The sequence below is a fragment of the Manihot esculenta genome, chromosome 3 (genome assembly GCF_001659605.2).
Source record: "Manihot esculenta cultivar AM560-2 chromosome 3, M.esculenta_v8, whole genome shotgun sequence".
Classification (NCBI taxonomy): domain Eukaryota; kingdom Viridiplantae; phylum Streptophyta; class Magnoliopsida; order Malpighiales; family Euphorbiaceae; genus Manihot; species Manihot esculenta.
The window spans coordinates 15,707,190-15,779,278 of record NC_035163.2 but is presented as its reverse complement, the minus strand read 5'-3'; the positions used below and the strand labels follow the sequence as shown (position 1 = coordinate 15,779,278).

At 35.3% G+C, this 72,089-nt stretch overlaps 2 protein-coding genes across 6 annotated transcripts; both read right to left on the bottom strand.

Moving 5' to 3' along the window:
- Nucleotides 1-17,586: 17,586 nt before the first annotated feature.
- LOC110611924 (tricalbin-3) lies at nucleotides 17,587-37,986 on the bottom strand. The gene is made up of 10 exons (XM_021752494.2): nucleotides 37,083-37,986; nucleotides 36,348-36,589; nucleotides 35,569-35,587; nucleotides 34,660-34,865; nucleotides 30,608-30,717; nucleotides 30,365-30,463; nucleotides 27,038-27,476; nucleotides 26,825-26,962; nucleotides 26,541-26,680; nucleotides 17,587-17,747 (listed from the first exon to the last, which is right to left on the bottom strand). Exons 1-8 carry the CDS (start codon nucleotides 37,886-37,888, stop codon nucleotides 26,874-26,876), a joined length of 2,010 nt encoding a protein of 669 aa, XP_021608186.1. The 5' UTR covers nucleotides 37,889-37,986; the 3' UTR covers nucleotides 17,587-17,747; nucleotides 26,541-26,680; nucleotides 26,825-26,873.
- Nucleotides 37,987-43,630: 5,644 nt separating this feature from the next.
- Nucleotides 43,631-69,264, bottom strand: LOC110610398 (pre-mRNA-processing protein 40C). 5 transcript variants are annotated; one of them, XR_002487213.2, is made up of 17 exons: nucleotides 69,065-69,264; nucleotides 68,630-68,777; nucleotides 67,435-68,074; nucleotides 67,154-67,317; nucleotides 66,500-66,537; nucleotides 65,853-65,931; nucleotides 54,482-54,949; nucleotides 52,818-52,901; nucleotides 52,422-52,478; nucleotides 49,084-49,224; nucleotides 48,849-48,955; nucleotides 46,908-47,031; nucleotides 46,206-46,349; nucleotides 45,939-46,085; nucleotides 45,634-45,720; nucleotides 44,299-44,421; nucleotides 44,075-44,143 (listed from the first exon to the last, which is right to left on the bottom strand). XR_002487213.2 is itself a non-coding variant. In XM_021750307.2 (16 exons), exons 2-16 carry the CDS (start codon nucleotides 68,630-68,632, stop codon nucleotides 43,826-43,828), a joined length of 2,637 nt encoding a protein of 878 aa, XP_021605999.1. In that variant the 5' UTR covers nucleotides 68,633-68,777; nucleotides 69,065-69,263; the 3' UTR covers nucleotides 43,631-43,825. The 5 variants fall into 5 exon arrangements, 4 of the variants coding, with proteins under 4 accessions (XP_021605999.1, XP_021606000.1, XP_021606001.1 ...); XM_021750307.2 differs by lacking the exon at nucleotides 45,634-45,720 and having other exon boundaries at nucleotides 43,631-44,143; nucleotides 69,065-69,263; XM_021750308.2 differs by lacking the exon at nucleotides 45,634-45,720 and having other exon boundaries at nucleotides 43,631-44,143; nucleotides 45,939-46,079; nucleotides 69,065-69,263.
- Nucleotides 69,265-72,089: the final 2,825 nt, after the last annotated feature.

Below are 72,089 nucleotides of genomic sequence, written 5' to 3'. Positions count from 1 at the left end.
AGAGGAGATGGGTAGAATTGCTCAGTGATTATGATTGTAAGATCCAGTATCATCCGGGTAAGGCGAATGTCGTGGCAGACGCCCTCAGCCGGAAGTCACTAGGCAGTTTATCCCATATAGTAGCAGAGCGGAGACCAATTGTGATGGAGCTGTACAAGCTCTTAGAAGAGGGGTTACAGTTAGAGTTGTCTGGTACAGGTGCGTTGATAGCACAGATGAGAGTGACACCTATGTTTCTGGAGCAGATCGCTCAGAGACAACATGAGGACCCTGAGTTGATGAAAATTGCCAGGACTGTTCAGTCAGGCAACAGTGCAGAGTTCAGATTTGACAGTAAAGGGATCCTTCGTTATGGGAGTCGACTTTGTGTACCAGATAGAGGCAGTGTGAACCTGCCGCCGAAAGTGTTCTGTCCAGCTTTCTTTTGCATGCTTTGCATGGTTAGTTGAGTGAGTTGAAAGGGTTTCTGGGGGAGTGTCATAGAGGTATTCAGAAGCTAGTTTGGTCCCTCATTTGCATTTATCTGTATTTGTACAGACCAGAGGAACCAGAGAGAGCAGCAGTGAGTACTGCTCTAGAGTGTACATAACCTGCAAAGTCAGTCCAGAGCCAGAGGTGAGTGGAACTAAACTAAACTGATTACTTGATTTAATTCAGACAATAACTGCTTTTAGCATATGTCATACATCATATTTATACCATAGGGTGATTGCATTAGAAGGCACAAAGATGTTGCATTGCATAGCTTCATTGTTGGTGTGGGTAAATGCTGAATGATCCAGTAGTTCCAGACAGGAAGACCAGGACCCCATTCTACGGCCTGGCAGGTAAAGGAAGACCAGGACCCCATTCTACGGCCTGGCGGGTATAGGCAATTGGTCTATACTGGCAAAGGGTAAGTACAGGTGTTATATACACATATACATATATGGTACAGGAAGTCCATGACCCCAGTCTACGGCCTGGCACGGATTACTGGGATTATGTGGTGACAGGTTTACTCTTGATGTGGTTTGTTTGTGTTATGACGCATTTCATGAGATCATGTTTTACTGAGATATTTTACTGTTCTACTCACTGGGCTATAGAGCTCATCCCACTCCCTTAACCCCAGTTTTGTAGGTTCAGTGTTCAGTGTACAGTGTACAGGGACAGTCCAGCAGAGTACAGAAAGAGAAAGAGTAAAAGAGCTTGTAATCGTATAGAGTGGACATGTAACTTGTAAAGAGATGTTATAGTTGTGTATAACGTTAGAGTTGTGCTTGACTTAGTGATGTATGTGTTGTACATGATCTGGATATGTATCTATGTCTATGTTTTTCTGTATGTTTTATAACCAGGCTTAACAGGTATGAGTGAACCCATCTAGAGCAAGCTCTAGTCAGGGGTACAGAGTACAGAGTACAGAGTACAGAGTACAGAGTACAGAGTACAGAGATAGTGCATGCACAGGTTAAGCCTTGGTTCAGCGAAGAGTTTTATTTTCACAGAAAATGTATGATCATGTATGAGTTTTACAGGTACACAGAGAGTATAGTAGGCTTGCTACGGGTTCTGGCGGCCTTAAGCCGACCTGAATCCTAGCGCCGGTGACGGTCTATTTTGGGGTCGTTACAGATTGATATCAGAGCCCTAGGTTCACATGATCGGACCTATAGAGAGAGTGTCGGGCTCATAGAAAATACAGTTGGTCAAGCACAATAGGGAATCATGTCCACCAGGATAGGATGTGGAGTCCTGTCTATTATTTCATATGCATGTGTAGTATGATTGAGCTATATGTTGATGTGTTGTGCTGATATGGTATAGTATGTGTTGTTTTTTCAGAGTTAAGATGCGAGGAACTCGTCGATCAGCTCGATTGACTGGAGTCCCATCAGATAGTGAGGGATTAGCTGCTCGTCCTCCTGCATTGCCGAGGGCAAGGTCTCAGAGATCTAGCAGGGAAGGCATGTCAATAGACCCTAGAAGGTCTGTAGACGAGAGCAGAAGAGGGATAGTTAGAGGAGGTAGATCTGAGGAAGAGAGGGAGGCCATGGAGACTGATCTGTCTATGGATGAAGGTATGGGAGAATCTCTGGGAGGTGTTCAGGTCTCAGGTTTTGATTATCCAGCTGTTTCCCAGGTTCCAGAGTATCCAATGGAAGGTATGTCGGAGTACTCTCGATTTGACCCATATCCTACATCTCTGCCATATATGCCATATCCTTACTATTACCCATCATATCCACCATATCCTATGTATCCATCCTCCCCTATCCATCCAAGTGCAGCATACCCAGAAATAAATGAACCAGTACCTCCACCACCACAAACAGAACCAGCAGTCCCTGTTGCACAAATACCTCCACCTAGTTCATCTGGGAGTAAGGTACAGATGACTGAGTACCTTAAATTGGATGCTCCTAAGTTTTATACAGGAGATGATCCATTTGAGTATCTGAGATGTGTCAAAATGATTACTGATGAGTTGGGTGCGGATGGTAGTAGAGCCATTGAGATGGCAGGGTTTACACTAAAGTGTAAGAAGGCTCAAGAATGGTTTAGGAACTATATAGAGCCTAGACTGAACAGTATGTCGTGGGGAGAATTTGCTAATGAGTTTGCAGGATGGGCTTTTCCTGATAGCTCCAGGGAGATGAAGCTAATAGAGTTTGAACAGTTAAGACAAACAGATGAGATGACGGTTGATGAGTTCACAGATAAGTTCCTAGATTTGCTTCAGTATGTGGGTCAGGCCTATGATACTGATCAGAAGAAAGCTAGAAGATATACCTTAAGACTTCATCCCAGGTATTCTTCTTTGATCCTTCCAGCAGAAAAGGAGAGTTTCCACTCTATTGTGGATGCAGCTAGGAAGATGGAAGCTAGTGCCAAGATTCAAAAACAGTCTCAGGCACAGGCTTCGGGTTCTAAGGCCCCCAGTTCAGGTACCTCAGGTAGCAAACGATGGGATAAGACAAAAGGAACAAAGAGTAGATTCTGGAGTAAAGTCAAGTCTGGTCTGGGAATGGGTAGTGGCTCAAGCTCTGGCACAGCTATTCCAGCATGTAGGAGATGTGGAAGACCACACAGAGGAGCTTGTCAGTTGGGATCTTCAGCCTGTTTTAGATGTGGACAGGTGGGGCATTTTGCTCGAGAGTGTCCTCAGGTGACTTTTGTGGCACCTTCCCAGCAGATGAGTTCAGGCAGTGTAGCACAGCCAGTAGGGCAGCCAGTGGCTCCAGCCATGCCTCAGGGTAGTGGCAGAGGTAGAGGGAGAGGGGTAGCCTCTACTTCAGCAGCAGGTTCCCGAGGTGGAAATCCTGTAGCCCCAGCACGGATTTTCACTATGACTCAGGAGGAGGCTAATACATCGAACACAGTGGTGTCAGGTAATCTCATCATTGGGTGTTCAGATGTGTATGCTTTGATGGACCCCGGTGCTTCTCATTCCTTTATTGCTTCGAGAGCCATAGAGAGATTGGGTTTGATCAGGTCTGAGTTAGAGTATCCTCTCTGGGTCAGTGGACCCAAATGTGACCCATCAGTGGCAGTGTCAGTCTGTCGTTTCAGTCCAGTGTTTATAGAGGGTAGATACCTTCCAGCTGACCTTGTGGTTCTAGATTTGACGGATTTTGATGTCATTCTAGGGATGGATTGGTTATCTACATATAGTGCTACTTTGGACTGTAGAGAGAAGATAGTGAGTCTCAGAGACCAGGATGGGTCAGAGTGTGTCTTCAGAGGAGACAGGAGAGGTACACCCAGAGGTATGATTTCAGCCCTTCAGGCTCGTCGTTTGCTTAGGAGGGGTTGTCAGGGGTTTCTAGCTCATGTGAGAGAGCTAGACAGTCAGGTGAGGGAACCAGCCGCAGTACCAGTCGTCCGAGAGTTTCTCGATGTGTTCCCAGACGACTTACCAGGACTTCCACCTGATAGGGAGATAGGGTTTGAAATTGAGTTGCTGCCAGGTACGAGACCTATCTCTATTCCTCCCTACAGGATGGCACCAGCAGAGTTAAAAGAGTTGAAAGAACAGTTGCAGGACTTGGTAGATAAGGGTTTCATCCGCCCTAGTACCTCACCTTGGGGTGCTCCAGTGCTTTTTGTCAGAAAGAAGGATGGATCCCTTAGACTTTGTATCGACTACAGACAGTTGAACAAGGTCACTATCAAGAATAGGTATCCGCTACCTAGGATTGATGATCTATTCGACCAGCTAGCGGGAGCAGGTTGTTTTTCTAAAATAGATCTAAGATCCGGGTATCATCAGTTGAGAGTGAGAGAGGCAGATGTGCCTACGACAGCTTTCAGGACTAGATATGGGCATTATGAGTTCTTAGTGATGCCGTTCGGGTTGACGAACGCCCCTGCAGCATTCATGGATCTCATGAACAGAGTTTTCAGTGAGTTTCTGGATCACTTTGTCATTGTCTTTATTGATGACATTTTAGTGTATTCCAGAGATGCAGAGGAGCATGCCCAGCATCTGAGGATAGTTCTGCAGACACTGAGAGAGCATGGTTTGTATGCCAAGTTCTCGAAGTGTGAGTTTTGGTTGAGGAGCATTGCCTTCTTGGGACATGTAGTATCAGCTGAGGGTATTGAGGTAGACCCCAAGAAGATAGAGGCTGTAGCTAACTGGCCCAGACCCACGACAGTGACTGAGATTAAAAGCTTTCTGGGACTGGCAGGTTACTACAGGAGGTTCGTTCAGAACTTCTCAAAGATAGCAGCTCCTATGACCAAACTAACTCAGAAGAACCAGAAGTTTGTCTGGTCAGACCAGTGTGAAGAGAGCTTTGAGGAGCTCAAGAGGAGATTGACAACAGCACCAGTGTTAGCTCTGCCTGTGAGTAATGAGGACTTCACAGTGTTCTGTGATGCATCTCGAGTGGGATTGGGTTGTGTATTGATGCAGAGTGATAGGGTGATAGCTTATGCTTCGAGACAGTTGAAGAAGCACGAGTTGAATTACCCTACCCATGACCTAGAGATGGCAGCAGTTATCTTTGCACTTAAGATGTGGAGGCATTACCTCTACGGGGTTAAATGCGAGATCTTCACTGATCACAAGAGTTTACAGTACATCTTGAGTCAGAGAGAGCTGAATATGAGGCAGAGGAGATGGGTAGAATTGCTCAGTGATTATGATTGTAAGATCCAGTATCATCCGGGTAAGGCGAATGTCGTGGCAGACGCCCTCAGCCGGAAGTCACTAGGCAGTTTATCCCATATAGTAGCAGAGCGGAGACCAATTGTGATGGAGCTGTACAAGCTCTTAGAAGAGGGGTTACAGTTAGAGTTGTCTGGTACAGGTGCGTTGATAGCACAGATGAGAGTGACACCTATGTTTCTGGAGCAGATCGCTCAGAGACAACATGAGGACCCTGAGTTGATGAAAATTGCCAGGACTGTTCAGTCAGGCAACAGTGCAGAGTTCAGATTTGACAGTAAAGGGATCCTTCGTTATGGGAGTCGACTTTGTGTACCAGATAGAGGCAGTGTGAAGACAGACATTATGAGAGAAGCTCATAATGCGAGATATAGTGTTCACCCAGGAGCCACTAAGATGTATCAGGCTCTGAAAAGGATCTATTGGTGGCCAGCCATGAAGAAAGAAGTGGCGCAGTTTGTGACAGCTTGTGACGTTTGTCAGAGGGTGAAACTAGAGCATCAGAAACCAGCAGGAATGCTTAACCCATTGCCGATTCCAGAGTGGAAATGGGAGAACATAGCCATGGATTTTGTAGTGGGTTTACCAGCAGCGTCCAACAGGATAGACTCTATATGGGTGATTGTGGACAGACTCACGAAATCTGCTCATTTTCTTCCAGTACGGAGTAACTATTCTGTGGATAAGTTGGCACAGGTCTATCTGGATGAAATAGTGAGATTACATGGAGTTCCAGTGTCTATAGTTTCAGACAGAGGACCTCAGTTTACTTCCCGCTTTTGGCGGAGTCTGCAGAGTGCGATGGGCACGCGATTGGAGTTTAGTACTGCTTTCCACCCACAGACTGATGGACAGTCAGAGAGGACCATCCAGACCATTGAGGATATGCTCAGAATGTGTGTGTTAGACTTTGGCGGTTCTTGGAGGCAGCATCTACCTTTGGTGGAGTTTGCCTACAATAACAGTCATCATGCTAGCATTGGGATGGCTCCATATGAGGCGTTATATGGGAGGAAATGCAAATCTCCTGTTTGCTGGGAAGAGGTAGGAGAGAAAGCACTTGCAGGACCAGAATTGGTCGAGATTACCAGTAGAACAGTGCCCGTGATCAGAGAGAGGATTAGAACAGCGCAGAGTAGACAGAAAAGTTATGCAGACATTCGCAGGAAACAGTTAGAGTTTCAGGAGGGGAATATGGTATTACTGAAAGTGTCTCCAATGAAAGGAGTGGTTCGTTTTGGAAAGAAGGGTAAGTTAGCTCCACGGTACATTGGACCCTTTGAGATTTTGCAGAGGATCGGAAATGTGTCGTATAAGCTAGATTTGCCTGCTTCTATGGAGAGGATTCACCCGGTATTTCATGTTTCTATGCTACGGCAGTTTGTGTCAGATCCGAATCAGGTTCTGAGTGAACCTGAGGTGGAGATTCATACAGATCTCACCTATATAGAGCAGCCAGTACGGATTCTGGACACACAGATCAGACAGCTAAGGAACAAGGAGATTCCGATGGTGAAAGTTCTATGGAACCACCATAATCTAGAAGAGTGCACCTGGGAGACGCGGGAGTCTATGCTCCAGCAGTATCCATACTTGTTTTGAGGTTAGTTTCCTCCAGTTTATGTGTTATTTGTTTTCGAATCATTCGAGGACGAATGTTTTTAAGGGGGAGAGAATGTAATACCCGGCTAGAATCCGGCATCGGAATTCCTGTCGTCCGGTGGAATCCGGGGTGTCGGACTTCTAGAGGAGGGTAGGATTTATGTTTTACTCTGTGTGATATGTGTTTTACTGATTTAACTAAGTTTTGAGCTGAAATGACCTAAGGCTGATGAGCCAAGTTCGGCCGCCGAAGGTAAGTTCGGCCGCCGAAAGTGCTCAATGTTCGGCTTCCGAATTCAGGTTCGGCCCCCGAACGTTGCATGGTTTTGCATGCGCTTCGACAGCCGAAGCTGAGTTGCTGAGCCAGCAGTGTGGTATCCCTTAGTCAGCATTGTGGACAGGTGTTATCACCAGATCATGTCCAGAAGGTGGTCACGTCTTCCATGCTTTATTTGCTGAGTTTGAGTAGCTCATGCAGAGTGTTGATCGTTCACAAGGGTTTGAGTGTTTTGAAGCAAAAAGCTAAGTTTGTGAGAGTTTGAGAGTTTGAGGAGAGTTGGTCCGTTTTCCCTTGTTCAGAGTGTTCATCTTCCTGGTTACAGAGGTAAGGGAAGAGCTAGAACCTATTTATATGTTTTCTGAAGGTTTTATGGGGTTAAAGGAAAGAGATGCATGCTTAGGTTAGTAAAGGGAGTTTTGATAATTTATGCATGTATACATGTTTCTGTGTTATGTTTGATTTGTTTGTTGGGGTTATTAGATAGTTTTGGACCCCTGTGATCATATACGTGAGTATATGTGTGTTGAGGAGTTTGAGTATATATGTTTTGAGTGGTTGAAGGGAAGGAGAAGATGGTTTGCCGTTGAAGCTGAGTTCTGGATGAACTCAGGTTCGGCAGCCGAAGGTTCATTCGGCCGCCGAACCTCTTGCATGGTGGCTTAGGCTGCCACAGCTTGCCCCGAGAGTTTTACATGTTCGGCTCTGTTTAGGGGGTTCGGCCGCCGAAGGTGCCGCCGAAGGTTAGAGACTTTCGTCTCTGGAGTATGTTTTGGCCCCCGAAACTTGCCCCCGAAAGGGTTCGGCCGCCGAAGCATTAGATTCAGCCGCCGAAGGTGCTTGAGTTTCGTCTCTGGAGAGGACATTCGGCCGCCGAACCTGCCGCCGAAAGTGTTCTGTCCAGCTTTCTTTTGCATGCTTTGCATGGTTAGTTGAGTGAGTTGAAAGGGTTTCTGGGGGAGTGTCATAGAGGTATTCAGAAGCTAGTTTGGTCCCTCATTTGCATTTATCTGTATTTGTACAGACCAGAGGAACCAGAGAGAGCAGCAGTGAGTACTGCTCTAGAGTGTACAGAACCTGCAAAGTCAGTCCAGAGCCAGAGGTGAGTGGAACTAAACTAAACTGATTACTTGATTTAATTCAGACAATAACTGCTTTTAGCATATGTCATACATCATATTTATACTATAGGGTGATTGCATTAGAAGGCACAAAGATGTTGCATTGCATAGCTTCATTGTTGGTGTGGGTAAATGCTGAATGATCCAGTAGTTCCAGACAGGAAGACCAGGACCCCATTCTACGGCCTGGCAGGTAAAGGAAGACCAGGACCCCATTCTACGGCCTGGCAGGTAAAGGAAGACCAGGACCCCATTCTACGGCCTGGCGGGTATAGGCAATTGGTCTATACTGGCAAAGGGTAAGTACAGGTGTTATATACACATATACATATATGGTACAGGAAGTCCAGGACCCCAGTCTACGGCCTGGCACGGATTACTGGGATTATGTGGTGACAGGTTTACTCTTGATGTGGTTTGTTTGTGTTATGACGCATTTCATGAGATCATGTTTTACTGAGATATTTTACTGTTCTACTCACTGGGCTATAGAGCTCATCCCACTCCCTTAACCCCAGTTTTGCAGGTTCAGTGTTCAGTGTACAGTGTACAGGGACAGTCCAGCAGAGTACAGAAAGAGAAAGAGTAAAAGAGCTTGTAATCGTATAGAGTGGACATGTAACTTGTAAAGAGATGTTATAGTTGTGTATAACGTTAGAGTTGTGCTTGACTTAGTGATGTATGTGTTGTACATGATCTGGATATGTATCTATGTCTATGTTTTTCTGTATGTTTTATAACCAGGCTTAACAGGTATGAGTGAACCCATCTAGAGCAAGCTCTAGTCAGGGGTACAGAGTACAGAGTACAGAGTACAGAGTACAGAGATAGTGCATGCACAGGTTAAGCCTTGGTTCAGCGAAGAGTTTTATTTTCACAGAAAATGTATGATCATGTATGAGTTTTACAGGTACACAGAGAGTATAGTAGGCTTGCTACGGGTTCTGGCGGCCTTAAGCCGACCTGAATCCTAGCGCCGGTGACGGTCCATTTTGGGGTCGTTACATCACTGGTCTTCCGTACCGTATCATCATCATATCGTAACATATGAGGACTAAAGGATCATTCAACATTCATCCGCATCATCAACATATTATGCAATGCAACATATTCATGAGTTCTAATGCAAGTACCCTATTATATCTCATGGTATTCATGATGCGTGAATCATGCTAAAACTGATTTATTTATTTTAAAGCATAGAAAGTTATTCCACTCACCTCTGGCTGAAGCTCTACTGACTCAGAAGCAGCTGAACTCACTGCTGGGGTCCTCGGTTCCTCGGGTCCGAACCTACACAGGTGGACTCAAATGAGGGACCAAACAACTAGAACATAACTCTAAAAACATCCCCCAAAAACCCCCTAGAACATCTCAAAACATCCATGCAAAACATGCAAAGGAAGGCTGGACAGGGCACTTTCGGCGGTAGGTTCGGCGGCAGGTTCGGCGGCCGAAAGTCCTCCCAGAGCCGAAAGTCAGGCAGGTTCGGCGGCACCTTCGGCGGCCGAAACTCCCAGACAGAGGCGAAACTCATGCATGTTCGGCGGCACTTTCGGCGACCGAAACTCCCAGACAGAGACGAAAGTCTCCTTTCGGGGGCAAGCTTCGGCAGCCGAAGGCTGCTTCCACAAGCATGTTCAGCGGCCAAAAGTTCCTTCGGCTGCCGAACCTGGTTTCTCCCAGAATGGCAGAAACTCAGCTCTTCAATGCATATACGCCTCCCATTCATCCAAACATGCATAAACCTATTCTACAACACACATACACAAGCATACCAGCTCCTAGGGGCTTCAAACTACTTAAACCCCATCTACAACACATCAAACATGCATTGGCAAGCCACATTGTTCAAAAACACACTATAAACTCAAAAACCTAACTATAAGCTAAACATGCATTCTACCCCATAGATCTTCATAAAACTTACTTAAAATATGCAATGAACTTAAGATCGGTTCTTACCTCTTGAAGATCGAGAGAGAGACGACCTAATCTTGGAGATGGGAGATTTTCAACTTTCTTGGGTCTCCAAGCTCAAAACTTGCTCAAAACTTGAAAATCTTCAAAACAAGATGAAAACTTGTGAAAATCGTGAAAGATTTGAAGGAAGAACTCAAAGATTGGTGAGGAACGGCGGAGAGCTCACCTTGGCCGACAATAGGGAGAAAAGCTCGCCCATTTTCGGCTAAGGGACCCTTTTATAGTGGCTGGCCAGGCCACGTTTGGGGGCCGAACGTGCCTCCGCATGCAAGCCATGTTCGGCGGCCGAACCTGGACTTCCCTCACTTATGCCTTCGGGGGCCTAAGGCACACCCGAAGCGCATGCATGTTCGGCGGCCGAACTTGAGGTTCGGCGGCCGAATCTGGGTTTTCCTCCAAGGTTATTTTCATGCAAAAACTCATTTCCTTTCATGTTTAAAACATAAAACACATTAAAACATTTTATGAAAACATGGTTTTACCCTTGTAGAGATCTCCAACATCCGAGATTCCACCGGACGGTAGGAATTCCGATACCGGAGTCTAGCCGGGTATTACAGTGCCCATTTATAGAGATGATTATCAAAGTCAATAAACAGGACGGGCACCAGGGCCTTCTTCTATGACTTTTTAGTCATTTACTCCAACTCTTTATAATTACGATCAGACTGGAGGGGAAATGTAACATCTCTACCCGGTTATTTAATTAACCGAGCCGGAGACATTACATTATATAACAATTCTCTTATTTTTTTCATAATTTATATCATGTAATTCATGACCCTTTTTTTTTCGAAAATCTGGCAGTTTCTCTTGAAATATGGGCTTAATTCCACTTGTGAATAGTAATATTACACTTCTATAAACTTCAACCTTAACCCCCAAACTTCTTTTAACATCAACACAATTTCGACTCAGATCAAATACTTCATAAACCATCTCATTAATCTCAACACCAAAAACTTATAGTAGTAACCCATATTTACACCAAAAATTAAAATATTCAAACATATCAAATACTTCATAAACCATCTCATTAATCTCAACACCAAAAACTTATGGTAGTAACCCATATTTACACCAAAAATTAAAATATTCAAACATATCTAATTCAAACCATATACAATTTTATCTCTAAAACTTTATGTACATGTCATATTTCCAAAATTAACTTTATATAAAATTTATAAAATATACCCCAAGATAGTTGATGATGTAACTCTGATCGGGTTGATGCAGATCTTGATCTACTGCTTCTTGGCTCTACAACCTGCGCGAGGAAAAATACATTCCTACGCGCTAAGAAAATTGCTTAGTGGTGCTCAACTTCTACTTAGATTTAAAAATAAATCAGTTAAATCAAAATTCATTTATCAACAATAAATCAAATAAATAACAATAAACTATATAATAAATAATTTGAAATAATTCTAAATCATATTATTATTTCACATATATACAAATTTTAATTTCATAGTCTTTTTCTTTTTCTTCATGTAAAAAGTTTTGTTTTCTCTTAATACTTTTATTTATTTATTATTTTTCTTTTGGCCCCTATAAATTTAAATAGGACTGTTAAGTTAGATAAGGAAACTGTATCTGTAGAGCACAAAATGTCAAATAACTGTATGGCTCAAAAGTCGAGTCTATAACTATATGGTACCTTATTGTATCCCAAAAATTACACTTTAGTGCAGTACTGCAAGATCTGTATATGGCATGCCACACCCTTAAACTAACTCACAATTCCCACCAAACTTACTAGGGTCAGACTTTAAATAATTTATACATTTAAACACGGGGACAAAAATGTAACGACCCCAAAAAAAGACCGTCACCGGCGCTAGGATTCAGGTCGGCTTAAGGCCGCCAGAACCCGTAGCAAGCCTGCTATGCTCTCTGTGTACCTGTAAACCTCATACATGATCATACATTTTCAGTGAAAATAAAACTCTGTTCTGAACCAAGGCTTAACCTGTGCATGCACTATCTCTGTACTCTGTACTCAAGTACTCTGTACTCTGTATCCCTAACTAGAGCTTGCTCTAGATGGGTTAACTCATACCTGTTAAGCCTGGTTTTCACATACAGGAAAACAGACATACATATACAGATCATGTACAATACATACATCACTAGGTCTAGGTCAAGCAACAACTATTACATCTCTTTAATTTTACATGTCCACTCTAAGCTATTACAGATCTCTTCTCTCTTCCTGTACTCTGCTGGACTGTCCCTGTACACTGTACACTGAACCTGCAAAACTGGGGTTAAGGGAGTGGGATGAGCTCTATAGCCCAGTGAGTAGAACAGTAAAACATCTCAGTAAAATATGATCTCATGAAATGCGCCATAACACAAACAAGCCACATCAAGAGTAAACCTGTCACCACATAGTCCCAGTAACTCTGTGCCAGGGCGTAGAATCGAGCACCTGGTCTTCCTGTCATATATGTATATGTGTATATAACACCTGTGAACTTACCATTGCCAGGGCGTAGTCAAAGGCTCCTGGACTTTACTATATACCTGCCAGGGCGTAGTCAAAGGCTCCTGGTCTTTGCTATACGTGCCAGGGCGTAGTCAAAGGCTCCTGGTCTTCCTGTCTGTGACTATTGGATCATTCAGCATTTACTCACATCATCAAATAAACAATGCAATGCAACATATTCGTGAATACTAATGCAATCAACCTATGGCATAAACATGATGCATGAGATATGTTAAAAGCAGTTTGTGGTTCCATTAAAAGTCATAAGTTTAGTTCCACTCACCTCTGGCTCTGGACTGACTGACTCTGCAGGTTCTGAATCTCTGGAGCAGTACTCACTGCTGCTCTCTCTGGTTCCTCTGGTCTGTAACACATAAGATCAAATGAGGGACCAGACTAACTTATCAATACCTCTCGTATACGTTATGACACTCCCCAAGAATCCCCTGAAACTCACTTACCTAGCCATGCAAAATCATGCAAAAGAAAAGCTGGACAGAACACTTTCGGCGGCAGGTTCGGCGGCCGAATGTCCTCTCCAGAGACGAAACTCAAGCACCTTCGGCGGCCGAATATCAAGCTTCGGCGGCCGAACCCTTTCGGGGGCAAGTTTCGGGGGCCAAAACATACTCCAGAGACGAAAGTCTCTAACTTTCGGCGGCACCTTCGGCGGCCGAAGTCCCCAAACAGAGCCGAACATGCACAACTCGCGGGGGCAAGCTATGGCAGCCTAAGCCACCATGCAAGAGGTTCGGCGGCCGAATGACCTTTCGGCTGCCGAACCTGAGTTCATCCAGAACTCAGCTTCGACGGCAAACCATCTTCTCCTTCCCCTCAAGCTCTCAAAACATGCAGCTCTCATCTACTCAACATACATATACTCATGTATATGATCACAGGGGTCCAAAACTAGCTAATAACCCCAAACCAAATCTAACATAAAACACAGAAACATGTATACATGCATAAAACATCAAAAACACCATTAAAAACCTAAGCATGCATCTCCTTCCTCAAATCCCCCTAAAACCTTCAGAAAACATATTCAAGAACATCACTTACCTCCTGTAGTAAGAAACTACACACTCTGAACAAGGGAAAACGGATCACCTCCTCTCACACCCTCAAACTCTCTCAAACTCACTTTTTGCTTCACAACCGTTCTAAACTTGGTGAATGAGCAAACTCCTGCATGAGCTGCTCTAAACACTTGCAGAAGAGTCAGCAAAAACGTGGCTAATTCATGGCAAGAATCTGAGGCCAACATCTGTCAAAAGCCATGACTCAGCTCACTGGCCAACTCATCGTCGGTTGCCCAATCACAGGCAAGACCATGCAACCTTCGGAGGCCGAACTTCCCTTCGGAAGCCAAACACTTTCGGCGGCCGAACTTACTTTCGGCGGCCGAACTTGGCTCCACTGCCTTAGATCAGTTCAACTCAAAACTCATTTCGCTTAAGCGTAAAACACATCATAACACTTAGCAAACAAAACTCCTACCCTTTTTCTCGACTCCCAGCACCCTGGATTCCATCAAACAATAGGAATTCCGGTGCCGGACTCGAGCCGGATATTACAAAAAACTTTTGATATAGTGTAACTTTCAATTATTCAAACTACAATACTTTATCATATTACAACTGTGTTTTTAAACATTATCATGTAAATCTATTAATTTAATTCAATTACATAAATTACAAATTCATAATTTAATCCTTAATTAATTAACTATTATTATTTTTATTATTATTATTATTTTATCTAACATTTTTTTTCTATTTATTATCACGCTATACCATATCTCATTTTTCTTTTTCTTTTAATTTTTATTTCTATCCAACAATTTTCTTTCAACCCTAACTTAACTAATTTACAACATTTCACATGATATTCCTTATTTAGACTAATAATTAATTTTATTATTATTATTATTATTATTATTATTATTATTATTATTATTATTATTATTATTATTATTATTATTATTATTATTATTATTATTATTATTATTATTATTATTATTATATCTTAGCCAAATTACATCCCTAAAGGCATTCCACTTGGTTCATAACTTGAATTTTTTGCTCAAATTACATATTAATTTCAAAATTTTTTATTTATCAAATTTATCATTTCTTCAAACTTTAATTATACTATATAACTAAAATATTATTCACTTGATCTTGTTCTACCAAGGTAGTAAAATTTTCAAATAAAACCTAATTAACAAATTATTGAATTTATTCAAATAAAGTTGAGCACAAACCTTGAACCTTCCAAAATCTTCCACAAGCTTAAAGTTTTCTAATCTTCCTTTCCTTTTCCCTTTAGAGTTTTCACTCTTCCCTTCCACTTCTTCTTCATGAAAAATAAACAAATAAATCATATTAATACAATATTTCTCATAAATATTCACATAAAAATGATAAGAAATAATGCTACATCAAAACCCCTAACATACTTTTAAATTTCTAAACCCTTGGTTATTATTAACTCTCTCCCTCAACCTTGAATTTTCTCCTTGATTATTCCTCTTACCTTGAATTTTTAACTAGGGAAGGGACTTGGATGAGATGGGCTAGCAAGTTGGATGGAAAATTGGAAGAAAATGGAGTAGAATTGAAAAGAAAATTTTAGGGAAAAGATGGGATGGATGAACGGGATTTTTTTTTTTTTTTTGGAATAAAATAGTCTCTTCTACTCTTTTCTTTTCTTTTCTTTTCTTTTTTTTTTTACAAAATTAATTTAATTAAGTGGCTAGTATTAAGCCACTTGTCTCTAAATTAAAATTTAATTTATTTTTTTTCTTTTCTTTTTCTTCTCTTTTTTATTCTTATTTTTTTTATTATTTATTTATTTATTTATTTATTTTTAGGATGTTACTGGAAAGCATGCGTAGCATATCGTTCGACTTCTTCTCTCCTATGCAAACACATACTCCATCAGAGCTTGTTTTTCTTGTATTCCCCCGACAATTACTGCATGATCCTTCAAGCCGACTTAACTTTTTTTCTTTAGATTTTCTTGGGTTATTTTCTTCTAACCCCTTATTCAGGGGATTTTAGCTTTGCAACTCAGAATCTAGTTGTTGGGGAGAGTTCAAGGCCTCGATCTCAACCTCCTGATTTAGATCTATTTATGGCAGACAATGATGTTAGAGATTCTAAGAAGACTCAATAGGAGCCATCATTTGACGGGCATGGATACAATACAAGGCACCCTCAAGAGAGAAAACCACGACATTGTGGTACGGGCGGTCATCTACATGCTCATTGTTAGACGTCATCCAGAATATTATTATTATAAATTTTATATAATTAAATTTAATTTTTATTGATATTATTTTTATTTGTTAAATTAAATTTATTCATATCATTATTTTTACTATTATTTTTTTATTATAAATTATTAACTTCACTTAAAGATTAATAGAAAGTTATAAAATATTTAATAAATTTTAATTGTAATATATATAAATAACTTATAATATGAATCTATGACTAGTAATATATTAAGATTTATGAAATTTTAATAAATTTTAAGTTTAATAATAATTAAATATATTAAAATAATAATTATATATTTTGATATTTTATTTTTATTTTTAAAATTAATTATAAAATGAAAGCCAATCATTGGAGCTTGTCGCTCATTTAACAAGCGCTAAGCTTTTTAACACTGAAAAAAAAAAATATTTTTTGATTGCGGATTGATAGAGCCAAGCACCTGGCACTTGTTTGAGAAGCGCCAAGGTTTGGCGCTTGTCAAACAAGCTAGACACAATTTTTCGCTGCCATACAATATTCAAATCCTAAAATCTCAAATAAAATTTTTTTTTAATCCTAAATTCACAAATAAAAATTAGTATAACCTTTATTAGACAAAAAGCCCGATAATTTTCCGCTGTCATGCGATGTTCAAACAATAAAATCTCAAATAAATTTTTTTTTTAATCCTAAATTCATAAATAAAAATTAGTATAACCCTTATTAGACAAAAAGCCCGTTGGCTCGTCTATACTTATTGGAAATAAGTTCAAATCTGTTTCCATACTTTCATTGAAACCAAATAAGCCGATTTTAATTTTTTAGGCCAATTAGTCTACAACTTTAATTTTAAGGCTAAATAAATTTTGACATATTAATTCAAATTTAAAATAGTAAAATTCGAGTTTACTGATAAATTAACCTTGACCATTTCACCCCTATACAAAATCTAGATAAATTACACTACTGATACCCTGGTTCAAAAGTATGTAATAACATGCTACTTAAATTTTAATGGTATAGAAGTTAAATTTATCTATAAATTATATAATAAAGATTAAAAATATAAAATTTTATTTTCCAATTCAATTTTACTCTTGAATTATAAAGGCAAGTAAGTCCAATTAAGACCAAGATAGTTTAAAGACAAAATATAAAACTCAAAGGTAAAATCAGTTACGAGTCCTATAAATAGTTTATAGGCTTTTTACATTGATAAAAATTATGCATTCTCTCTTCCAACTCCAGAAATTCTTTAATTAATGAGTATAGAATTATATAATTCATCTTTCTTTCCACTTTTTAATGTAAATATTTAAGTTTTATATTGTTACATAGTTATACTCAATATATAAATTTTGTCATCAACATTGATAAATAATATTAAGAGGAAAAATTACTTACTTTTAACAGCTGAGGATTATTTTTTACTATAATTATTAACTATACTATATTAACATTTAATATTGATACAAACCCATTATCAAATTGAAATCTGATCATCAATTCACCATAACATTACATTATATTGTTATTTTTCTATGAAATCTTGCAAAATAACACATACCACTACAAGGATATATATATATGATAGAATAAATTTTAGAGATCCAACCAATTCTTCTATAAATTACAGTTAAAAATGATCAGCTAAGAGTCAAAATACCCTCCCTTTCACATTTACAATAAATGGCCAAAAAAAAAAAACCTATTTCACTTTGTGAAACCCTAATAATAATAATAATGATAAATTCCTGCCGCCAAAAGTATATTCCTCTACTAAAAACCAAGAATTTAATCCTTTATAATATGTGGGTGGGTTTGCTGTTTGCTTCACAACCTCAACCTGTAATGAAACAGAGTTTCCAATAAAATCAACATCATGCAAAAAAATAAATAAATAAACAGAGGTTAAATTTATTTTTAAAAAAAAGGATAAATCTTCAACTCTTTTCAAGGAAATCATATAATCATAAAACTACATTTAAAGTATGAAATGAGTTTTCACTCAATTTCACAATGACGATGAAAATGAAAAGCGTATAATACATAATGTGTCACCCTTTTATATATAATGATCAAATCTTACTAAAAATTTCACCAAAGAAAACGAATTAACCTAATTGTTAGGACGAAATCTTGCTTATGAAGAAAATTTTGACATTGCCATGCAACAATTTACTGCCAAAACAAAACTATCAACTTATGTTCCTACTCATGTATGTATCTGGTAGAATACATGTATTATAGTATGTCAATTACGTAATAATCATTAGCATAATTATAGGGATAATCATTAGCATAACTATAGGGATACTTTCCTAAGTTAGAATACATGATTATAGGATTTCTTGTATATAAATATTGTATCATTTTCAAAAGAATAGACACAGAAATTACAGCATTTACATGGTATCAAAGCTGGGTTTCAGATTTGTAGCGGGTCTGTTGGTTTAAACTTTTGCGGCAACTTCTTGGGTCTCAAATCTGCCATCTCTAGATCGCCTGTTTAGGCTGAGTTGTTTGTGTAACCACCCTTACCAATCAGAATCGCAAACAAGATCGGCCTCCTGGTCCAAGTAACCACCCTTACCAATCAGAATCGCAAACAAGATCGGCCTCCTGGTCCAAGTCCAGCGATCGGATGACGTGCGTGTGGCCCACACATGCCTTATGTCTCTTTGCTTCGATGCCACGTGCCGGCGTGCGTATCCTTTTCCGGCGAGATTCAGCGGCTCTGTCTCCTCTTCTGGCGTCGACTCAGCCTGGTATTGCAGCTTTGGTGCTGCTTTGAGGTTTGGTACTTCGTTTAAGGTAATTACCTTAGTTTAGCTACTGCTTGGATATTTTACTACTTGGAAATTCTGTCTCTTGATCTAGTGATTACATTGGTGATTTTTCATTGGTCTTTTAAATTTTGTTCTGGAGATTTTGTGCTATTATTCAGATTGTTGTCAAATGGCATCATCATTTGAGAAGAATATTTTAGCATCTGCAGACGAGTTTGCTCGGTTTTCTCAATATAAAGAATTATTAAGGCACACCAATCCTTCTATCACTACCATTACTAAATCAGGTAAACCCATATCTTGTCTTGTCTCTTCTACATGGTTCATTGATTCAGGTGCTACAAATCATATGACGGGTAATCCTAGTCTTTTTATCTCTTTTCAATCTCATACTTACTTTAGCCGATAGATCTACATCCTCTATCGTGGGTTCTGCATTGCAAATCTTATAATGTCCATCTCTTTGTCATTTGTTTTATGTTTGACTCAACTCTCTTTTAATTTACTTTTTGTCGATAAATTTACTCAAAGTTTGAATTGTTATATCTCATTCTTTCCAAATCACTGTGTTTTTCAGGATTTTACGACGAAACAGATTATTGGTTATAAGTCTGGAGGTCTCTACGTTCTTGACCAACAAGTAAAGAGGTCTCTCATATGTTCTCGTGTCTCAACCCCTTTTGAAATTCATTGCTGATTAGGACATCCTTCATTATTTGTCTTAAAAAGTTATGTTCACAGCTACAATTACTGCCAAATTTAGAATGTGAGTCATGTCAGTTTGCTAAGTATCATCGTTTACCTTCTGTTGCTAGAGTGAATAAATGAACATCATCTCTTTTTGAATTAGTTCATTCTAATGTTTGGAGATTTGTGTTCTATTGTCTCCAAGTCTGGCTTTTAAGTATTTTATCACTTTTATTGATGATTACTCTCATTTTACTTGGTTGTATTTGATAAAGAATCGTTCAGAATTGTTTTCTATCTTTTGTGCCTTTTGTTCTGAAATTAAAACTCAGTTTAATCCTGTGCGGGTATTGCCCAGTGACAATGCCAAAAAATATTTTCTTGAAGTAGTTCGAACCCTTCTATTTCAAATGAAAGTTGCAAAAGAAGTCTGGGTTACTATTTTATTTCCGTCCAAGTCATTATTTCCTAGCGAACCTCATATATTTGGTTGTACTTGTTTTGTGCAAGATGTTCGTCCACAACTCACTAATTAGATCTCAAATCCCTTAAACGTGTCTTTCTTGGTTATTTCAGACTTCAAAAAGGTATCAATATTTCTCTCCTAATCTTAATTGTTATCTTGTTTATGTTAATATTACATTTTTTGAGTCTAGTAATTTTTTCTCCTAGTCTCCCATTTATGAAAGTCAAGGGAGGATGATGATTTATTAGTATATTTCATCAAACATGTGTCAACACCTCACCATCCTATAGGTTCGTTTATTCCGGCGGCTGTTCATCCTCTTGTTGTTCATGTTTATTCCAGGAGAGTGGAGACTCTTGACTTAGGCCATGCACCAACAACTTCTTCGTCAAAAGATCCAATCAACATTCTCGCTTCTACTTTTGATTTAGACCTATTCATTGTTGTTCGCAAAGATAAACGTACGTGTACTTATCCTATCTCATCTTTTGTGTCTTATAATCATTTATCTTCCTCATCTCGGTGCTTTATCACTAATTTGAAATCTGTTACTATCTCTAAAACTGTAAAAGAAGCCATATCCCATCCTAATTAGGATGCTGCAATGTAAGAAGAAATGGTAGCATTAGATGATAATGGTACTTGGGGACTGATACCTCTACTTTTTTATAAGAAAGCAATTGGTTGCAAATGTGGCTTTGCCATAAAAGTGAATTTTGATGGTTCTATGATTAGATTGAAAGTTGCTTGCCTTGTTGCCAAAAGCTATGCTTAGACACATGACGTTGATTATTTTGACATTTTTTTTCCAGTAATCAAAGTGGCGTCTATTCGCCTCTTCATATCTTTGGCATCCTCCTCCTATAATTGGCCTTTACATCAATTAGACATCAAGAATGTGTTCCTTCATGGAACTACGGTTGACTACATTTGTAACAAGTTGGGCATTATAAACATATATGCTTCGACTTGAGGAGAGTGTTATAGTAAGTCGATTAAAGTATCCCTAAGTTAGAATACATGATTATAGGATTTATTGCATATAAATATTGTATCATTTTCAAAGGAATAGGCACACAAATTACAGCATTTACAACATGCAACTACAGACAGGGAGAATGAACACTAGGAACCCTATTTGCAATTTTGTATACCCACATTCACTGGACGGTTATACCCTTGCCTGTTGTACTCAACTAAACTTTAATTCATTTGGCGGTAAAGACCAGAATTTAAGCTAAAGAATAAGCCAAAAGTACTCCAACATGAAAGTAACAGCACTTGAATGCCCGGAAAAAATCAACTACACAAAACATAAAGCAACCTCAATATTTTCTCCAATTTTGCAGTTGTTGAGTAAACTCTGAGAATAGCCAATTATAGTCCATAGTGCTTCATTTGATTGTGGCCAAGTCACTTGAATGTATGCAACTACATATAGCATTAACGCATGAATAAATCAAACAACACGTACTAATAAAGTAGTAGTGTAACTTTGCCTTTATGTTGACCTCATCCTATATAAATGCCATTAGTTACTGATTTTACATGTGAATAAATAGATTTAGGTGGTCTGCGATAACTGCAATGAATAACAAAAGTATGAACTTGTAATCAGTTAATTCTAAAATTCATGCTACAATTGCAAATAACCCATACATCAAAGATTCTTATGAAATTTTGGGGAAGCAACGTCAATACTTTCAAGAAAATGCTAATGTTCTATATTTTAGCTTCAGCCACTACATTCTCGTATAGTATACAATCAACACCCAAACAAGGATGCACTGCTATCTTTTAGTTCTCTATTTTGTCAAGAATCAAAATTGTACACAACCAAGAATCTACTATATCGCCACATTATTACACACAACCAAGAATTTACATTTAAACCATATAGTTATACATGGCAAATGATAATATAATAATTAAGCATGGGATCACGTTTTGAAAATCAAATGATGACAGAAATGGAATTAGGGATGACAATAGACAAGGTATTTCAGGTATTCAATCAAACCCATCTCCAAATAGAATAGGTTCAGGCAATATTTCATTGATTTTGGAATGGATTTGAATTTGATGATTAGTACCTGTGGTGAATTCATTTTTTCTACATTGGCAACTATTATTCAAATCTGCCGAAATATTATTAAAAAAAAGTAAAACTCATAATTTATTTATCAAATATTTAAATATTATATTGAAAATATAATTTAGATTTTTTAGGACTATTTAAAATCTAAAAATATAAATTATTAATAAAAAAGTTATTTTTTTCCATAAATCATCATTTAAATATATTAAATTTTAAATGAGTTCAAACAGTATCCGGGTAGTTGTAATCAAGTTTTTGATAGATTCCAGGTAGCATGGGCGAATTATAAATGAGTTCAGGATAGAGTACGGTAATAGTAATATTAAACGAGTTTTGGTTCAGGTGCCTTAAATTTCGCGAATATCCTACTCGTTGCCTTCCTAAGCTGAGTACAGTTTAGTTTGCCTACCTGTTTGGTTTTGGTTTTGGTTCGTTCAGATTAGAAGTTTTACTTTCCTTTTTAAATTTATTTTTTGGTCAATAATCATTTTATTGCCAAATCACTGAAGAAAAAAACACAACTGTACAAGACAAAACACCTTCTGTACAAGTCAATCACAACATATTTCCAGCTAATTTTCCATACAAATGCAGGCAAGCTGCACAACTCAAACACAAGCCTTGAACATTCTTAAAGTGCCAATCAACCAACAGTAGCTTGTAAATCATTGACCAATAAGAACCTTAAAACCAACGGTACATCAACTGAAGGTCTAATACTCATCATGAACCTCCCATTTCACTCCTTAGAGAACCCAAAACACATAACAGCAGCAAACATCCTGCATCCTGCATTATCATTCCAACTCACAGTGGAACATCCGGTCGCATTTCTCAGAACATAAACAGTGGCCTAGAACATCTTTATATTCCTTCCATACCACAGCCATCTCAAAACGAAAACACATTCAGCACATGCTTCCATACAACACAAAACAAAATTCCTAGAATTAGACTTCCAATTTCACCCATACTAGACAGGCTCAAAACACAGGTCACAGACCATTAGTTTTTGAGACTTCAAATAACTGATCCAACATGCTCATTTAAAGCCAACAACTCCAACCCACAGTGTGCATTCTACTATCCTGCATTAGTTTCATCCTAATACAAGCTCCAACTAACCGAACTACCCTTATTGCTTCTGGTGTTACTTGCTGAAAGATCCACTTATTTCTTTCAACCCAAATGTAATAAATGGTAGCATTAAAAACAATCCTCCTGATGGAAGCTAACATGTTCTTCCCCATTGTTTTCTTGGTCCACCAGCCCACTTCCCTCCTCCAGCCCACTATATTTCTAAGGCTACCACATTTTTGCAACATAATTTTCCATATAGAACTTGAAAATGGGCATTCAAAAAACAAATGGTTCACAGGCTCCACTTCTCTTTGGCATAAACAACAGGACGAGTCAAGGGCCAAGTTCCATCTCGCTAACCTTGCTTTGACATCAAGTTTGTTTTGACTAGCTAACCAAGTCACAAAACTATGCCTTGGTATTAGGGGCGAGCAGTATTCGGTTTAAACTGAAATAACCGACCGAACCCATTAATTTCGAAAATTTAGTTCGGTTTTTTTTTTTTTGTTCGGTTCGGTTTGAAATTTTTGAAAAATCAGTAATTTCGGTTTGGTTCGGTTTTAGACATAAAAATTTCTATTAGACCGAACCGAACCGAAATCACCTATACTACGTCGTTTCAATAGTTCCTTAATTCCCTATTTCCCTTCCCTTCCCTGCCCTAAATCTAAAACAATTTCCTGTCTCCGTGCGTGCCGCCGGACTCTGAGCTCCATCTCTATGCTCACCCCTAACCCTAACGCCCTCACCTCAAAGTGCCTCGCCTCTGAGCTCCATCCACTGGCGCTTCCACCATCCACCATCCACCATCCAGCCTCCAGTCTCTTTCTGAGTAGAGCCACGCACTCATCTCGCCGCTGTGCCTCCACTCTCCTCTCGACTGGACTGATTCACGAGCTAACTCCTCCTCAATCCTCACCTCAATCCTCTATCGATCTTTAGTCTCTCTTTCCACGCAATCATCGGCATCGGCCATTGCTCTCTATCGGCTCTCAACGCATCGTCGGGCAGTCGGCAATTTGGCTGTGCTTATTCCATAGCCCTCAGTCCTCTTCGAGTCTCTGTGTCGCGCTTCTAGCCTTGAGCCTTTCATAGTCCGTGGACCAGACTCCGGGACCAAGAGTGCCTCTCGCGCCTCCAGCCCTCGGTTGTGTCGTACATCGCTGCCTGCCAGCGCCACCGTGTGCTGTTGAACTTGAGTCAACTGTAGAAAGTAAGTAAATACTTGTGATTTGCTATTGATTGTTGAATTTGTGTACTCTTGATTGTTGAATTTGTGTGCTCTTGATTGTTGAAGTAAACCCATGGCCGTCTAGAAATTAACTGTTATTTAATCTTGTTTAATCTTGAAGTAAACCCATGTTTAATCTTGTTTAATCTTGATTGTTGAAGTAAACCCATGTTGAATTTGTGTTAACTGTTATTTAATCTTGTTTGGATGTGTAAATGAAAATATTATGTGAATAATTTAGGAAATTAGACAAATTAATTAGTGATTGCATGCCAACCAATCGAACCGACCGGACCAAACCGAACCGAACCGAATCAGATCGTCGGTTATCCCTCTTATTCGGTTCGGTTCGGTTTATGTAAAATGCTGCAATTCGGTTTTCGGTTATTTCGGTTTGGTTCGATTTTGAACCGAACCGACCGAATGCTCACCCCTACTTGGTATTACATGCTTACCCCACTCTACCTTCCACCAGCTAACCTTCATGCCACTTCTCCTGAGATTTTGCTAAGCACTGGCTATGGTATACTTCTTTGAGCTAGTCAACTTCCACACAATCCTATCCTCTTGCCCTTCAATAACTGTATGCCTTCTAACCTCATTCCAAGCTGCTTCAATCACATTATCCAGAGGGTCAGGGAGATTCCACACTCCATTCCCCCATACCTCATTTACTCTAGCTGCTTTGGATATATCTGCATCCTCTATATTTAAAGTGGGATATTTCTCAACAATGCTCAATCCATCGATCCAGGGATCATACCAAAAAGATATATCACCCCTCCCTAACGTATAAGAGTAGTGAGGCCTAAAATGTTCCCTTAATTTCATTAAATGCTTCCAAGACCAGCTTGCATCTAGAGCATGGTTTTAAATAACAGCCGTTACGTACGTAATGGCCGTTATTTACAGGTTTTGGAGAAGGTCATGGCCGTTTAGGCCGTTATTTAATGGTAATAAAATTTTGTTAGAATAACGGCCGCTACAACCATTACATAATGGTCACAGCCATTACATAATGGTCACAGCCATTACATAACGGCCGTTACTTTCTTTTCTCTGCAAGAATTTGCAAAGAATGTTGTCTTCTTGCTGGGACAGCCTTCTCCATGTGACGTTTGAATAATTGAAGGCTTGAAAACTCTCTTTTCAGCCTTATCACTTTATTTTCCCAAGCCAAATTACCAAAACTAAAAAAAAAACATTAGATTTCCCTCAATTCTCAAGCTCTCTTCTCAACTTTCTCCTAAATCTCTGTAAGCTTGACTAAGGATTGCAGATTCCTTTGTTCACTTTTTCAAAAATCAAGAAATCTATATTTTAGAGTGGTTTCAAAATCTATTGTGCAAAGAAGTTAGTTTTTATTATTTTTTTTCAATAAATATTAGATATTTTTTAAATCATTGTTGTAGTTAATGCAAAAATAAAAATAATTAAAAGTTAGGATGTTAGATAACTTTGATTACAAACTCAGAACTTAAGTTTTTATCATTTTTCAATAATTTTTTGAGTTTTTTTGAATCCCTTTAGTTTTTACTTTGTAGTGAATGTATAAATAAAAATGATTAGAAGTTAAATGTTCGATAACTTTTATTAGAAAATCAAAGTGGATCTACTCAGGAATCTGCTAAACGCTCATTCTGATGGTAATTGAGGTTAATTATCATACATGATGTTTAAAAATTATTAATTTTGTGTTTATTTGATATATTTATACTTATTATTAAGTTGTATAACTTAGTTTTGATTGCACCTTTAAATATTTGTCAATTTCATTAATTTTGCAAATTTTTCAAAAAAATTTGCAAAGCTACAAGCCGTTACTATTATGTTATGAATGAGACCAGTTTCCGTTACCCGCAACCGCGATTGCGGCCGCAATTTAAAACCATGATCTGGAAGCTCGGTGATTCCCCAAAAACTCATTCTTCTCAACTTGTTCCTACCTACCCATAAAGAGGATTTAGAAGCTGCTAATTCCCATATTTTTCTTTCTAAATTTAATTAATTATTAAAATGCATATTTAATTATTAATTAATTATTAAAATGCATATTTACATTTTATGCCATGTAGCAAGCTCCAACTGGTAAAAAATTATAAAATAACCAATAATAGTTTTTTCAGAACTTCTAATTTTAGTTTCCTTTTAACTATTTTTATTATTTACACACATAAGCACATTCTTCTAAAACTTTTCATTACCATATGGCCTACGAATAAAATTCTACTGCCTATGGAAAGAGAATGTGATGATGGACAAAGGAGGTCAAGGGATTAGATAATTACCTCACATGGGGGAACTCATTCCCCCTCGTATTGCCAAACTTCAAGAGCGGGAATATGGAATTCCCATTTGGATTCTTGTCCACTTTTTAACCGAAGCAAATGGGTCCACCATCCGTACTTGCCAAAGTGAGGTATTGCCTCTGCTGACAATAGGAATAACTCAAATGCCAACGGTGCACATTAAAGGAAAAAATTGCTTTTGCAATAGAAAAAAGAGAGTCAACACAAGCAAGTATATATATATATATATATATATATATATATAAAGAAGCTTTAGGAATTACTTCTTAAACAGGAGAACAACCAACTCTGTGCAAGCTTTTCCATGTCATATCAAGGGTTGAAGAAACTCGAGCCACCCATATTGACAGCAATTAGCATGAATATGCTTGTAACTACAGCTAGCCAAACTATGACTGATCCTGCAATTAACAAATTGAAATGTGTGTAACAAAACATAATAGTTCAATGGCCTACAACAAACAACTAATGTATACCTCCAAAACCTTCAGAACTGTTGTTTGGATCTGAAGGGACTGATTCAGCATTAAGATCTCGTGATGCTGCAGCTGAGACATCATCCGAAACGTTATTGCTTCCCGCCTCAGATGCCACAATCCCTTGAAATTCCTCGCTGACAATTAAAGCAGCTAGAACATCCATAAATGATTCTTTATCTGATTCGCTATATGAATCCCTTCCAGTTGACTTGAAAGTGGTATTTGATTCTTCAGAATCAGACAACTCATCATCTGAAGCATCTGCATCAATGGACTCCACTGCAGTCTTGTCATCATCTTCATCCTCAACATATGCTTTATATGTTAGACGAAGTAGTATTTCTCCATAAGACCTCTTTCTGAACAGTCCCCAACCTCCTTGTAGTACCACAATCCTGTCGGTCGGTACTGTGTCTTGGAGAGATCCTAGATCAACCTGAAAATATCATTGGATCTTTAAAAATTATTCACAAGAAAAATGGAAGATATTAATTGCAGAAAACTGCTCAATTAGAACAATTTGTTTAAGCAGGCACTGGATGCAGGCAAGTTTTGGAAGGAAGACCAAATAACTGGACCAAGGACAGGCAAAATCCCAGCATCCAACAGGAAGTAGGATAATCAACGTTATATTTCCCCAAGCTACAAACACCATTTGCACTCTCAATGATAATTTGGGAAGATAAAGAAGGTATCCTAGAACATGGAACTTGAACTAGATTAAATAAGTGAATTTATGAGCTTCCAACATTTTGTAATGCAACGGAAACAGCAGTTGCAGATAATATGAGATTCTGAGAAGTCCCAGCAGCAATCAACACTTGGTAAAACTTCCTACTAAACTCTTGGTATACAATGACAATATAGTATAATCACAGAGAACTTATAAATTCCTGTTAACAGAAACTGACTGAGACTTTTTTTCTAGAAAAAAAAAAAAAAGAAGAAAACATGTAGAAGATCGAGTTTAATTTCTGTATGGGAAAAAAATCAGAAATTAGAAACACCTGTTGATATCAAAAATGCATAAAAGTATGAAGAAGGCAAGCTGAACGGCTTAGATGACTTGCACATCACTGTTTATTGTCTTCAAACTATGACATTTGTTTAAAGTGAAAGGATACAAGACAGATAAGGCATATGGTGTGTGATGGTACAGGAAATATAATCTGGTTATGGGCCAAACTAACATGGAAATAAGATTGCAACAGGGTATCCTCAAGATTTTTCCTGCCCTTATAACCTATTACAAGAAAGAATTTGTTGAAAGAGTACCATTCGATCTCTGAGTTTTAAGGAAACTCAACCTTGCTGAAAAATATCACATGTTCAAACTAACATGGTAACTAGTAACCACCCCACAATTTAAGCATCCAAGAAACCAAGTAAACTACACAAATTTAAGCAACAAAGAAAACTAAGTAAACTACCCAAAATATTAATAAAAGAGGAAAGGAAATACAAATGATACCAAAGGAAATAACTCTGAATTTATAACCTGGTGTCTGGAAGTTGGAAATGGGGAAGTGAAAAAGTGAAAAGGTCAGGTCTCCAACAAGTTTGCATAAGCAGTAGCTTGGTTAGTTTTTATGGGCACAGGATGAGTTACTGTTAAACTAACTGAGTAGCAACACAAAGAAAAAGAAAAAAAAAAGTAATATTCTCAGCATTACATCATTATAGGATCAGCCACCACCCCGCCAAAATGCATCTTTAACTAGAGCTGGCAATTAGCGTTCACAGGTCATTTATGGGTTGTGTCAACCTATATGTATAACATAAAAATCGCTACCCTAACATATCACACGACATAATACATCAGACACAGCACATTTAACATGTTTAACCTGTTAATAGCTAGGGGTATACAATAAAACCTAATTAGATTGATTACTGTGGTCTAATACAATTTTGATTTGTTTTAGAGAAAATAATATTATTTGAAAAAGAGTATAATAGTAGATATATAAAAATATTAATGATACACTAAAAGAAAGAAAGAGAATAATTAGAGAAAGATTTAATAAAATATTAGTTTTGAATTTGTAAAACGTTTTTGTAAATTTTATTTATTTATTTTAAATTAAAAAAGTTTATTCATATTAAAAATATGATTAGCTCATATAAAATTGAATTACAAATTAAATAAGACAAAATGAGTTTAAATATTTTAAAATTAAATAGCTTAATCTATTAACCCAATTAAATAAATGGTCATAATCAATTTAAATGGGCCAAAAGACTCAAAACAGAACAGATTAACCTGTTGACCTTTTAGTTGTACAGGTCGTTGCATATAATAATTGGGTTAACTTAATTAGACTTAAACTTTAGTGTGTGATCTGTTTATGACCTGAAGCTGTTTATGTCAAAACCACCGGCTTAACTACGTGTCTTGTAAATGGGTCATGATGAAAATAGCCAGCAGTATCTATAACCTTCTATACATTGCATGTATATATATATGTACATATTGAACCGACAAGTTCCTATACTACTTAGAAATGTGCAATTGAGCCCTCCTTGTTTTATTTTGTTCACAAATTACAATGATATAAAACTTCTATTTTTGTAGCCCTTCATTAATAAAAATTGTGGAACCTATTTAACATGTCCAAAAATACTATTATAGTATTATTTTTAGATTTTCATTTATTAATCCTTCTATATTATATCAATATTGTAGTAAGTTCTTTTATAAAGGAAAACTTGAATCCACCTTTGTCATCCCCAGCATTGTTCTATCTCTCTCTCTCTCTCCCACACTGAATCTCAAAGAAGCAAAAATGTGGGACCTATTAACATGTCCAAAAATAACATTATTGCATTATTTTTAGATTTTCAATTATTAATCCTTCTATATTATATCAATATTGTACTAAGTTTTTTATAAAAGGAAAACTTGAATCCACCTTTGTCATCCCCAGCATTGTTCTATCTCCCTCTCTCTCTCCCACATTGAATCTCAAAGAAGCAAAAGGAGGTTGAGAAACCAGCAAGCAGAAAAATTTGCTTTTCTTCCTAATGTTTTTACCAAAATAAAACAAAAAGCACTCCATTTGAAAAACCAAAAGAAACCCTCAAATCAGAAACAAATTTTTCCCCCTTGTCAGCAATTTATATGTTTTTTTTATCTTAAATATGTCAATTTGACCAAAAATAGAAGTTGTGTACCCCATTGAACAAAATAAAACAAGAGCGGCCCAGTTGCACTTTCAGTACAGTGCAGGGCCTATAGATGCATTTGGCCATTAAACCCTGTCAATGCATTGGAGAGCTCATGTAAACTGCAGGAAAAATCCATTTGAAGAATAAGATATTTACCTCTCCTGTACCAATAGTCAAATCTGTAAATCCAAGGGAGTCTTTCACTTGGATGTATAATTTTTGTTTCCTAGGATCTGCAACAAGCATATGAAAGTCCTGCAAAGTCATAAAACACAGCTATTTTACTGAAATATTACAACTTCAAGTTAGAAATGCATCATTGTGGTATTTGATTCACGTGGGAAAGTATTTTAAATACATGAAACACACTATGCAAACAACAAAGTAAACAAGCTTCACCTGATTCCAAATTGGCTGACCAGGAGGCCCAATGACAGTGGTCTGACTGTTCTTTTTACTACGTATAGTTTGATCTCCCAGGCTTAGAACAACATATGGATCTGTTTTACCTGACAACCAGGGGAACATTGAGCATGGCATATGAAAGGCAGAAAAGTATAAGAGAACCAGGAGACCACATTAACCTATGATCAATGGTATATATGTTTTGTACTACTGTTATGAAATGGATATTGAGTGTCTGACAAAGCTGAAGTCAGGCAAAGAGATGATAATATATTATGTGATAAGTTTTACCACATATTTACCACATAAAAAAATGTATCCTATCAATGCAAAAGAGCCAAGGTAAAAGAACACTTAATATCTAACTCAATAAAATAACACATAGTAGCACACTTTCATCCCTCCAAGAGAGAAAGTCAGGGAACAAACACTCTCTTTCAAAGGTCTGAAAGTAGAGAATGAATATGCATGGCTATTAAGGACAAGAGGAGGCCAAGGAAAATAAGTAATAGCATTTCTAGTTATGCTTTTTTTGTATTACTTTGCATTTCGTATGCCACACTAGCTTATGTTGAAATATGACTTGTGGGAACAAGTCTCACATCAGAAGTGTACAAAAAAAGTCAAACAGCTTATAAATTCAATGCAAATCAAACCAAAATAGCTTGGGGGAGCCCAAATCAGCATGGAGGTCTACCTATTTATTGATTTACACTCTTGAGCTTGTGATTTTTAATATGGCACTCAGAGATACACCTAGTCTTGATGTTGGGCCACCCACAAATGACTAGTACTACAAACTTCACTCTAAACTAGTCCTAGACATGAGGGGTGTGTTGTCCCACATGGATCAGATACAAGGCATCTCTTATATGGCAGGCAATCCTCCTTCTACAAGGCGCCTTTTGGGATGGAATTAGGCTTGATTAATTTTTTCAATGTATTATCAAAGTGGTGAGACCAATTGGGACCTAAAAGCATGGTGAGCTAATTTGAAGGAGCCCAAGTCTTAAGCTGCACCAAAGATGCACCAGATTCAAGAGAACTCATGGGCTAGCTAAAGAAGAGCTGCACCTTGGTGTCAGAGCCAAGAGGAGCCAGACCCAAGTTAGATGGGTCATCCCATGCAACAACAAGTGACCATATTGGGCCTTTGAAGCATGAGCAAAACCTCGTTGCACTTAGTTGCAGTTGAGGGGGATGTGGCTGGGGAACAACTCCCACATTTAGAATATACAAGAAAATTAAAGAGCATATAAATTCAAGGAAAACCACTTAAACTGCTTTGGTGATTGGGAGCCCAAGTTCAAGTGACGTTCAGCATGGAGGCTTGCCTCTTCATTTGTCCACATTCATGGGCCCATGTTTTTCAACATATTAAGTATTAACTATAGAATTTGTGAATTCAACAAACTATAGTATATAAAATAAAAAATATAAAGAGAATATTCATTTAATTAATAGAAGAACTTATTGAACTTATCCCTCAAATACTCTATTCTTCATTGAACTCTCTATTCTTTTCCCCTTTCTCTTTAATTCTTAGGACTGAGTCTTAGTTCTAACAGTGCTATTAGAGCAGAACGATGTCTAGAATAATTTCTGCAATGAGTAAAATGTCAAAAACTTGAAATTGAATGCAATAAAAGAATCAAGAAGGCAGGAATTTGAAGGACTGTTTAAGTTTTTGTAGAACCGATTAGAAGTAGTGGGTGAAGAAGGGCTGGAATGTGAATGAGAAACTCTTTTGGGGTTTGATGAAATCAGGCTTGAGCAAGTTAAAATGAAACACGATCAACAAAAGAAGCAAGCAACATACTATGTGAGGACTTGCGACATGAGCAGCAAAGCATGGCGCTGGGAAATAAAAAAGCCTTCACTGAACATCAGATAACACTTTTTCTTTCTCACCCAGATGATGCAAAAATCTAAATTGATGTAAGAAGCCAATGCTTGAGGTAGAATCTTCAACGGATATGTAGGGATTCTGCTGATCCTTAGAGAATAGGGTGATAATAGTAGCAATCTAAATCTGATACCCTAACAAATAAAAGCCAAAGACGGATCAAAGTAGCATGCTTACCCAGCTGATAAGCAAAGGGCTGCATGAAGGAGGGTACAAAGTCGATTGTGCACCTGTCAATTGTCATGACATATTGGTTGTAAGCATCTCTAACAAACTGTGACATACGTTTTTACACCTGTTTCACCTATTGTAACACATGTTACTTAAACAGCACACAACACTAGGTTAAGGAGATTGATTTGGCACCACAATAGTCATTGTAGAAAATAGATGCATAAGAAAAGCACTTGTAGACATTGATAAATTCATAAATTTATATGAAGCTAGTACAAACTAAAACTTTATTAGTGCTCCAAAAATAAAAAGATGATAGATATGTCTAATAAGGTGTAAAAAAGGAAGGAAAAAAGAAGGATGAGAAGAGAACGAAGATAATAGAGAAAAGCAAAACAAATATAATTGAAAATTGGGTGGAAAAGAGATGGAAAAAAATTGAGGTTTCTAGAAACTCTACAGAAGAAATTCTTTTTTTGGCTAAAAATGCCAATAATTCTCAAAATAAAAAACTAAAAAATCACTATCATACCATTGCTGGCAGCAACAAAGCCACTACCACTAAACACCAGTGCTGTTGGCACTGCCATTATAAGCACCCAATTGTTGTTGTACTATCATCACCAAAGCAGCGTTCTTACACAGATAACACCACACCACCACTAGCATCATCTCAAAGGAAGCCAAAAACACCATCATCTCACCAACAATACCATCACTCGCATCAACAGTCATATTTCAAAAAACAGTATTGGTCTTGGTCTTGATCTTGGTCTCCATCACAATGTCACAATTTCAAGTTTCATCCAACCATTCCACTTCCACATGAAATTTTTAAAAATTTCTCAAAATTTTATAAAAATAATAAACACAAATTTAGTAAGTAACCTATTAATTGAGTATTAATAAATAAAATTTAATTGTCACCACTAAATAAAAGTTCTGGAGGTTCCATGGTTGATACATGATGAAAAAGTAATAAAATGTTGTCACTTCTATTTTTAAAATGAAAATTTTAAATAATTTTAAACTAAAAGTTAACAATTTTGGAAAACTTAAAATTTCTGGACATCCTACAAACACAATACCATGAAATTTAAGACAAAGTACCTAAACAATTAAAAAAATAATGAATTTTAAGCATACATTTGAATGCCTTCATTGTTGATAAACAAAACAAATCTTAGAAACCTAATAAAGGGTCAAAAGGGAAGCACAATGGAGACAAGAGATTGGTGGCATGGAAGAAGATTAGGCTTCTCTCTTCTTCATTGTTGGTATTCAAACTTCTTAACTAAATGCCATTTTTCTTCTCTTGTTATTGCTTCCTCCTCAATAGTGTACTAAGGGTGCATTTGGTTTAGTGGACTCGACAGAAAAAAAAAAAAAAAAAAAAAAAAAAAAAGAAAAGAGTTCTCCTCCCTTGTTTGTGTTTGGTGCACAGATTTGACTCTAGAAATATAGATTATTGTGCTGTCCAATCCTTTCCTTCTTTTTTATCCCTTCACCTCTCATGTGACAACGTGTCCAAAATTATGAAACAATAATAATAAAAATATATATCAAAAGATACTCGATAAAAGAAAATAAATATATAATATATGTCCTAAATATCTTAAATTTTAAAGAAGTTGACAGTTGACACTTATAATTCTAATTTACACATTAGATATGACAACAATTTGTTTTGTCTAGCCTTGAGTTGTCTTGTCCTATCCCTTACATGAAATACATCCTAAATGCTACTAAAGTATCAAAATGAAACTTCCATTAATAAAGATGCTAAAATGATTTTCCTTTCAACATCAGATAGGCATCATATAATTCAGTTAATACTTGCTATACATTGCAAGCAAAATTCCATTTATGAAGTGCAATTGTGGTAATAAGTTCTTTTTCTTTTTCACCCAGATGGATAATAAACTTAAAGAAACATGAGAGAGAGAGAGAGAGAGGTAACTTATACCATAGAAGAAATAAGAAAGTTTCCGAGAATCTACAAGAGTAACTGATAGCTCTCCAACAAAATCATTGTTTCCCTCTTGCATTTCTCTTGATCTGAAATCATTTGCAACAGGTCCAACTGCTTTTCCTTTTTGAAAATCCAAGACGATCTTCTTTGGACGAACAAATAATCGAGGCAAATCCTCAGTAAGAAGTTTTGTTAAAAACCTAATAAAACCCAGTGAATCATATGTTAATGGGGACAGTGTGTGAGGATGCACCCATTATAAATGCATAATTCCAGTTCCCAGTTTTATAACAATTTTGCATCAGTTTCTTATCTTAAGACCATTGCCTATTTATTTTTGTTAATTTCCAGTTCACTAACTCAGACCACATTTGACGGAGGGAACAAAGCCACGGAAAATATAAGAAAGTTTAGAAGTTCAACAAAAACAATAATTAATAAGCACGTAAAAATTCACTAGTCTTAAGATGCACAATTCAACAAGAAATGCAAGATGTATCCATCCTTATGACAGTGAAGTAATGATTTGAACGTGAAATTAGATAACAGTAATCAACATTAGGACGGATGAGTAGCGTGGTGACTAACATCAGCAAAGCCCATGAACTTAGTATGTCTAATCTAACAGTTTAATAAATTGAAGAAAGTTCAAGACAATATGGATTTTAAGATTTGATAAAACTGTGTAATCACATAATAAAATGCTGAGACAAGGATAGGTAAAATATACAACTACAAGCCCGCCACCTAGATTTTAATCAAATCAATAAAGGAAGGAAAACTTACCTTTTAAACCTAAATGGGGAAAAAAGAAAAAAAAAAAAACTAGAAAGAATGGAAGGATCAAGCACAAAGAAACATATAGAACAACTAATACAGACTTGGTAATAAAAATTCACTTACATTGAGAGAACAGGGATTGCTGGTATTGCCCAACGCGCACAAAGATGAGAAAAGAAGAAACATACATTAGGATCTCCTATGTCAAATTAGTTGGATACAAAACAAACACAAACAAATATACAAAAACGAACAGCTTTTCTTAATATGCGTAGTTCCAATTCCAAAAGCATATTCATTTTATTAATCATATGGTAAGTTTATCAGAAAGCAATTGTGACTTCAGTCTCCTAAAGCAAGCCAGATTTAGCGCACATCTTCAATGGATATTACAGGTTTGAAGAAGAATAGAAACCACAACTTCAGCATGTTTCATTTTCCTTTGACCAAGTTCATCAAAAACCAACAAATGCACAATATTTACTAGAAAAGCGTTAGCATCATAGGTAAGAATTATCTAAAAATTTGAAAGAGAGAGAAGGCTGAGAAGCGAAAGAGAGAGAGAGAGACTATTAAACCCTCTCTAGTTTTCAATTAAGTTCCAGTGAATTATAGACCATTAGCATATTCTCATCTGGAACCACTAACAGCTAACATATGTACCGTTGTGCAATTAATACAAATAATCTAGAAATACATATTTCCTATCCCCAAAGCCAGTAGAAAAGTTGCAAATTACTGAGCACAAGAGAATGCAATTTGATCACTAATTCCTTTGATCTTGGAACAATTAATATTAATGCAGTTATTTACCAGAAATTTAAGAAAACTAATCAAATTGAGAGTAATAACGACACAAAAAATATATGAAATAACTCCTTGAGCAATGAACAATGACTCACCCATCAAATTGAACAAGCGGAATGGCGACAGTTCAAATTTGATCTTTGGAACGGACACAAAAGCCCATGAAACAGCTCCCACCCAAGGCTCAGACGGTATCAACCGCACTTTGACCCACAGTTCACCATCTATGTCAAAATCTCGAACACCAACTGGTACAACTATGGGGATAATGCCAAATTTTAGTGAAAGCATTAGCAGCATTCGAGCACCACCAGTATATCGGAGGCCTATTTGATACCTAAATATATCGAAGAAAGAAGAAATCAGTTAAATGTGTTATGGAGTTGCTTACAAATTTTTTGAAATAGAATACTATCCAAAATCATAATAATAACACTGACAAAAAATGACATTATAAACTGATGAACTTTTATATTTTTTGAACTTGTCCAATCCAATACTCCTACTTTTGCTCAATATAGAACCATTTGGTAGTTGATTAAATTGAAGACATGATTCTATAACTACATGTGTTTGTGCAAACTGTCCACTAGTACCATCACCATCAAACAGTAGTAATATCAACCAGAGTACAAACGATTAATGAGGTCTACAAACTAAATTCATAGCAGGTCATATCAAAGAACCATCTTAGCAAGTGAAGTAGAAATCCTAGCATCAAGATTACATCTTTAGGGACTACATAAGTACAAATCCCAAGCGAAAAAGTTCTAGAACTTCCATTACTTCAAAAGCAAATTAGTGAAAGCTGATAAGAAAAAGTGACTTACTGCAAATCGTTGACACGGCGTGAAGTCCTCCGCTCAACATTCCTGACAGACAATGGCTCATCTCCCAAGGAGAATTGCTTAATCTCGACTCTCTCCACATAATCAGGCTTTTTCAGATTATCAATGACGGGCTGCAACAACCCAATAATCCAATTCTCAATCCCAGGTCTATACACCTTCCACAATTTCCCCAAAACCATATTAACCCACTCTACCGACTCTTTCCTCTGCAAATCCTTCTCCAAGAACAACGAAAAACTTGTGGGAACTTGCGGCCACGGCCCACGCTGTCCACCTGCACTGACCAACTTGGCCGTCTTCCTAGACGTCCATAGCTTATCGAAAACTACCCCAACAAAGAAGAAAAAGACAAATAACCCAACAATGTTTCTATTAATTGGAGGAGAAGGAATTGGGTGTATGACTCCCAATTGAGTTCTTAACTTGTCTAGCATGGGATCTTCTTCAAAACCAGTGAAATTTGAGCCCATTTGGATGGGAGACGAAGATGAGGAAGCTGATTCATGCGAAATCTCATGTTGGTTCTCCAATTCACCAGCAATTTGTTTGATAAGAAGGCTTCGTGTTCGAGTAGCAATCCTGGTTGAATTAGCAGTGCCATTGGTGGGAAGTACACAAGCACGGAAAGAGAAGTTGGGATGGAGTTTTTTCCTCCTCCGTTTGGAGAATGGGATTGAAGGGTAAGTAAGGTTTGAATTTCGACAAGGGCAGAGCTGAAGGAAGAGAATCTGCGAGAAATCAAAAGAAGAAGAAGAAGAAGGAGAAGAAGAAAGAATGGACTTCATTTCTGATGCAGAGAAAATTGGAAGTTGTGGAGGAGATTGTAAAAGCAAAAAGGGCAGGGAGGAAGATCATGGACTGTGGCTGACGTGGATAACAAAATCAAATTCATTTCTGGCATTTAGAGTTTTTCAGATTTGGCATTCAGCGCACGTGGGTCGGAGCCAACGCGCTTCTAGCATGAGTTGCACATGTACTCCTCTAGTCTACGCTCATGCATTATGTCACCCTTGCAAGTTAGCTTTCTTTGGACCTTCGAGAGCTAAAAACATTAGAGGATAACCTTCTCTCCCACTCAATCCGGCTCCAAGACAACTTCGTTTTTGAATTAGAGTTTTATTACGCTAATTTGTCTTTCTTTCCGTTTTTGAATTGCAATTCACTGTCCAAATTCTACTTCCTTTGTTAAAATTCTTTGTTCTCTTATAAATTCAATAATAATACCGTAGAATAAGAGATTGAGAGTTAGAGAAAAATTCTACGTCAAGGCCATGATTATTCATAATCTTCATTTTTTATTTACTCTTTTATTCATTTTCAAACTCGATCAATAATTTTTTTTCATGAGTGTTTAATTGTAAAATCACAAAATATATATTTGTAATTGGCTATGATTTGAAAGGATTTATTCGAGTTTTGAATTTATGCAAGTACAAGAATTTTTTTGTACCCGAATGTCGTTGTCATGGTGTTTTATGGTGTGGAGTAATTAGAGTTGGTAAACTTAGAGTTTTAATTGTAATTGATCCATATAATAAAACGTATTTTCCTATCTTATAATTTTTGTCCACTTTATATTTGTTTTTAAATAATATAAATTATATTTTAATTCTTAAATTTTAACGTAATTAACATATCATTTTCTATATTTTTAAAATTCAACACTTAATCTCTATATAATTAATACGTTTAAATTGGAGTCCTTACATCTATAATTTCGTTAGTTAACCAGTCAAAAAGAGAGTAAATATTTCAAATACCTTAAATCTTTTCTAATATAGGTTAAAAATTATATATTGTATAAACTATATTTTGGTTCTTAAGTTTTAGCGTAATTGAGGTCAGTCCTTATAATTTTAAAACTAAATCTTTAAATCTTTTATATTTAATCAGTCTAAAATTGTAGTTTTTTCATCTATTATTTACATTAGTTTAAAATTAGAAGATGGTCAAACTTCTTTTGAAAGTATAATTTCTTCATAAAATACACTCTTTATAAAAGTTTACAACATACTTAAAGGTTACTTAGTATTATCTAAAAATAATTAAAATTGTAATTATTTTTTAAAAGTTTTGAAATTATAAATATTGAAATATTTTAATAAATAAAAATTGAATAACAAAAAGTATTAAAAATTAGTTAAATGAAATATTATAGATAAAAATTAATAGGGATTTAAGTGTTCTTTCAAATAAAAAATGAAGGATTAAAATGTTTAAATTATAATAGATGAAGATGGACCGATTATAGAGGGATTTAAGTGTACGATTTTTAAAATGTAGGGATTGATCCATTAATTATGCTAAAACTCAAGGATTCAAGTGCAGTTTATCTATTTAAAAAGGGTAGTAAAGAAATTTCTACTAAAAAATGGATGGAGGACCTCTAATTTGGATGGACTAATTATAAAGGATTTTAAATGTTCAATTTTAAAAACATAAGGACTGATATGTTAATTATGCTAAAATTTCAGAACTAAAGTGTAATTTACCTTTTTATTTATTGTCTCTCATCATAATTCTTTTTTTGGGAGATTTACATTTTAATTCATGGATATTGCCATTATTAACAAGTCAGTCCCTGCATTTTCAAAAATCTATTAAAACATTCTTAACTTTTCTCTCCGTCAACGAAATAGTCCTTCTATCTATTTTTTTTGTTAAAAATAGATAAAGGATGAGAGAGAAAATTTTTTAAATCCAATTTTTCTCTCAAATAAAATCTCTTATTTAGTTATTGGATATTGCTATTATTAACAAGTCAGTCCCTACATTTTCAAAGATCTATTAAAATGTCCTTATCTTTTCTCATATCTATTAAAACGTTTTTATCATTTTTTTCCGTCAATAAAATAGTCTCTTCTTCTCCTCCTCCTCCTCCTTACAAAAGAAGAAAAAAAAGAAGAAGAAGAAGATCCTCCTCCTCCTTCAACAAGAAGAATAAAAAAAAAATTGAAGAAGAATCAAAGAAGAAAAAGAAAAAGAAGAATCAAAGAAGAAGAAGAGGAGGAAGAATCAATGAAGAAGAAGGAGGAGGAGGAGGAAAAAAATGAGGGTAATTTGGTCAATGAAGAAGAAGAAGAAGAAGAAGAAGATCATCCTCCTCCTCCTCCTTAAAGAAGAAGAATAAAAAGAAAAATTGAAGAAGAATCAAAGAAGAAAAAGAAAAAGAATAACCAAAGAAGAAGAAAAGGAAGAAGAACTAATGAAGAAGGAGGAGGAGGAGGAGGAGGAGGAGGAGGAGGAAAAGAAGGGGGGTAATTTGGTCAATGAAGAAGAAGAAGATCATCCTCCTCCTCCTCCTTAAAGAAGAAGAATAAAAAGAAAAATTGAAAAAGTATCAAAGAAGAAGAAGAAAAAGAAGAACCAAAGAAGAAGAAGAGGAGAAAGAATCAATGAAGAAGGAGGAGGAGGAGGAGGAGGAGGAGGGGAAAAAAGGGGGTAATTTAGTCTTTTGCTATATTTTTAACGGTAGAAATAGACAGAATGACTATTTTGTTGACAGAAAAAAAAGATAAGAATATTTTAATATGTTTCTGAAAATGCAGAGACTGACTTGTTAATAATGGCAATATCCATAGACTAAATTGTAAATCTCCCTTTTTTTTTAAATAAAACATCACCATGAAGAAATGTTGGAGGTGAACCATTCCAAACATTTGAATTTGACATTGAACTAGTAGCTCTAGCCAAACTATGAGCACATTGATTTGCAGATCGTTTAACATAACAGACAAAACCATTTTTAAAAGAGAACAAAAGGTAAGTACAATCCTCTAACATACTGTCTAAGTAAGTATTATCACAAAAAGGAGATAAAAGAGATTGTACAATACTAAGAGAATGTGACTCTAATTGAACACTATTAACACCCATATTCTTCAACCAACTTCTCTCTTATAGCAATGGCCTCTACGATAGTAGAATGTAGTAATCTCATATAACTAACCGTACTCATGTGCATAAAACGCCCAAAATGATTATTTATAATCCATCTACATCAAATTCTAACTTCATGCAATAGTCTACAATATCCGCATTACATTTCAAGTAATTTAGAGGAGCTATCTAAGGATTATGATATGAAAGAGTAGAAGTTGACCAAGAAACACTTAAATATTTTTGCGCAACACACCATTCCTCGTAAAAAGAAGTAACAAAAGAGTTAATTTATTATGTAGTACACCTTTTTGAATCCCATATCACATTATTGCAATTCCACCATTCTCTCCATAATAATATGAAAATGCAAGATATAACATCTAATTGGCAAGAATTAGGAATAGAGACCAACCAATCATCAATAGAATGAACCAAATCACAAGTAAAATAAGCATTAAGAGATCGCACCTGCCAAGCAATAGGGTAATGACATAAAATATGCAATATTGTTTTTGGTGCACCATTGCAAACTGGACATATAATAGAAACATCCACATGACAAGTCAAAAGTTTGGTAGTAACAGGTAACAAATCGTGACACATTTTCCATATTATCAACTTAATTTTCTCATGAACCTTAACAGTCCAAATCTTACACCATAGATTAGAAGAAAGAAGAGGTAGAGGAGATGTCCCACCTTATTGATTTAGCAAAAAATAATATCCACTTTTAATATATAAGAACCCGAATGTGAAGCAAACCAATACCACATATTAAAATTATAGACAATCTCAAAGGAATTTGTTCTATCATCAAAAAACTCACGAAGAACGTCTAACTTCTACCGATATCTTGTAATATTAATAAGAAAACTACACCCAAAAAATTTGGTGAATGAATATGTGAGTACTCATTCAATAGTAATTAGGAATCATGCCACGTTAATGTTGAATACCCACCTCAATTCATCGACATGAATCGACTTTTAAAAAATTTCTAGCCTACCAGACACTATACTAAGTGAAACTTGGATAATTTTTTAATTTAAATTTCAAAAAAGAGTAGTGTGAATAATAATGAGTCTTGAGAATCTTAGAAACCAAAGATATAGAATTGTTCATTAAATACCACTCCTACTTTGCAAGCATGGCACCTAAAACCCAAACACCAGCATCTTTACATATACATATACCCTTCCAACTAGGGGTGAACATTCGGTCGGTTCAGTTTAAAATTGAACCAAACCAAATAAATCGAAAATTAAAATTTTAGTATTTATGAAAATCGAATCGAATCGATTTTAATCAAAAATCAAATCAAATCAAACCGGTCTGATTCAATTCGATTCAGTTTGATTGGTTTGAATTTTTAATAAATTTTTATTTTTTACATTTTAAAATTTAATTGGAATATTTTAACCTTAATATGATTTAATCTCTCTATATTATTGAAAATAATATATTATTATCACTAATCGATTCGGTTTGATTTTTATAATTTTTTCTGATCAAAATCAAACCGAATCGAAATAAACAAAATTTTTAATATTAAAAATTAAACCGAATCGAAATGAATAAAAAAATCAATTAAAATTTTTAAATTAATTCCATTCGATTAATTTTTTTAATTTGAACCCAATACTGCTCACTTCTGCTTTCAACTCATCCAACAAATACCATCCCACACCACCAAAATTTGTTCAAAGGGCATTCAATTCCGCAATAACACACTCATAACACATGGTGAAATTGTTTGTGCAATAGACTTAAAGTAACACATCATTGCCTGCACGCGACAAAAGTTGACTATCCCAACTATGAACAATCAATAGTGACACTTATTTTCAACCTGTATTATAAAAATATCTTAATTTTAATTTGAATATTATTAACATTTACATATCAAGTTCAGGCCCTCTAGTTGAAGCGGCCCAAGGCATCACACGGCTCTCTCCCATTCATGGGATCGAAAATATATTTTTTGAAATAAATAAACCTAAATATGATTTTTTTTTTTTTTTTTTTAGATTGATATTATATGCATGTTTTGTAATTTTTTATACTCGACGCTAATTTCGCACTATACATGGAGATATTGTTTTTTTTTTTAAAAAAATTATTAATAAAATAAATATTAAAATATAGAATATATTTAGAAAAGCATAAAAAAACACTTTTAAAAAATAAATTTCAAAACAAACCTTATAGATATTTTCCACAAATCCTTTTTTTATTATTACATTTTTTAAAGAACTTTTTTATTATTACTTGAAATTTGATGATTGAGGTTTCTAATAATTTTAGATTTATATAGGCTTCTTTGGTTACTAAAATTTAGTAAAATTATTTTCTTAATTGTAATATTCATTTTAATATATTTGCAAATGTAGCTTTTTCATGTCATTATTTTGTTTATTAACATTTTACTTTTTACTTTTTATTTTGCCTGTTTATCATCTTATTATAACTGAACTTTTGCTTTGAAAAGGAATTATCAGTATTGAAAGATAGTTTGGCAATTTTAATAACTTTTTTGCTTTTAAATTTTTTCAAACGCTTCTACATAGAATTCCAATCCGGTTTACCTTAAACTTAATCCAATTTGAAAATGCCATTGCGAGCAGCTACATGAGAAAATATTAGACTGAAGGCTCAAGTAAAACAATTTCATATTCTCTTCCCTAATTGCTAATATTGTAAACATAGCATCAATATTTATGTAATAAATTTCAATGAATTCAGCTATTCAGCTCACTCCGGAATAGATACAGTAATTAGAAACTAACCTCCTCATGCATGAGCGCCTAACAGTTCCTAACCCAGAAAAAACATAACATAATCTATCTGCCATCGTACGTTCGCCTTGATCCCGATAGGTACCTTCCTGAATCAGTAGAATTTCTATTCTTTGAATCTGCATGCTTGTCTTCCTTCTGGTCAACCGTCGTCCTCTGCTTCCGTGACATATCATCTGCATATCGTCGCCACAAGCTTTCCCGATCTTTTCTAGGCATCTTGTTATACCTGGGATCAGGTTTTAGAAGACGTTTAGCAGTTGACCATGAATCAAGAACTGTTTTTCCATTTTCTGTCTTCTGGGCAGCTGCTTCAGCATTTATAACTTCAGCCAACAGTGATTTGAAGTCATTTGCGCATCGCTAAAGCAAGGAACCACAAAATCAATAAATCGTTACAGCAATAATTATGCCAGAAAGTTATTCACTAAAGTTAATATATCCCAATAACATTCAAATCAATTAATTTAAGTCCACTGTCAAAAATATATCCGCAGGTATACTTCATCTAGAATTACCTCATACAACATCTTTACGTGTTCCCGGAAGAGTCTCTCAGTATCGGATGGATCTAAATCAGTGTTAGTTGCACGTCCTTGAGGATCCTTCTCCAATTTGGGCTTCGACTCTGTCCAAGATGCCTGGCACATGGAAGTAGCATGTGAACAAATCGATTAGCACAGGTAGACTAAAATCAATCAAACTACTGGGAAAAATAAAACCATAACACAATCGTCTGTAGTGTGGGTCCTAAAGGAGGAGAGTGGGAGATGTTTTTGAAGTCTGTTCAAAATAAAGGCAGAGCTTAAGATATCAACGCTGCACAAGAATCTAAAATTGAACAACAAGAAAAGCAACATGAAGTTGAAGATGGACAAGAAGAAGAATTCAAAGATCAACTTGAATTTAAATTAGTCTGAAACTGAAGAATCCAAATATTTGATTGTTGAGATTTTACATGTTGAAGTACCTATTGTATAGCAAGAAGCAAATGAAGCCAATCAAGTCATGGAAACTTTGGAGACTAGAACAGAAATCAAAGAAAACAAGTCATGGAGATTGAATATTTATCTCTGCTTGTTTCTAGTAGATTAATGAGTCTTTCAATTGCTGTTGCAACTGATTTTCTGTCCAGCTGTTACTAGGGATGCAAAGGAAAGTGTTTACTAGAAATTCTAAGTCAATCTTGTTAGCGCAGCAACTGATGCCATAGCAGATGCCGTTGGTCCAGCAAAAAGGAATCCAAATCTCTTAAGATACAAGCGGTTCACACAAATGAGAAGTCTAGAAGGCATCAACAGCAGATTGGAACAAGCTAAACACCAGTCAGCAGATTTTAATTAAATAAATAGCAGAGGATCAGATCATTTTATTTCCTCTTCTTACATCAGGTTATCATTTACTTAAATTTTCTGTTTTAGTAATAGTTTTTCATTCCCAAATATAGGAGGATATCCCTCCATATTTCCCTTTTTTAAGGCTGGTTTATTCAATCAAGCTGTATATAAAGACATCCAGATAATTAACTTTCTGCCAAGGAATTTTCGGCGAGCTATTAACAGACCTGCAACTCGACCCATTATGGACCATGGAAGAAGATATCTAACTTTCAAACCTAGATAAAGTTAATAATCCTACACGAAGAAAAGGCCCCTAGGAGTGACAATGGGCAGCATAGTCAGGCATATACACCCAGCTTCTGACTAAAAGCCGTTATTTCTGGCTAAAAGCCCTTTTTTTTCTCAAACACACTCCCTCAGCTTCAGGATCAACAAAGCTTTTGCCAACGAAATAGATGACCAATGCAATCTTTATCTGAATGAGATAAATAAAGGGAAATAACTAGTACTCACAATATGATTTTGAGTCTCATTGCAGCAAATGTACAGATAATGAAATGTAACAACTGATTATGAGGCATATTACTTTCAGTTTTCAGCCTGCACCACATCAGATACATGCATTAATGCCACTTACGACCATTAGTCATGTAGTCCATGTGATTACACAGGTTAGCAAAACCTTGGACAACAAATCACCACAAAATATTCAAACTAAGTTCACTTGGAATTACTCGGTTCATTTAAAACAGATAGAACTCTTCAAAGAAGCCCTGTCTCATGCCACCCAGAATTGAATTATAATTATCAGAGTATACCTGTGGATCCTTGATTGTTTCCACAAGCAAAGCTTGAAAGGATGCAACTGCCTCCTTCCTCCTAACTTTCACTCGAACCCTTTCCATTTCTTGTTCCTCTCTTTCCTTCCGCTTGCGCAATTCTCGCTCCCTTTCTTTTAACTTCTCCTGGTAAATAAAAGTTAAAGAAAGCAGAAAACTCAGATGCAGGTCAGCTGTCAGCAAAAATATGTAGATAACTGCTGCATAAGTACACACATTCAAGATCAGAAAAATAAAAGCATATACCTGCTCCTCCCTTCTAATTTTAGCCTCTCGTTCTGCTCCATCTTCTACAGCTTTTAGTTCAGATATGTACTCATTGAATAAAACTTCCCTATCTTCATGCCTTACTGATTTGTACCTTGGATCGTTCCTCAGGCTTTCCTTCACCTGCAACAAGGACAAAATGACATTAATAATTGTTGTAAGAATTCAACAAAATAGAGCATCTCATATTCATTTTCTCAGCTCAAAACCATAGTTTTGGATTCAACTGATAGAATTATTGAACATTTTAATGCATCATCCTAATGTGATGCGTGTAGCATCAAAACCAAGTACCTTCCATCAAAAAATTATTGGAGCAGCACCTCTATGCAAAATGAACAGGAAAACTACAAAAATTGCTTAATATAGTCTCCATAAACAAAATCTAATGGAGATTTTTTGTAAGTTTAGGTTAATTTATCAATAAAAAATGTTCCTTCAAGAGTTTATAATATTATTGTCCATGCACATTTGATTAAAATAAGGAAAGCTCCTAACATTGGTTACTTGATTTGCGCTTCATTGAACTTTTTTAAAAAAATTCATTGACGTCTTGGCTTGGCTGATAAAGTCCCAACTCCATTCAATTGTCATATTGACCATGAATATATCCATACCCAATATAAAATCCTGTCTAGATGTACTTTATTGAATAGAGGCATCATTTGTTATATAACTTACCTTGGACCAACGGGAATTAACTGTTAGATCCCCTTTTTCTCGAAGCATTGACTTGAAACTAGCAGCAGCTGCTGCACGTTCAGCTTGAGCCTTTTCCTGCACTGCCTTCTTCACAAGAATAATTCTACAATGGTAGCAAAAACTTCTTTTAATTAACTAATGTAATACAACTGATGGACTCAATAACTAAAGGTCACTAGAATGCATATAGAGATCGATCCAATGGCTAAAGCACACCCAGACGAGTACAGAATCCAATCACGAGCGTACTACACAACTCATACATGCAGTTCTTTGGGATTTGAATATAAACAAGCTTGTCTAGGAAACAGTTAAAACTAAATCCATGTAAGGATCTTATTAAAACAAATATGCTGAAAATGCTCTAACAGTCAATTATGCTATATGTTACAGGTACTCACACACAACATGAACCTGAATTACATGTAAATGTGCAGAATGCTTCTCCAACAGAAAGCAGCAAAAATAGATTTCAAAACTGTTTCAAGCTGATCTCAGAATAGCTGAAAAAGCTCTCCACAATAAAAAAAAAATGCCATATGTTATAGGTGCTCACACAGCAGGAATCTGAATTTCATGAAATGTGCAAACTACAGAACACTCCCCAATAGAAAGCAGCAATATATAGATTCCAAAATTGTTTCAATTTGATTTTAGCAAGTTATATGAATTATGCGGTCCAAATAAGCCATTAAACCACCACCACCATATGCTGTGCACGCACCACTATTTCCTCAGCTGTCCAGAAATCTCTTGCATTCTCATAACACAGGAAAAAATCCTCACTCAACCAGTGTGTGATGGTGCCCATGCAGGGAATTTTTTAATCCAGAAAACATCAAAGGAGAAATAAATAAATAAACCAAAATTTTTAGCAGACTAAACCAAATTGAACCAAATTAGGAAGAAAACCAAACTGAATCAAACAAAACTAAAATTTTCACCAGACTAAATTAAAACTATTCATTTCGGTTTGGTTTGATTTGAGACCCAATTAAAACTACTCATTCGATTGGAACCAAACTAAATTAAAACTGCTCATTTTAGACCCAATTTCAGTTACATTTATATTTTTAACTTTGATTTGAAACCTATCAATTAATTAATTAATTAATTAATTAAACTATTTGGTTCAGTTCAGTTCAGTTTTACAGACTTTATTAGAAGACCAAGCCGAAGCAAATAGACTAAATTTCTTAAAATAGAAACCAAATCCAATCGAATTTCCAAATTGAATCAGTTCAGTCAGTTCTGTTTAAATTGAATTCCAATCACCCCTAATCATAACCAAATTAAACACATAATTGAAATGGGAAAGATATTCTAATTTCTCCTTAGATAAATCAGTATATATCAAAGAAGTCAACTGAATTACTAAAAATTAAATATGATAAAACCATACAAGTTTATCAAATACCAAACCAAGAATCAATTTTACAGACATATTTTTCTATGATTGTTTAGATATATTATATACAGTTATGGGCTGCATAAAACATAATATCGTTTCTCATTCCTCTACCATTTCTTAACATTTTTTGTTATAAATACATTAAATCTCCTATTAATATATTATATAATATGCTAAATCTTTAATTATGTACCTAATAGTTAAATATATGTAATTAAGAAACAGCTAAGGTATATCATATGATACACTATGCTTTAACAACCACCTTTAAAGCTTAAATGATAATTCCGATATGACTTTATCTATTGCATCAAATTGTTCCAAGAACAGAACTGAATCAGAACCAAAGTACCATGAACCCATTAAGAATAGAAATGGAACCATGCCAAAAATTTAAGTTCGGCTACAATTTCTAGGTAGACCCTGAACCGGAACTGGAACTGCATGCTCCCATTCATAATAGATAATGCTGAAGAAAATCCTAAAGCCATGTCCTCACCAAGCAATACCTTTCATTTAATAAGTGCTCTCGATCTTTACGATCTACAGCCTCAAACCGCGGATCATTGCCCCACTTCTTTCTGAAAGTTTGATAATCAGCGTTTTGATTAATATCCTGAAATAAAAAATCTGGCTAGTAAGCAAACTGCAGTCCTCAGATTCAAGTTTCAACAACAACAATAATGTGCAAGAAATATTAGCCCAAAAAGGAATAGCCTTTGAGAAGAAGTTAATCCATAAAACCTCTGATGCTTCTTCCAGTAACTGCTTGAATCCCTCTATTGCAGCCCTCTGAGCTGCTCGTTTTTCCTTGCGTTCCTCCTCAGCACGCGTTTTAACATAGTGCTCAAACAACGACCTCCTAGAAGAATGACTAGGTATAGCCTGCAACAGAAACATGCTTTTATGATAAGAAACAAACTAGCCAATGAACAGAAGTCATTCGAAGGAGGTTCAGAATAATGAATAACAAAGAAGCAGAAGTGCCCAGCCAAGTATCAAAGCCTTTCCTTAGACAGGCTATGCTTGCTTTCACAAATATATGTGCACTGGCATTATGGAAGTAAAATAAAGTTCATGTTGTGGAAAAATACACTCGAGTTAAATGCATAATGAAGGAAAAGAAAGCCCTATTAGAGGGATTGAAATACAAGAAAAGAAAGCATGCATGTTAAACAAAACATTCACGCCTTACTTTCTTCAGTTACCATACCAAAGGCAATGACTCATTGGCTGATTCAAGATCGGCAACACCCTCCACTCCATGTTATGGTCCCTAGAATAGAATCTGGTTATGGGACGATTGAGTGGAAAAATTGGAGTTAATGGATGAGGGTGAAATTAACATGTGAAGAAAGTTGTACAAGCATGATAAGAGAAAACTCGAAAATCTTTTGTATATTAGCAAGGGTCTGCTAACATTACTCCTCCACATGTTGACGTGCTTGTTCTCAAGTATGAGAGCAGAAATTGTTGTTTCAACTTAGTAGTAGTTTCCCAAGATGGATCCGGATAATCATTCAGTAATTAAATGAACCAAAATTGTACAATGCCTTCCAAGTGAAATGAAGCAACCTAGCATCGTTCTCCGTTTGTTGATGACGAAAAAAAATGCTCCCAGCAAGTTAATCAACCCAGAGGATCCTCTTGCCCATTAAATCATGGAAAATCCAACTTAGTGAATTTAGGGACCATAGGAGCGCTACTTTAAGGATCAGATTCTACAAAAGTTGAATTAGCTACCTCTTTTGATTTTGAAGCTCGACTTTGATGGATGCAGACTGTTTGGCACTAGCAACGGTTTATTGAATCCCCCATAATCCCAGGCCCTGATATCAAATTGTATGGTCCCTAGAATATGATCTAGTTATGAGACGATTGAGTGGGAAAATGGAGTTAGTGGATGAGGGTGGAATTAACTTGCAATGAAGGTTGTACAAGTTTATTAAGAAAGAACATGAAAATCTCTTATATATTAGCTAGAGTCTGTTAACACTCCACCAACACTCCATCACTGTTGTTAGAATCTTATGCTTCTCGATTCAAATCATGCGATCCAATTCTTTTTCTCCCCCTAGCGATTCAAATCTATGGGGTACTTGACTCATTTCTGAAGCTTAGGATTCAAAACTAAATCTTGTGATTCAAAATGAAATTATTAATTCCTTTGTAGAGAGATGTTAGACCTTATAGCTTAAAAGTTAATATTTCACTTCATTTTTACTGCAGAAAGTGTAAATAAAAAATTTCCTTAGATTTCTTTAAACTAGCCATTCTTTATCCTCCCCACTTTTTCTATTTCTTCTCTTTTTTTCTTACTTCATTAATTTAGCTCTCTAACTATGCTTTTCATATTATGGAATTTTACACTAATATTTTCTGACATTTTAATTCAACTACCAGAGTTAATCATTTTATTAAATTTAAATGAGAGCTTCAACACATGCACAACAATAACCGTTGATCTACAATTCAAGAGCTCATAATTTGTAACATAAAACCATATAATATAATAAGAATATATTGTTTTATTATAAAATATCATTCTCATTACTTAAATGATATTTCTATATTTATTAAAATATATTATTGCAATATTTTTTTATTTATTTTTAGAATATACATATATTATTTTTAATTAATTTTGAGATTTTTACTGAATTGTACAATTTGGTTCGATTCTTGATATACAAAATGAAGATTTTGATTCTCAATTTGAATCTTGCTTTAACAGCTACGCATAAAATTGGAAAATCATAATATCCATCACAAAATTACTTATTTCCTAAACTGTGTTACCTAATTGAAATCCTTAAGGAATGACACAAGTTCAAATCTCATGAATTTCTTGTTACTCTATTGTTACAACTTGACAAGAAACCTTCATTTTTATCACACAATTCATAGCATGCATGTTGCTGTTTGATATAGTAAGCATGTGCATTAACAAACAATTATAACTTAGATCTACCGAATACAATGTTCAATTCTCACAAAAACTAAACCTATAGCCTCATTTTAAAAATCTGATTTTATTGGGATTCAGAAGTGATGGAGCTCAGCATCAAAAACACCTGTAGTTGCAATATATTTCATCTCTCCCCATGACTCCATCCCTCTCCCCCCCCCTCCCCAACCCAAAAAACACAAATGTTCAGTACACAAAAATTAAACCTATAACTGCATTTTGAAAGAGTTGTGTATTTTGGAGTAGATTTATTGGGAATTTAGAAGTGATGGAGCTCAAAAAACAAAACTGCTTAGAACTGCAAATCCTATTTGCTTGTACCCAAAGTAACTCTTGGTTTTGCATTAAATATATGGATCTATTTCATATTGGCTGAAACTTTAAAGATCTCTCAGGAGGTCCTGGTTTCAGTTCTCTTGCCATCACTCAAAGAAATTTTGCTCCAATTGACTAGTCAAACCAGTCAGATCAAACGGATCAAAGAGTAAACAAGAAATGGCCAAGTCAAACAGAACACACCAAGTCACTTCAGGGCTATGCGCCACAACCTAGCTGTTCTAACAGTTGTTAGCCATTTCAGCAGCCGATAACTGTTCTAAGTAGTGGTTATCCAAAAATTAATGGAGTAACTTTTCATGATCCACTCCTTCAATCTAAATACTAATGTGAAAGACAAAATGTATAGCAATAAAAAAGACAGAACACAAAAGCTGCATACTGAGTTGTAGATGAAAAATTGCTTGACAACTTCAAGATAGATCTCTCACCAACAAAAGGTTGGTGATCCAATCTTTTGATGTGACTGATTCCAACATGTAATCCTTCACTCACACTTGCCCATGATAGATATTAGAGAAAAGGAGAAACAAGATCAGAATGGCCTTTGACATAAACCACAGATGGAGAGAAGCAAGAATTCAACAGAGGACAGACAAAAGGGCAAGAAAAAAATGGTTTCGATGAGTTTTAGGTGGCCAAGTAATTAGATGAAGCAAGAATATTTGAAGTAATGACTAATGAGAATCACCTAAGCAATGACAATACAACTATTTTGAGACTTACTGTTACATGGAGACTCCTATTAGGAAACAGTAAGGATCTTCAGGATCTTAACCTTGAAAATTGGGATGCCTTGTTCATCAGGGATTTGATTTGATAAATAGGATAGCCTCTGAGACGTGGTACGGATCAGTCATTATGCAAAATTGAAGTGCTCAAAAGATGCAGAGGCCCCATATGACAATTACAGAGATCTTAGTCATAAACTATAGCCAACGTATAATCAAGACCAGCTACCAAAATGTAAATTTCTAGCTGTACAATAAGTCATGGGGGTAGCTCCTCCAAATATACAATGGCAGAAAGTAGCATATTAAAGACACATAAAGTAATTTCACCTCATTACGAGTGAGCACATATATTAATCCAACAAACCTGTTTCAAGGAGTTCTGGATCTAGGAAAGGTGCCTAACTCCCAAACAAAATAAATTTTCAGAACTCTTAACAAACCTTAAAACGAGGATCAAAAACTATTTTTGGCAGCTCCTTCTCCCATTTTGAGAATGGTGCTATTCCACGTTCCTTTAGCATCTCCTGCATTAGTAATAACAAAATTAAACATATTTACAATTTTCTGTTAAAAAAGTTGATAACTACATTTCTTTCTTTTCCTCATTTGAACTAGCAAGCCCTTGGCCCCTTATTCTATTAGCCTAGAGGTAACCCAATTACTAAGAACCAACCTATGTTCAACCATGTTTCCATCATCTTTTCTTAAACATATACTCTTCATAATGAATTTTCATTAGCGCTGAACTATATAAAAATTTGTTACAAAAATTTGCATCATTTTCACCAGTAAACCTCGCAAGATTCTTCTACAGCAGCTATGGGCAAATAACAGAAAGATATTATGTTCCCCATAGAACATTCCCAAAAGCCAGATTACTAACAAACCAATTTACCAGTTGATAACCAAGTGGTGCAAATAGGATCAAGAAAGCTGCATGAAAGATCAATTATATTAACCCCATTCATTTCCTCAATATTCAAAAACATTTAGGTCAACAAAGAGCATCAAATTTATTATTATAAGATGTGCATTGGTTAGATTATTTAGAAAGATCAATAGCTAATGTCAAGTTGCTCATTGAACACGAGTTCATTAGGTTCCCATTTTCTGAGGCCAAATGCTGAAGATTTATCATTTGTACAGAATTTCAAGATGAGATTTTCTTTCTTTTCACTTTAAGCTAGGATCAACTAATGCAGTTTATTGTCAAAAATTTCAGAAGGGGACAGCGGAAGCTTTAAAAACTACCAATTTTACTTCATGCAATGCGATGTCTTATAGTAGCAAGTAGAATTTCATTCAAACCAATCAAACTAATTTAATTTGGAAATCCACTTCGGTTACTCGGTAGATCAGTTCAGTTTGGCCTTTATTTTAATAAAGTCAGATATATTCAGTTCTCTAAAACCATACCAAATAGCTTTGTTTATTTAATTTCCATTAGGCTTCAAATATCAGTTAAAAATAAGAAACAAAACAGATATTGGGTCTAATATGAGTGAAGTGCCCAATCTGAGCACAAACTGAACCGAACCGGTTTGGTTCAGTTTGGTCTGCTGAAAACTTCAGTTTGTTTAGTTTGGTTCAGTTTTATCCCTAATTCAGTTCAGTTGACAGCTAAAAAATTCGGCTTATTCAGTTTTTTTTATTTTTCTGATCAAACCAACTGATACTCTTAATTTCTTATCAATTTTGTTCTTGTTTTGGTGAATATGTTCACTTAGTTAACATAATTTTTGGTTCTACAACGAATTGGTAGTAGATTAGATATTCCTCCACTAGAGTAGTTTTTTACTTTTCCCATTAGGATCACAATATCAGAAATTAGGATTATGAAATAAGCAGGTGAGGCCCATACCCAGATCATATCGAGGCAAAACACTAGTAAGTTAAGAATATTCTGAGTACCCCAACCCAACTCTCTTTCTCTATATGCAAAGATATCAGCTCACACGTCTCAGAAAAAAAGCTTAAAAGGAAGGACAAAAGACGCCACATTAATTTGAAAATGTAAATCTTTGGCAACAGAATAGTAATAAAGATACCTTAAACTGGATAATGCACTCCTAAATCTTTGGCAACAGAAAAATAATAAAGATACCTTAAACTGGATAATGCACTCCTCCTTTGTGGGCCCATTGTCTTCATCCTCTGAATCTGAAGAAGAGTCTGATTCATTACCATCACCATTAGCATCCTTTTGCTTATCTTTGCTGTTCTCGCTTTGCAAACCCTTAGCTGCAGGTTCAATAGCTCTAGAGCCATTTGACTCTGGTGTTGTTAATCCTAATGAAACTGCCGAAGGAGAAGTTATTGGAGTTCCCGAGTCTTGCAACTTCTTTTTTATCAAATCCAATGCAGATGATGTTCCTGGTGCACTTGATGCTCTAAGAGAGATGGCATCACGGCCGCCTGTGTTGACAGCAGAAGCACTCAAATTAATCGGAACAGGTGCTTTTTCAGTCAAGGCATTAGAGCGTGCAACTAAGACTTCATTTTCTTTTGATACTTCAGCTTCCTGCTTCTTTTTCAGTTCCATCACTTCATTTGGGATCTGCCAGCTGCTCAACTGATAGAGAAAGCACAACAAGAGCAAGAGGTGATAAATAATACAAGGAAAATTACTTACAAATGGCAATTGTAATTATATATTTGAAGCAGAAATAGCACATTTCTATTGTTGACATACAAAAGGAGGAAAACATCCAAATTTACTTTATTTTCATAAAGATGTTGACAAAATATCCAAGAAAATCAACATGATAAAAAGAGCTGACACAGAAATTGCAAAGCTTCTTAACCCCACCTTGTAAGTCTTCGAAATAAAATATTAATGAACATTAAGTCTCAGTACAAAGTTAAGAGAGAAGCACACGTCTTAGCAAGCAACAAGATTTAAAGGCTCGCGCGATGTTGATGCTATTATTTTTTATGTTTATCATGTTAATATAATTAATAAATAGAAAAATATTTACAATGAAAACACAGCCAATTTTGTTTAACAATAATATAAAATGACATACTTATAAACAGAACTACTATCTACCAAATTATTAAAATCATTTAGTCAATTTAGTTAAAATAAAATTTTAATAATTCACTATATTGCATATAGTTATGTGTTTATAGTTTAATTTAAATCCAACTAATATTAATAGTATAATATATATTATTTATTGGGCAATTTACACAGACAGCACATCAACTTAGACTCTGTAACAATGAGATACACAAACTTCATTTTGTAAAATAAAGTTCCTTCAACTTCCATTTAAATAACATAAAACCCCCAGTTACCTTTTATAGCAGTTTTCCCAATTATATTTGCTGACATGGCACTTTTTAAATCAAAAAAATAATACTCTGAAAAAAGTCATTAACTAAAAAAATATTTTAATATTTCCTTTCCCTCTCTGGATACTGTCTTCTCCACTATCTTCTCCATCTACCTTCAGCAGACCCAACTTTCCCTCACCGTTGGGGCGTTGTTGCTTTCAATGGCAGCTACTTCCTTCCATCACCAACTCTCACAGTTGAACACCCATACAAAGAAACAGATGCTATCACCCTCTCCATGCACAAAAAAGATCTCCAATTTCCTATGCATTTCCTTCAACCAAAGCTTTTTCTTTCCCATAAAACCCAGCTTCACATTGACACCCACCTTCCAAATCCCCACTCATCACAGACCCAATCAAGGTCTTAGTCTAAATCAACAAACATAAGAAACATTTCCAATCCATGAGGGGTTTAATCATCCATTTTATAGCAAGCAACATGAGTAACAGATAATGCAAACTAATCTTCAGATTTATACTCATCAGTAACAAATAAAGAGAAACTCATATGAGTGAATAACCAATAAAGGTCTCAATTGGATGGGGTGGGCCGAACAGAAATGTCATCGGAGAGGAGAGCAAATTAGGAGATAGAGCAGAAACCCTGAACACTCGCAATCTCATTAACAGCTATCGAAAGAGCAAATATAGAACGCACAAATGATTGTTCACAACAACACATTGTCACATGCATCCCAGCAACCATCTCTACCCTCCAACTCCTGATTGAAGTCCATGGTGGTCGAGGTCAACTTGCTCTTGCTCCATTTCTCCCCAATCTCATTGGTGAGATTATCTAAATGTTCCCAAGAAATTTCTGCTGCATTTCTCCTCAATCTCGTTGCTTACGAAATTATAATTAGTGTTTTAGAAGTTTCTTTAGTTGAAAAGAATATTTGTGGGAAAGGTGGGGATTGGTGAATGTTGGTGGAGGGTATTGAAATGGGTTCCTTGGTTGATGCTCTCATGGTGATTTGGGAATTAAGATGGAATGATCAATGGAGATGGTGTGAGGGGAGTCGTCAGAGGAGAGAAAAATATAAGAGGAAGATAGAGGTTTTTAACTAATATCACTTTTTTTATAAAATATATCTGTTAAATTTGAGTAAAATTAACTTACCCAAAAACTAATTCAAGAGGAAAGAGTGCCTAAGGTACTTATAAGGGGCACATTACCCCCAAACCGATGTGAGATTCAACACACTGGACAGTGAAATATTTAAGGGAGACCCAATATAAGTGGAGGCTCCAATACCATGAAGAATTTTGGGAGGAATTTTTAATTCTATTCTAATTGAATTGATTTTTACAAGGTTTGAGTATTCATACACAAAAAATCAACTTAATTTAAGAATATTTATAATAAAATAAAATCCCAATAATCAAGCCTAATTAAGATCCCAAAGATATGAATCCTCGCAATTAGGAATCTTCTATGTTGGTCAATAATTACTTTTAACTATTTTTTCTGACAATTATTAAATTATGAAAGATGTTATAATTTTCTAATCTGATAGTTGCCAAGTCAGCATATTTTACCTGAAAAATGACTACAATGGGTCAGATGCAATTTCATGTTACTTAAATAAAAGATGAGGGGATTTTATGTTATAAATTAAAGTTTATGTACCTTACTGTTATACTATCATAAGTTGATGTACCATTTATAAACATTACCCATTACTTATTATTATATGTTGAACAAAATATTATTTGAGAATAAAAAATAATTGTAGAGTCTAATTATAAAAGGAGATGTTAGTAAAGTTATTAGAGAAAGTAAATTAATTAACTCATCTAAAAAAAGTGCCTAACGTTATTCTTATGATAATAGGTTTAGTATTATGTAACATATCATGCTTATATCTTAAGAAGAAAACTATTATCTGTCAATAATTATTCAAGTCATTTAGTAAATTTAATTGAAATCAAATTTTAATCATTCACATTTAGCATATAAAAAAGTAACGAACACTATTTTAAAATATTATGAATTATTAAAAAAAATTCAATATATTGTAAATTACATCAAAATTTAAGAGCAAAGCAAATTTAATTATTTGTTACTTATATACTAATTTCACACATATAATAGACTACAAACTTTAAATAGATATCAGAAAAGGTCTGTATATATTATTTTAACATTTTTAGATAATAATAATAATAATAATAATTATAATAATAATAAAATAATAATAATAATATAGCAAAAGAATAAAATTGTCAATCACAATCTTACAGTTCTAAAATAGTGCTTAGTATAAAAACTTTTTTTAAAGAAAAGGTGCAGAAATATTGCCAAAAAAAAAAATAAGAACAACAATTGTTGATATTATACTTTCCTTGTACTGCATCAGAAGTATAAAGTTCCATTAATATAAAGTTGGCACATAAAGTAAAATTCATTTTATCATAAAATAAAGTCATCTTTAAATTGGTTTAAGAAAGATAATAATAAGGGATAATGGTAAAAAAAAACCCCAAACTTTTCCATTTTTAATAATTGTACTCTAAACTACACACTTAATTTAATTGTACCCCACTTTTAGTTTCTTTTTTCTATTAAATTTAATATTTTTGCTATATAAGCATTCTATACAGAAATTACTAATTTATTAACTCCAAATTAGACACTCTAATCCCATATTATGTTTTTTTTTTCTTCAGGTTCAGGAAAATGCATATTCTTGATGTTTTTATTTTGATTTGCAAAGGGTTTGAGCGACTTAATTGTTAGATAAATGCTCATGGAGTCAATATTATGAATATGGGCTCTACTGTTTCTGCTGTGCTAAAAGATTTTCTAGATACAAATACTTATTGCAAGAGATTAGAGTGTTTAGTTTGGAGGTTATAGCAAAATAATCTTTAATTAGTTTATTAGGCGGCTTTATATGGCAAAGGTGTTGAATTTCACATAAAAAAGAGTATCAGTAGAGTACAATTAAATTAAATGGCATAGTTTACAGTACAATTGCTAAAAGTAGAAAAGGTTAGGGTTTTTTTCATTATCCCTAACAATAATAATAATTAACGCAAATTTAGTGATTAAATTAGTTAAATAATTCAAAAAAATTAAAAAGCAATAACATGGAAATGAAAAAATTAAAAAATTAATTTAAATTCATTATTTAACACACAAGTGATTTAAATATTTAAAAAACATAGAAACTTGCAAATTCCATTAACAAAGTAATTTACCTAACTAAAAACGTAAAAAGAACTCAAATGTTCCATCTAGTTTAGAAAATTCATCTAATTAAAAAGGAAGAAAAAAAAAGTAGGATAGAATATCAATATTGCAAGATATATCATGTAACAATTTCAAAAGAAAATTCTTTCCTTTGAGTGATAAGATAAAAAATTTTTAAAAAAATCAAGTAACGAGAATAAGAAACTGTAATAGGGGAAAATAATCATAACCATGATAGGGGTGAGCATTTGGTCGGTTCGGTTTAAAACCGAACCGAATAAACTGAAAACCAAAATTTTGGTATTTATGAAAATCAAACCGATTTTGATCAGAATTAAACCGAATCGAACTAGTCTGATTTAGTTCAATTCAGTTTGATCAGTTTGGATTTTTAATTAAATTTTTATTTTTTACACCTTATTTTTAGTATTTTAAACTTTAATTGAAGCATTTTAACCTTAATTATGATCTAATCTCTCTATATTATTAAATAATATAATATTATTATTAATCGATTCGGTTCGATTTTTTAATTTTTTTCTGACCAAAACCGAACCGAAAATAACCGAAATTTTTGAAATTAAAAACCAAACCGAAATGAATAAAAAATCAAACCAAATTTTTGAATTAATTCAATTCGATCAGATTTTTCGGTTTGAACCGAATACTGCTCACCTCTACATGTTGCTAAACAATGAATTGCACTTTATTACAATAATTTAGATAATTTGAAAACAAGTAAATCAAAATTACAGAAAAATAATTTGAATTGATACGTATAGACATATTAATTTTTTAGCTAGTAGTTAGTTGATATTAGATTGTTAAACTGTAATCATTAAACGACACACCGTAGTGCTTAAATTAATATATCTTTTGCATAAAAAATTATGATAAAAATAATACTTTGAGAAATATAATTTTAATTGTTTTCTTTTGCTTTTTTAATTTGGCCATCATGATTAATATATAAATTAGGATAGGGAAATAATTTTTTCAAGTTTTATGTTTGCAAGCCCTTGATTATATATTGTTGACTTATTTACTAATTCTAGCTGATTCTAGAAATTTAATTTGATCTGATTAGGATCCTTAATTATCTCTGTAATTATTATTTGATTATTTGCTTCCTGTTTAGATATGATTCTCTGTGTATAAATAGTCATGTAGACCAATTGTAAAGATTAAGAGTGAAATACAAGAATACTAAAAAATTTCCCCAAAATTCTTCATGGTATCAGAGCCTTTTCCTATTTTTTGGGTCCAAATTCAATTTTCCCTCTTTAGGGTTTTAAAACCCTAGATCTACCTTTTTGGTACTAACCCATTTAGGAGCCTCTCAATCTCTCACCGCCGGCACCATGAGAACCGCCGGACTGCCGCCGGCCGATCAACCAGCTCCGACGCCAGAAAAGCCTGCGCGTGAGGCTCACGCGCCACCCCTTCCCGGCGCGTGACCCGTCGCTTCCCGGCGTGTGACCCATCGTCTGTCTGTCACTACTTTGCTGCTCCGATCACTCCGACGACGATTACGATCATCTTTCCGGCCTTCCCGTGCTGCTACCCGGTCTTTTTTGGTGAATCGATTGGGCTCTCTTGTGTGTACAACCTTGGATACCTCCTATTCTGTCACAGTTTATAAACCTTTATCATGGCAGAAGGTAAAAGGGTGTCAATGACAGAAGGTAAAAGAGTGTCGATAGCAGAAGGTAAAAGAGTCTCGATTCTTAACTCTGATTCCTCATTCTTTAGTGCCACATCTGACTTTGTAAAGTCAGGTAATGCTGAACTCTTCATAATATTCCATGGATTATCGATTCTGGTGCGAATAGACACATGACAGGTTCTTCTAAAGGCTTTCTCAATTATTTTCCTTCCCTAACCAAAGATAGTGTCAAAATTGCTGATGGCTCTTTTACTCTCATATACGGAACAGGTTCTGTTATTTGCACATCCAATATTAAATTATCATCTGTCCTCCATGTTCCCCACTTTCTTGTCAACCTTTTATCTGTTAGTGCTATCACCAATGCCCTTAATTGTAAAATTGAATTCTTTCCTGATCATTGTGTATCTTCACACAGGAAAGAGGATTGGCAATGGTAGACTGCATGATGGCTTATATATGTTGGAGGGTGATCCAGGTTCTTCGATATCTCAAGAAAATAAGGATGTCAATCAGGAAATAATACAGTGGCACAGACGGTTAGGGCATCCATCATTCTTTGCCTTAGAAAAACTTTATCCTAATTTGTTTGCTAGAACTCAGTTTGATTCTCTATTTTGTGATGCTTGTGAGTATGCTAAACACACTAGAACATCCTATCCTTCGAGTCATAATAAAAGTCAAATTCCTTTTGCGACTATTCATTCTGATGTTTGGGGGCCTACTCAAACTGTCTCCTTGTCTGGTAATCGATGGTTTGTCACCTTTATTGATTGTTGTACTCGAATGACTTGGGTCTATTTGATTAAAGCTAAAAGTGATGTCTTTTCTTGTTTTCAATCCTTTCATAAGATGGTTTGTACTCAATTTGATACTAAGGTGAAAATTTTGAGAACTGACAATGAAAGAGAATATATGGATAGTAGCTTTTCTGCTTATTTGGAGAGTAATGGGATAATACACCAGACTAGTTGTCCTTATACTAGTGCTCAAAATGGCATTGCTGAGAGGAAAAATAGGCATCTATTGGAGGTAGCTCGATCTCTTATGTTCACCATGAATCTACCCAAAGCATATTGGGGAGATGCAATTCTTGCATCTGCTTATCTTATCAATAGAATGCCTCTCAAGACCCTTGACTTTATGAGTCTTTTGGCGGTTCTACAAGGGAAGAATTCATACATTGTTCCATCAAAAGTATTTGGGTGTGTTTGCTTTGTCCATACTAGGACGGCAAGAAAACTGGATCCCAAGGCCCTTAAATGTGTGTTTGTTGGGTATTCTCTAACACAGAAAGGATACAAGTGTTATCATCCTCCCTCTAGGAAATACTTCGTTAGTATGGATGTTACCTTCCGAGAAACTGAACCCTACTTCAGTACCACCCACTCACTCTTCAGGGGGAGAATAATGAGCAAGAAGAGGTGATCCCGAATTCTGTGATTCTAAATGATATGGTTCAACTAGAAAGTTTGAGTTCTAGTAGACAGGGGGAGATGTCCAATCAGGGAGAGAGAACTGGTCGTTTGGACAAGCCAGATTTGAGAAGGTATTCAAGGAGAGACAAGGCAGAAGAAGCCATTATGCAGTCTACTCAGAGTCAAAAATCTTCTCCTGGTGAGTTACCCAGTCATGAATCTTCTTCTGATGAGTTACCCACAACTCTTTCTTCTGGTGAGTTACCCACAACTCTTGAATGTTTCAATGACTTAGATAAACCTATTGCACAAAGAAAAGGGGTCAGATCTTGCACTAAACACCCTATTTCTAACTTTGTTTCTTATGAATCTTTATCTCCTTCCTATAGAGCCTTTGCCTTGTCTATTTCCTCTGTGTCTATTCCCACAGGATTGGAAGAAAGCTCTTGCAGATCCTAAATGGAAGAAAGCAATGATTGAAGAGATGAAAGCATTGGCTAAAAATGAGACTTGGGAGCTTGTCACTCTCCCACCAGAGAAGAAACTAGTTGGCTGTAAATGAGTGTTCACAGTGAAACACAAAGCTGATGGCACAATTGAACGGTTTAAGGCCAGATTGGTTGCTAAAGGATTCACCCAAACCTATGGAGTGGATTACCAAGAGACATTTGCCCCAGTTGCAAAAATGAACTCAATCAGAGTTTTGTTATCTTGCGCAGCCAACTTGGACTGGGACTTGCAACAGTTTGATGTGAAGAATGCTTTCCTCCATGGAGATTTAGAGGAAGAAGTGTTCATGGAAATTCATCCTGAGTTCGCTGATGAGAAGACACAAGGAAAGGTGTGCAGGTTAAAAAAGGCTTTATATGGGCTAAAACAATCTCCCAGAGCTTGTTTTGACAGTTTAACAGAACCATGATATCCTTTGGTTACCAACAAAGCAATGTTGATCACACTCTGTTTATCAAACATCATAAGGGTAAAATCACCCTTCTTATTGTGTATGTTGATGATATAGTGGTGACAGGTGATGACAAAGAGGAAATGGCTCAACTAAAGAGGTTGTTGGCCCAGGAATTTGAAATCAAAGATCTGGGAAAACTGCAATATTTTCTAGGTATCGAGGTGGCTAGATCAGAAAAAGGAATTTTCATCTCCCAAAAAAAGTACATTCTGGATCTTTTGAAAGAAACTGGTATGATGGGGTGTAAACCAGCAGAATCTCCCATTGAAAGCAATCACAAGCTGAAAGCAGGAACTGGTGAGTCCGTGGATATTGGAAGATATCAAAGATTGGTAGGAAGGTTGATTTATCTCTCACACACTCGACCGAATATAGCCTATGTTGTTAGCGTAGTCAACCAATTCATGCATGACCCTCGCGAGACTCATATGCAAGCTGTACTTCGCATCTTGAGATACCTAAAGTCTGCGCCAGGGAAAGGGCTTCTTTACTCCAAACATGGTCACCTCCGAATTGAAACTTTTACAGATGCAGATTGGGCAGGATCTCTCGATGACAGGAGATCCACCTCTGGCTACTGCACAGTTGTGAGGGGAAACCTTGTCACCTGGAGGAGCAAAAAACAAAGTGTTGTTGCTCGGTCAAGTGCAGAAGCAGAATACAGAGCAATGGCCCAAGGAGTATGTGAACTCTTATGGTTGCAGAAGTTATTGGAAGAGTTGAGATTGTTCGAGAGAGACAAGATAACATTGTATTGTGACAATAAAGCTACTATAAGTATAGCACAAAATCCAATCCAACATGACCGAACCAAGCACATTGAAATTGATCGGCACTTCATTAAAGAAAAATTAATAGACGATGTCTTGAGCCTAGTTCATGTGACTTCTACGGGGCAACTTGCGGATGTGTTTACTAAAGGACTTAACAACAAGATCTACAATAATCTGATTTGCAAGTTGGGCATGTGTGACATCTTTGCACCAACTTGAGGGGGAGTGTTGACTTATTTACTAATTCTAGCTGATTCTAGAGATTTGATTTGATCTGATTAGGATCCTTAATTATCTCTGTAATTATTATTTGATTATTTGCTTCCTGTTTAGATATGATTCTCTGTGTATAAATAGTCATGTAGACCAATTGTAAAGATTAAGAGTGAAATACAAGAATACTCAAAAATTTCCCCAAAATTCTTCATACAAACAGTTCACTCATGGAAAGAAGAAAGGGATGCAAGACAACCAGGTCAGCAAGATCAATGACAGTTGAGATGCTACCGCCATGGACTTAGTGCTTAAACAATCAAGTTACTGCCATGTTCTCCATGTTTTAATTGTTAGTCATGATGTAAATAGTGGTGTTATTAGTGTCTTTCAGTTATTTGAATTCCATAGTTATAGGAGGGTGATCCTCAATGTTTTCCCCGTTTATAGGAAATGGCTATTCTCCATTGTCTATTTAAAGTTCAGAAGATCAACAAAGGAAACATGAACAAAATTTTCTAAAAAAGTAATTGAGTACTCAACTCAGGAGATTTTTAAGTCCTCTCTAATGAGCTTATATTTATTTCATCATAGGTAGAAAGAAGAAAATTCTCAATCCACCTTCCTCCACAAATTCCACACCTCCACCCCAAAGACCCATAACCAGATCCATTGCAAGGGACCCTATCATTTTATTTGACAGAAATATATGTATACATATACATATATCATGATTGAACATCAACTGCCAATCTGCCATCAAAGTTAAGAAACTATGGCAATCCTGAACCAAAACTCCCCACCGTCATCTCCCTATGGCCAACATGTACCCTAAAAGGAAAAAAAAGGGCAAGGAGAAACTTTTACGGTTCTTAGGAATAGTGAATGGTCATCCTATTAGCATAGTCACACATTTTACCCAATTGGTTGTTGTCAACAGATATAATGATAAATCAGTAGGATCCATCCATCAATCTTGCACATGAAGTATCTTTTACTTAAAAACTACAATACTTTGTAACATAGACAGATGCCCAAGAATCCAAGGGTGTCTAGCAATATGCATTGTTTAGATCTCGTGTATTTTTGTTCCCCAAAAGCAAACCACATTTCGCATATATTAGTTGTCCTTGGCACTGTTATTAAAATCTTACAATTCCCAATTCAATTTGATTCCCCATCCTAGCGATTTCATCAATAAGTCGAATTGCAAATATACATGCATTGTGCCTGAGCACAAAGAATCTATAGTAAATTAGATGAATTGACCAATTATTAAAGAGTTACCCTATAGTTTCAACATGTATGGCCAGTTTATTCTGTTTTATGACCGATCCATAGACAAAGCTCCTGTCCCTACTTCCTAGTTAAACCTATCTGACTGGCTGGTCCAGTTCAGCTTTCAAAACCATGCATTTATGGTAATGTACACTAACCATTTAAAAAAACTTACTATTCTTTTTACTATTCAATTTTTTTTATCAAACTTAAATGAGAATTTCAACACATGCACAATGACAATTATGTTATAATCAATAGTTCAAATTTATAACATGATAACAACATATTGTTCTATTACAAAGCACACTTCTAATTAGCTAAACAAGGATTCTATATTTCTCAAGATAAGTCATTGTGTTTTTTTAGAACATCTAACATTTTGAATTAGTCTCGAGAACTTTTATCAAATTTATGGTTCAATTTGATTCTTGATTCACAAATGAAAGATTTCAATTCTTGGTTTGAATCTCAATTTAACAACTATGGTCCTTGGATTCATACAACCATAAAACTAGCAAAATCTCCAAAATGCTTGTCCAACAGCTTCTGCACAACAGCAACTAAAGAAACTGAAAGAAACTACTCTACTGGAGTAAATAGACCAATCACATTCATAAGCATACCTTGGTTTTGCTGTTGTAGTAATATTTTTTTCCATCATTTGTTGTGATCAAGGCCCAGTCTGTACCAGCAATATTCTCCCTAGAAAGAAAAATAAATGAATTAAACTAGTAATTGAGTATTTACATTGTCACTTCGACTTAAATAGCCTCCCCTAACAACTTCAATAACCAAAACTAACAGTTACAATCAATTAGCAAAAAAATAATAAATAAGTCATATATTAATAATAAACTGGAAAACATCAAAGAAAAAGTTACATGCCACAAGCAATATCCAAAACCAAAAAAAAATTCCAAATTAAGTAAAAAATGATATATACAAACCAAAATATATATATATATGAATGGAAACGATGTGTTTGAATGAGCAATTTAGGCACTCTAGTGAATGAAAATACTGAAACTAATTTTAAGCGGTGTTGTAACTAGTACTTTAAATTCAAATTTTTTGTTTTCCTGTTAAGATTTATATCCTTAGCCAAATTCAAAAGGTATATATCTTTTGTTATTAATAAATCATATTCAGCTAATAAAAATCCATATTTTCACAAATTTTGCTTATAGACTAAAAAATTAGGAGCAGTACATTATCAACATCAACAAAGACTAGAAACTTAGCAGTATATCAACAGAGACTAGAAACTTACATTGAAAATGGAGTTGGCTGCATAGTAACCTTATCAGGCTGCACCCACATTCAAACAAAACACAATCAAAATCAATCAGGATCACCGCCATTGTTAAACGGTGCTAATGTAAGGCCATACTTTAACCAATAGGGGCAAATTTTAGCCTGTTCAAGCATGCTTGTTTCAGACTTCAATATGTGGAAGCAAACAAAAGAATGAGTAACTGGCAATAAAATAATTATGATTAAGAAGAAGCAGCTACAGAAGAAGAAGAAAAGAAGCAGCAGCTAAAGGAAGAGGAAGATTCAGAGCTCAATACTTCAACAATTTAAATTGAACCAAAACTAAAGAAGAATAAACAGAAAAAAAAGGTTAACCATCGACCTAAAGAAAAAAAAATCAGATTTCATTGAAATGCTTTCTTGATGTGCTACACTAAACTAAGATATCTGTACATACTTAGCCTGTCATCAAAATACAATATACTGTTCAAGGCCAAAAAAATGAGATAATAACATTAACAATCACAACTTGAATTGGGTATCACAGATTCACATGCTTTATTCCCAAAATTCCAATATGAATATTTAAAAAACAAAGGGGAGAAAGAAGAAGAAGAAGAAGAAATCTGATTAGTTGAGAGGTATAATATTTAACAGAAGGTGTTCATACCTCCCCCTTAAAGCCAGCAGGTCTGTTATAAGTAGACTCTCCTGTTGACGCATTATAATAGTAAACTACTCCAGCAACAGTCTTGTGGGCAGTCCAAGAATCTAATGGTTCATTGTTGGCAGCATTGTCCATGGAGCTGATGTCATATGTATTATCCTTGTCATCTGTCAATCCCCATGTGATATTAATGACAAAATTTCATCCAGTGCAACTTTAGTGAGGAATAAACAACTCTTACATTGTAACTTTATCAGTAACCTAGCATGAAACCCTGAGCATACCAATTCCAGGAGGAGGTAATTCTTTCTGCATCCCTGGAGTGCCAATATACTGATGACCTGAGGCAGAAGACAACGGGGGATTTGCACCTGCAGTTCCAATAGGAGTAACACCAGGAGGTTGAGAATCATGTGATGGGAAAGAAGGGCGAGAAACAGCATGTGCTGGCAAAGGAAAGGATCCAGTAAAAACAGTAGGATATGGCATAAATGGCGGCCTAGGCATGCCACCAATCTGTGGGGGCTGAAACCAGAGTCCTTGGGGGGAAGCAGCTATAGCAGGTAAAGATGGATAAGTGGGGTAATTTTGTTGCTGAACTACAGGATTTGAAGCAGTAGTAGTAGCCAGCATGATGGGTCTCTGAACTGAATTTGATGCAGAATCAACAGCTACAGATGGGAGAGTCATTGGAGCACATGACACCAATCCAGAGGGTCCAGGTGTCACAGGAGTTCCAGCCGACCCAGGGGGCACAAGAAAAGGAGTAGTGATTGGTATGTGTGAAGGTGATGGGCCTAGGTTAGGAGATGAAGATAAAGTCTTTGTAGAACTTGAAGGAGAATGAAGGGGTAAGGGAATGGACTGAGATACAGTTGAAGCAGCTGACAGGGCACTGGCTTGTGGAACAGAAGCTGATGAATCCTGCATGAGGTGAAGATTTTCAAACAATTAGTACTTGAACCTGCAAGTTATTCTGTTACCAGATCTCCCATGTGCCTGAAATATTTCAGGTTGGTTTCAAGGTGTCATCTGTAAAAGTCATTCATTTATATACATATATAGTTCCATTGACAGATGAAGAAGATAGAAAGTTATTCTATTTTTTAGAGTTATTGCAACTTAGGAATTTTGTAGAATTGTAACAAGGTTTGTTAAAAGCAAAATAAAGTAAAGTAATGAAAAAATAAGATTTCAAAACCTGTTCAAGTGAGAGTTTTGAAGATCTGGACTCCAAACAAAATACCCATGTAACTACTCCTTTAAAAACAAGTGCTCTACCACCAAAAATTTGTAACAAGGTTTGTTAAAAGCAAAATAAAGTAAAGTAATGAAAAAATAAGATTTCAAAACCTGTTCAAGTGAGAGTTTTGAAGATTTGGACTCCAAACAAAATACCCATGTAACTACATCTTTAAAAACAAGTGCTCTACCACCAAAAACTTCCTCCCAAACATGGAATTAGAGGTTAGCTCTTACCATTTTCCTCTATTTTTTTGGTCCTCCGAAGCTTTCTTCTTCTTCTTCTTCTTCTTCTTCTTCTTCTTCTTCTTCTTCTTCTTCTTCTTTTTCTGCTGCTGCTGCTGGTTTTGTTTGCTTCCTATAATTGATTTTTTATTTCCTGCTCCTGTTGACAATCATGCAACAAAAATAAATAATTGATTTCCCTTATCAAAAAAAAAAAAGAGAAAACAAGCAGAATAAAAATTAGCAAAATTAAACATGCATCTGACTTTTGGAATTGGTGTAATTCTGGCTGCTACGCCTAAGCAAAAACTGCTACATTTAGAGAACACTCAATCTTCCTACATCTAGAGACATAAAAAATAAATATCAAAATTTTTCTAGTAAACCTTCTGTTCATGAATCAAGAAAAGTAATTAAACTTTATAAATTCAGAAAGGAAAATTTTACCGTCATCCTCTTCTCTTCCTGATGCTGTTTTCCTGTTACTATTCCCATTTTTTCTATGCAAAAATTAAAAATCAAATAGCAATGTGAATGTAAATGATGGTTAGATTGTGTTATGGAAAGGACGGAGAGGAAAGTGATACGCAGGCATACTAGGGTTGCAGAGAGGGAGAGGGGAAGAACACGGTGGAAAATAGAGGAGGAAAAGAGGAAACGAGGGTTTTATTGCATTAATAGGAAACGATGTCGTTTTGAAATGCACAAACATTCATAATACCCAATTTCAACTTCGTCACCAAATAAATTCAAAACTACATGGTTAAGTCCTAAAATATAAAAAAATTCATAAACTAATCCTTATTTTAAATTTAAATAACAGTTTAGTCCTTAAAATTTACTTTTATTAACAAATTAATCCTTCTACAATATTAAAATCCAATTTCTATTATAAAGCAACTCGTATAATTTTATTTAATACCAAAAATGCTCTTAAAAAATATGAAAATAATGTCCCAATTTTTTCTTTGGAAGTCTATCTACTCTTTTTAGAGAGATAAAAATAATGTCCTAATTTTCTCTTTAGAAGTTTATCTATTCTTTCTCTAAAATTCATAAAATAAATTATTAGCAAAGAAATAAATATTTCAAGTTATTTGAGTTTAGCCTCCATCTCATCTTAACCATATCTCACTAGAATAAGATCAATCACAGGGAGTACAGCTTAAAACAGAGCATTATGATTAATCAAAGAAATATTTCTCAAACATGTACTATTAATGAAATATTATTTCCTAGAATAATAAATAGTTGACCATGTTGTACTATGAATGAAATATTATTTCCTAGAATAATAAATAGTTGACCATGTTATTCAAGAGAAGAGAAAGCATATGTATACATAAATTTCTTTTGGAGTTGTAAATATATTTAAAAGATTATTTTATATAATTGTGTATGACTAGGAACTATTGAACTATATTATAACTGAATTTTTTCTTATAGAATGATTTATACCTTACTACGGAAATTTGATTTGTATGCTTTGGTTGCTTAGCAATTTAGTACTTCAATAATATAATGGTTGAGACTATCATGAGATGAAATGTTGGAAGTGTTCTACTTGTGAAATTAAAGTTGTGGGAAGAAATGGTGTAAATAAGCATATATATTTTGGAGTGTGGTTACTATTCACAAGTTACTTTATATCCAAATTATAGAAGGGAATTCTACTGAATTTTTAGCTTATAAAAAATTCCATTAGATTATAAAAGAATTAATTTTAATAAATGAGAGTAAAAGCTATAGAATGTGATATTTTCAACTTAGGTTATGAAATGAAAGGATAAGGAGTGTTACAACTAATATTTCTTCAAACTTATAGCCTTCCCCAATCAAATCAATAGGAAAATACTAAAGTAGTGTGTGACATAGTAGGTGAGTTTAAGAAATTCATTTCACCCAATAAATGTTGATTGTGTACTCGAACTTCCTTTGAATTCAACCTAACCATCAACAAGCCTTTTTTCATTAGTTTTAGTAATTAGAAAGCGAATAGAACTTTTCATAAGGTCTAATTGACATATGAAAAGTTGGTTGACTTCTATTATGCTTGTAGTATCAAGGAGCATCTTAACAAAATATGTATAAGGGTGCATAAAAAATTTCTTAGGATTAAGGTTGAAAGTGTTATTTCCTACCAACTATCTCAACATTTATCTCCATGAAAATCCAACGCAAGCACCCTCAAGACCCATATCTAAAGTATGTATGGAATTCTCATATCCTTCACACATCTCTAACATTTTTTTTTTCACCCAAACCCCACTATAGAAAATCTCCAACTTTTTTCTTATCTAAACACCATCACATAAAATATCATTGTCACCACTAAAATTGCTATAGTGAATACTTCATCCACAAATTATACATTTTCCTTTCAAGGTAATTTGCAAGTTCATAGAGGAAAACTAACTATTCTTTCCCCTTTCACGAACCTTTGACGTTGGAGCCTATCTTGAACCTTTTAAAAAGTGATAGATCTCATTTTCTCTCTCTAAACTGAATACCTGATTTTTTAAATAATATCTTGCCTTATTTCGTAGTGAGAATATTAATATATGTTTTTTTTTTCACAAATTTCCTTATTTCCTTCAATATTTTCATATTATAGTGGTTAAATCCCTAATAACTCTCGTATCAGAAAAATAATAACCTCACTTTATTGTAAGCACGTGCCCACCTTTAAACCTAATAAAGGGATCCGCTTTTATTCTTTCTAACTAGATAGAGCTTTTAAGCCCACAACACACTCAAAAAATCCAAATTGCCATCTTAAACCCACTCCAAATAAAGAGCTCATCTACCACTAGGAACACAAGCTAGCCTTCTTAGAGAAAATTTTCCTTTGTCTATCTTGCATGAAATTTTGCAAATTCAGAATAAATAATTTCTTCTGCTTAATTAATCTCTATTGTAGTAGCACTTTTCGTAACCTTGAGGATTATATATCTCAACTATCTACCCATAATCATTCTCACTCAAATAGGCTCTCGGGACATCACTCTAACCAAACATAACTAGAAATGGAGAGCCAACGCTATCTCATCCTCTATTACCTGGTGATTTTTTAAGAACTCAAATTCGATTAAGTGGAAGTTGTTCATTAAAGGTTACTAAAAAAAGTGTGCCTAAATCATTAAAATACTCCTGCAAACAAAAAAAATAAAAAACCATGCATTGAAACTACATTATTTGAATTAGTGGAGGTAACCGATACAAAGTAGTCCAACCTAAATAAATTAAGATCATGAGGTGGAATTATCAAAGTATGAGAAACCCTTGACATTCCACCATCTAAAAGGGACTTGCCTATTCAATCTTAGGTATGGTTTTTTTAATGGAGATAAAGAATAATAGGGACAAAAAATCACCTTGTGGTTTAGGGCATTTTCAAGTAGAGTCTTATATTTTAATATATAACAAAAAGGGTCCTGTACTTTAATGCCGTTAGCAAAGTGAGATTTTTCCT

Bases quoted from the DNA above. Each gene is read 5' to 3' on its own strand.
- LOC110611924 (XM_021752494.2), bottom strand. From the start codon at position 37,888: ATGAAGTCCATTCTTTCTTCTTCTCCTTCTTCTTCTTCTTCTTTTGAT. The intron at 36,590-37,082 runs GTAAGTCACTTT...CGATATATTTAG, and splicing joins CGCCGTGTCAACGATTTGCA to GTATCAAATAGGCCTCCGAT. The intron at 26,963-27,037 runs GTATACATTAGT...TGTTAATTGCAG, and splicing joins CAGTTCTGAAGGTTTTGGAG to GATCAGTCATAGTTTGGCTA.
- LOC110610398 (XM_021750307.2), bottom strand. The intron at 54,950-65,852 runs GTATGCTTATGA...TTTCTCTATCAG, and splicing joins ACTACAACAGCAAAACCAAG to TTGAGCAGCTGGCAGATCCC. The intron at 46,086-46,205 runs GTATATGCTTTT...TTTATTTACCAG, and splicing joins AAATTAGAAGGGAGGAGCAG to GAGAAGTTAAAAGAAAGGGA.